A 72,089-nucleotide genomic window follows, 5' to 3' on the forward strand; every position below is an offset into this window, starting at 1 on the left:
CCACCCCCAGCACCTTGAAACCCTCACGGGTATGTAGCGCGCTTTACAAATTGTCTGATTGATTGATCATCTCCTCTGTTGCATGGTGCAACCCTGAGCAGAACGAACGCATCTCCGTTGCTGCATGGATCAGAACTTTCACAAAGACTGCATCACCACTGCAACCTGTAATGCCTTCTGAACTGCCACTGTGCCCTGCATCTTCACCGCAGGCCTTCTCATCCCTCTATGATGTCAGCCATGACAATGATACCGGACTCCGCATTGCAGCTCTTCATATCTGATGGATTGCCCAGAGTGCGTACTAAATTCTTGACGTCGCACTTTGCATCATAAGCCCTGATCAACGGGCTCTTTGACATCAATGCAACAGGCCCTTGCTGTGCAACCTTACTTCTTCTCAGAACTGACAAATTGCTACGACTGTGAAACATATCTTTGACACTGATTCACAAAATGATCTACAAATCAGCACTTAAGGTACTTTGTTTAGAGGGCGTCTTTGGGTCCCAGTGCCCTGCCCTTCTCTCATTCTCTGTTGGGCAGAACTTGTGATTTTGTCCCAGTCCGGGGTGAACAGATATCCGCAGTTGGCGATTAACACTTTTTGGCAATATTTTCACAAAAAATGTTAAAATTCAATATTCCAGCTTCTACCAATTGGATTTTTGTGATTGTAGTCTTATTTTATTGTTAAATTAAGCTCAAATATTTTAACCTTTGTGGGATTGGGATTCTCTTGGTGTAGTATTTTCACAGTTTTACTGCTTGAAGCGTGCACAAATACGTTATGTATTTCTTCTATGTTAAGCCTGTTTGGACTGTGCTAAACTACCGAAGATTTGAGCACAGGTTAATTTGTGGTTTGCCTATGCCTTACCCTGACAAGGATTGTGGGTGCTGCGTGACTGCGGGTCATACCCCGGTCAACTAATAACCCAATTTTTTACACTACACCAGTATATGTCTGTCATTTTCACCTTGTTCTTTGTGAAGTGGACCCCCTATGTTATATGCAAATACAAGTGCAGGGTTTATAACAGTATGACCCATGCCTTTACGACATGGGTGCATTTTGTAAAGATTTGTCATACAGCGCCAATGTTATTTGCAAAACAAAGAAAACACTTCACCTATGGAAATTAGGTCCTGAATATGTAGTATTTACTGGCAGTCACCAGTAGGTAGTTATATTTGGGTCCTAGTTTCCATTAGGAAAGTGTTTATTGTTTTGCTAGTACCTTTTGCACTGTTTGAAATTTTCAAAACTAGTGAGCCAGTCACTTCAGCTGCTGTCCGTAAGGTTTTAGGTTGATCTGCAAAGCACCGAGAACGAAAAGGGGGTCCCAAAGTTCATTTTCCTCATGTAGTAGGTAGGTATAGGTAGGTCTGTTTTTCCATAGATGGAGTGTTTTTTGGTTTGAGAATAATCCAAGTTTGAAGAATCTTAATGAAACCTTCCTCAAAAACAGTTCATCCGCCTCAGCTCCTCCCAGGAAAGTTTCAGGGTGTTCTGTCAATTATGAGCTGAGAAAAAAAAGGGGGTCCCAAAACATAAAATCCCATACAATTTCCTTGAACTTTTTTGGATAGGTCTATAGGAAAAACTGCTGAAAGAAATTACAACAAATTTGGCAGGATACATGATTTTCATCCATAGATTGTGCTTTTTGTGATTTGGTGTAAATCTGTTCAGTAGTTGTGGAGAAATTCAGTGTAAAAAATAATTGTACATTTGAACGTTTGAGCTTGCAAGAGTCCAGCGAACCTCCACAAGAGTGCACATTTAAAAATGGAGGTCTGTGATTGGTTTAGAGGCCTGTCTTTCCTGTGAGCCTTCACATTGTTGCAGAAGTGAAAGGGTCCCGGAGCCTTGCTATAGTGAGTGCTCTGATTGGCTGACTATTGGAATGATAGAAACTAAATGGTGAATGAGGTACTGTGGAAATTGAGGTAAAAAGCTACATAAGGGGGCAGAAGAAAGGCATGCCCTACCCTAGATTTAGAGAAGAGGTGTCTAAGGGATAACTACTGTGATAAAAAATAAATGTATATTGTTTCTAACAAATTTTTACAATCTTGTGAGACTCTTACCGGATTGTGAATAGTAAAATGGGCAAGATGTATTCTAAATGCACTGTATTAGTAGGACAACACATTGCAGTCATTGTTTTTGAGAGAAAGTATGTAAGAGATAAATACTGTGATGAATAGATGGTTAATTCCTATTTTCAAATAAAGGTTTGGGTCTCGCAAGGCTATTGCAGGATCTTGAACAGTAGAAACGAATGGGGTATTTTTTAATACACTGCAGTACGTACACTTGCTACTATAGGAAGGAGTATTAATGGAGATGGTGTTTTTCAGAGTGTAGTATTTAAGCCCATCAGATTTGTAAGAGTTGTGAGTAATCTATAGTCTCTTCCCACACCTTACTAAGCACACCTATTATCAGAGAGAGGGATCTTAGCAAGGAGGACAGCCCCTGGACAAAGCATGCTATGCACATCTGTTATCCAATATAGAGGTCTCAGCAGAGTGGCTAGTCTATCACCAAATACCCTACTATGCACACCCATCATCTAAGACAGAGCAGTGACAGAAGAGGCCAATCCATTCTCTCCACCTAATAAGTACTCCTGTCATTTGAGAGAGTGTCTATCAGGAGAGGTTATTGTATGTACCTGTCCTGTTGCGCACAGCCACCATTGCGGCCAAGGTCTGACAGAATACGGTAGTCCATGTATACACCCTACTATGCAGACTTCATCTGAGACAGAGGTCTCACTCGAGAGGCCAGTCTTTCCTGACACAGCCTACTACGCACCTGTCATTTCAGAGAGAGGCCAGGAAGGAGAGGCTAGTCCATTTACACACCCTACTATAAGCAGCAATCATCTGACAGAAGATTTGCAGAAAAGGCCAGTCCATGTACACACTCTAAGATGTACACCCTTCATCTGAGAGGAATTAGTGGAGAGGAAGCATCTCGGGATACTCCTTACTACACAAACCTGTCATCTGAGAGAGAGGTCTGGAAGGAGAGGGCTCTCCCCACTCCCTACTATACACAGCAGTAATGTAGGAAATAGGTCTCAGTGAAGAGGATGCTCCATCCCATATACCACTATTTCACTATATTTTTATTGCGATCCTACAAGACTCTCACAAGAGTAGTTCATAAGCTTCAGGGAGTAAAGCTTGCTAGATGGACATATGCAAATTTGCAACTGCATGAGAGTCTCTCAAGATCGTAAGTCAGAGAAGTAGAAAAGAAGGTGAAGGCTCAACCAGTAGTTACCATTTTCATTACATTGTTGGAGAAATGCTGTGCTGTGATTGGGTGTGGGACCAGAGATAGTTCACATTGTTCTTGATGATTTGGAGGAGAAGGATGCCTGTTGGGGTTGTGCTCAACAGAAGTGATTGAGTTTTGAACAGTTACAGATTGGTGTCGTCAGTTGCATATAAAAAACCGCTCTAAGTACATGTACTTAAAAATATACTTTATGAAGTTTGTTGAAAAGTATCAGTAAGTGCACTACTGTTGATGACTGTATTCTCTACAAAGTTTATTGAGTCAAAAGCTGTTTGTAGAACTGAATGTTCCTTAATATAGGTTTTAAGGGGTATATTGTACAATCTAGAGAGATATCAGCAAGTATGGGAAGTTGTGATAAAAGATAAAGGCCCTCATTACAACCCTGGCGGTCGGTGATAAAGTGGCGGTAATACCACCAACAGGCCGGCGGTAACTACTACCAAATAATGACCATGGCGGAAAGATCTAAAATAGACAGCCACTTTACCACACCGACCTCCAGGGGGAAACAACAGGCACCACGGCGGTAGCCACCTACAGCCAGGTGGAAGTCAGTGTTCCGCCCACCGTATTAAGACCTTGCAATCCACCAACTTTTCTGGGGGGGTATCAACAACATCAAAAGCCTGGCAGAAATCTGCATAGAAGGGAAACAACTCACCTTTTGAGATACTGGGAACAACCACGCCACCAAGGAGCCCGAGCTACAGATCTTCCCAATTATCTTCTACGTCCTGCTCCACCATGAACACCAATGACAGTGAAGATGACAACGGTGAGTACAGCCATCTAGCACACAGGGGAGGGGGGGGGGGGAAAGAGAGTGACACACACACGCACAACACACCCCCCCAACACCAGCACCATACACAAAATCAGATGCACAAGAAAACATATTTACCCCGTAACTCCCAGGAATAATGCAAGGATAACGCGAATAGATGAAAGTGAGTGTATTAATATAAATACATCAAAAATAGGTACATCAAATCTAAAATTACATACATATGTATAATTCAAGGGACACAGCCCAGTCCTCAACATGTGTGGGCCACAGGGCCACATCACAAAGTCAAAGGCCCCACATGTCTCTTGCAACAACACGGAGAGAACACTGCAGTGTCATCAGTTTGAAAATAGTCAGGCAGGGGCATGGGGAATCGGGGGGCACCTTAGCTGGCCGATGGAACAACACTACTGGTCCTGGAGGGGGCAACATGCCCATTGATCTTTGTCCTGGGGAGTGCAAGGCCACAGTCTCTTAAGTGGGTGACTTGCCCACATTCTCTGGAGGGAGAGAACATGCCCTCTGCGTGATCCTGGGGAGTGCAAGGCTACCGTCTCTCAAGTGGGTGATTTGCCCACATTCTCTGGAGGGGACAACATGCCCTGTGCTTGGTCCTGGGGAGTGCAAGGCCATAGTCTCTCAAGTGGGTGACTTGCCCACTGGTTCTGGAGGGGGTATCATGCCCTGTGATCTTCATCCTGTGGAGGATGGGGTGAGTGGGTGCCATACCCACTGGTTCTGGAGGAGGCATTGTGCCCTGTGCTTCTGATCCTGGGGAGTGCAAGGTCACAGTCTCTCAGCTGGGTGTCATACCCACAGGATTTGCAGGGGGCAGGCCGCACAGCAGCCCATGGATGCAGGTTTAATGAATGTCAGCGGGCGGTGACGGCTGCACAGTGGTGGCAGTAGTGCTGCTGGTGCTGCTAGTGGTGGTTGTGGGGGAAGCTCCAGCCCATCTCCTGCAGCCTCGGACGGCTGCCCACTGCTGGTGGCGGTGCTGCTGCTGCTAGTGGTGGTTCTGGGGGGAGGCTGCAACCCATCCTCTGCAGCTTCCGACGGCTGCCCATTGCTGCTGGTGGTGCTGCTGGTGCTGGTTGTGGGGGAAGGCTCCAGCCCATCCCCTGCAGCCTCGGATGGCTGCTGACTGCTGGAGGTGGTGCTGCTCCTGTTGCTGGTGGTGGTTGTGGGGGGAAGCTCCAACCCATTCCCTGCAGCCTCGGATGGCTGCACAACCATGGTTGGTGGTGGGGCTCCCACTGAGTCCCTGTACCAGGCCCCTTCTCCTTCCTGCCTGCTGGCGCAGGCCCCTTCTCCATCTTTGCAGCAGCTGGGGATGGCTCCTTGCCCTTCCTGGCAGCAGCTGGGGATGACTCCTTGCTTTTTAGGGCAGCAGCTGGTGCAGACCCCTTGCCCTTCCTGGCAGCAGCTGGGGATGGCTCTTTGCCCTTCCTGACAGCAGTTGGGGATGGCTCCTTGCCCTTGCTGGCAGCACTTGGGGCAGGCACCCTTTCAGTGAAGCAGGCAGGTGGCCTGGATCCTTTACCACCACAAGTTACTGTGGACGCTACTGGGTCCGTAGACTGGGTGGCTGAGGTGCTTGCCTGGTTTTTACCCACCCTGGCCAAACATGAAGGTTGGGGGGGTGGGTAGGGAAGAGGTCAATGGTAGAGAGGAAAAACTTCTTAGGGACATTGGGGCAGGAAGAGGGAGAAGGGTTTGGAGTGGAGGAAGAGGGAGTGGTTGTGGGAGGTGTCTGTCTGCTGTGTTTGGGTGCAGGTGCATGGGCTGGATGCTGTAGTGAGGTGGATGGCTGTTGGGTGTCTGAGTGCTTGCGTTTGTGTACCTTTGGATGGGGGGCACAGCCACAGTGGGAGAGGACACAGGGGACATGTGCATGGCTGTTGGGGTGGTGTCTGCCAGTGAGGTATGCATTATGCTAGGTGTGGTGGTGATGACAATAATGGCTGAGGATGTAGTGCATGTAGGTGTGAGTGTAGCTAGAATTGGGAGGGAGGTGGAGGAGGAGGGGAAGGAGGGTGACCCAGTGGAGGCAGTGGATGTTAGTATGCCTGCATCTGGATGGTGATTGTGTGAGTGCCTGTGGGATGAAGTGTGGTGCTTGTGTTTGCTTAAACCATTCTTGTGTGTTGTCTTGTGTGCATGATGGTCTGCCTCTGTGCTTGGGATAGGTTAGGGTTGAGGGGAATGGGATTGGGTGGAGGAAGTTGGAGGGGGGAGGAGGGAAACAGGGACAGTGGTTGCCATCAGAAAGGAGGCCAGAGCCTGGATTGATCTCTGTTGGGCCTCCTAACCAGTGTGAATGCCCTCCAGAAATGTATTGGTTTGCTGCATTTGGGCTGCCAGCCCCTGGATGGCCTTCACAATGGTTGACTGCCCAACAGAGATGGATCTCAGGAGGTCAATAGCCTCTTCACTCAGGGCAGCAGAACTCACTGGAGTAGGGCCTAAGGAGCGGGCATGGGAAACTCGCTGAGGTGCTGCTGGGAGGGCAGTGCTGGTACAGGGGTGGCGGCTGTACCTGTAGTTGGGGTGGGCACAGAGGTGTCCACCACCACCAGGGAGCTTCCATCCGAGGAGGTATCTGTGTCCGAACTGTCCCCTCCAGTCTCCGCCATTGTACCCCCTTTGCCTCCGTCCCACTGGTGCCAGAACCGTCGGTGGAGTCTGCCTCCTGGGCTCTGGTGCCTGTGCTTCTCTGCCAGATGATGCTAATGCACATAAGGAAAGGATGACAAAACAAAAAGGGGGGAAAAAGACAAAGGAAACACTTGGTCAATGGTTGCACCAACACCACCGTTGGCGTACACAGCAACCTCACACACAGTGAACAGCCCTTTGCACTATGCAGTGCACCACCAGTAACAATGCTAGTTACCAGGGCATGGGGAAGGACACATACCGCCAGCTGCAGCATACCTGGGAACCACATAGCGGATGCCTACTAGCTAGGTAGGAGGAATATCACATCTGAACCCCGCCCAACATGGGACCTATTCTGTGATGTCAGGCCTGGCCTAGGGGCAACCACAGACATACATCCCCCTCCCGGATAACACCCTACCATGCGTAAGCTGTAATGATGGGCACTGTACTCACCCCCTTATGGCTCCGGATAGGCCACCGCCAGTATGCAGGCCATCGGGTGGGTCAGGGTTCGACAGGCACCCCTTCCTCGTTGGGAGGCCATCCACAGCTGGGCCTTTGCCGTCTTCCATCCCCAGCATCTCAGGCCCTCCAACCATTTCCAACAGTGGGTGCTCTGCCTGGCGTAGACCCCCAGGGTCCGCACGTCCTTGGCAATGGCATGCCATATACCCTTCTTTTGATGGGCACTGACCTGCAGAGAAAATACACACAGGGAAAGGTATTACTCAGACTGTCCTGCCTGTCACACTCATGGCCCACCATACCCCTTCCCATCCCCATTTGCACAGATATGGCCTAGCACACAAGCTGCACGTCGCCCAAGGGACATCAACCAACCCCCCCACACAAGGCCTTCACACACACCACTCCATGCATTCATGCCCCCTGCAACATGCTCACAGTGTACTCACCTGTTGGTCTGGAGGCCCATACAGCAGTCGGTACTGTGGTAGGACCCCATCCACCAGTCAGTCCAACTCTGCCGAGGTGAATGCAGGGGCCCTTTCCACAGTCACACGAGCCATGGTAGGTTCCAGACACAGGTCACAGTACACATGCAGTGTAGATCCTCTCCTGTTGAAGGTCAGGAAGCAAGTAAGTGAACAGATAGAAAATGGTGGTGATGTCCGCAGTGGTGCATACCGTCACCAACGGCGTACATCACCATTGGCCACTGTACCCCATAGGGGCCAACATTATCCAATGAGGCATTACACGTCGGTTCACAACCGCCTCCCACAACGGCGCACAACGGCAGCAAAATTACCTGCCTTGCACCTGTCCATCCACACAGGACAGGCAGATGCCATTTCAGGGGGGGCAGGCCCTGTATTACAACTGTGTCATGGTTCACAATTGTACAATCTGGACAAATGCAACATATACATTTCAAAATAACATCATGAATTGTACTGTTGTGGCTACCATGCACAGTTTATGACCGCCTCCTCACTCTTTTGCCCCCTAGATTGCAACCGCTGTGGATGAATAGGAGATGGAGACATACCCTCGGGTACAGACCCCTGGTAGACTTGGCAACAATGGAGGACAGGCACATTATCCTCACCTAGAGACTTGACAGGGCCACAATCATAGAGCTGTATGCCCAACTTGAGCCTGACCTGATATCTGCTATCCGTCCCTCCATTGGGATCCCCCCTCTTGTGCAGGTCCTATCTGTGTTCCATTTCCTGGCAACTGGTTATTTCCAAGTGACAGTGGGCTTGGCAGCAGGAGTGTCACAGTCAATGTTCCGAATAGTGCTGACCAGAGTGTTGTTTGCCCTGATTAAACACATGTGCAGCTACATTGTTTTCCCTTAAGTGGCTGATTTGGCCACAGTGAAGGCTGACTTCTATGCAATGGGACATATCCCCAATGCAATTGATGGAACACATATAGCATTTGTCCCCCCGACAAAATGAACAGGTCTACAGAAATCGAAAACATTTTCATTCATTGAATTTGCAGATGGTGTGCCTGGCGGACCAGTACATCTCCCATGTCAGTGCGAAGTATGCTGGGTCTGTGCATGATGCATTTATCCTGAGGAATAGAAGCATCCCAAATGTGATGGCCCAACTACGGAGGCACCGTGTGTGGCTAATAGGTGAGCCCTAGTTCCCACCCAGTGGATGTTGGTGTATGGGTATGATGTGGGCCATAATGAATAGTGTGTGGCTAAATGTTGTTCCTCGATGTTTGCTGGTGACTGTGGTTACCCCAACCTATCTTGGCTCCTGACTCCTGTGAGGAATCCAGCGACAAGGGCAGAGGAACATTACAATGAGGCACATGGGCGAACCAAAAGGATCCTTTAACATACCTTTGGACTCCTGAAGGCCAGGTTTCGGTGGATCCCTGTGCTACTCACCCAAGAAGGTCTGCCAGATAACCGTAACATGCTCCATGTTGCATAACCTTGCCTTGAGACGACATGTGCCTTTTCTGTGGGAGGAGGACGCTGGAGATGCCCATGTGGCAGCAGGGGACCCTGTGGACAGTGAAGATGAGGAAGTAGAGGATGAGGATGAGGACAACAGAACTGCAGTGATTCTTCAATATTTCCAATGACACACAGGTAAGGCAGTGGTACTTCACATTTCATTTTCATTTTATTCTTTGAGATTGTCACTGGAAGGCTGTGATTTCCCACTTCTATGCCCACTCACTATACCATTTGGTAACTCTTTTTGCAGATGTTGGTGCCCAACTATCGCTCCTGATGTGTTCACAGCAGCCAACTATAGGTCTATTCTATGTGCACATTAATGTACATTTGAATTGCAATGTTTAAACCTTGTTAAACTAATACATACTTAAATCATCTGACATACTACATACTAGTATTTTTTCAAATGGTGTTTATTGCAATGCTAAGAAGAAAAGGGGGAAGTGCAATGAGCTGGGGTGATGATGGAGGAAAGTCCAGGGTGTAGTTCCAGTCTATTTGTGGTACAGGTGCATTGTCCAAGGGGGCATAGGAAGGGGAGCAATGGCAGTTCAAGGTGGACAGGGTGACAGAGTGGGACTCAAGTGTGACAATCAGGAGAGTCTTATTTCATGCCAGGGATCTTGGCAATAGTCTCTGGCTTCTCCCTGGATCGCAGGGAATGCTTGCGGGGTGGTTCTCCTTCTGCAGAGGGAGGGGTGCTGGTGGCCTGTTGGTCCTGTGGCGGGACCTCCTGTCCACTAGCGGCAGCGGAGGTGGAAGGTTGTTCAATTGTCTGGCTAGTGCAGGAGCCCACTGTTGTGAAGCTGCCTCCCTCATAATATTGGACATGTCTGCCAGCACCCCTGCAATGGAGGCCAGGGTGGTGTTAAGGGCTGCAAGTCCTCCCTGATTCCCTAGTACTGTCCCTTCTGCAGCTGCTTGTTCTCCTGCACGTTAGTCAGGATCTGGCCCAGTGTATCCTGGGAATGTTGGTATGCTCCTGGAGAGTCGGTTCCCTGGGCCTCTCCTCCCACTGTCACACAGCAGTCCTCACAGCTTCCCTGTTGTCCTGTGCCTCTGTCCCCTGAACCGTGTGCCCACTGCTACTGACCCCAGGTCCCTGATTGTCTTGGGTAGGGGGGTGTCCTGGAGTCCCTGTAGTGGTGGACACACTGCTGATTGACGTGTCCTGGGGACAGAGGTGTGGGAATGCTGGGTGGGTGCTGTGGTGGTGTTTCCAGATGGGGGAGCCTCTGTGGTGGTGTGTGACTGTGGCTGGGCAACTGACTGTCCAGAGGTCCCTGATGGGCCAGTTTGGTCATCCAGATCCAGACGGGCTGAGTCGCTGTCACCAGTGTGGGCCTCTTCTGTGGGGGGACTGGCTAGTGCTGGCACCTCTTCTCCGGTGACATTGGTTGGGATACCAGTGGGGTTGTAAATGCAGTGTTATTGTTTCTGTGTGACATTTTGTGCATGGGTGGGTTGCCCTCTTAGGTTATATTTGCCATGGCAGCTTTAACTTGTGTGAGTTGGTATGTGGTGGGCTAGCTGATTCTCTCCAGTGTGCATGCTTTGGTGATAGGTGTCCATGCAGGTCTGTGAGTGGTGTCCATGCATTGGTGGTGCATGCAGGGCTTGGCATTGGGATGGGTGAGATGTGATGGTGAGATGTGTGGGTAATGGTGGAGTGATGGGAGTGAGGGTGGGGGTATGTGATGGCATGCAGGTAGGGGGATCATAGAAATAATGAGTTGACTTACCAGAGACAGTCCTCCTGCTACACCTGCCAGGCCCTCAGGCTGCATGATTGCCAAGACTTGCTCCACCCATGTTGTTAGTTGTGGAGGAGGAGGTGCGGGTCCACTGCCAGTGCTAGGTACAGCGAGTTGGTGTCTTGCTGCAATGGAACGCACCTTCCCCCGTAGGTCAATCCACCTCTTCCTGATGTCATCCCTTGTTGTGGGGTGCTGTCGCACGATGTTAACCCTGTTCATGATCCTCTGCCATAGCTCCATCTTCCTAGCAATGGATATATGCTGCACCTGTGCTCGAAAAAGCTGTGGCTCTACCCGGATGATTTCCTCCACCATGACCCTCAGCTCCTCTTCAGAGAATCTGGGGTGTCATTGTGGTGCCATGGGTGTTGTGTGAGTAGTGTGGTTGACGGTGTGTAGGGTGATGTGTTGGGGTATGTATTGTGAGGTGCGTGGATGGTGTATAGGTGATGGGGGTATGTGCCTCTGGTTGTGTGAGTGATCTTGCTGTCTCTCTCTGGTGGTAATTATTTGTATTCGTGAAGAGTTGTGGGTAGTGTGGGTGTGTGTTTTATAGTGGTGTGGGTGTGGTGTGTGTATGGGTGTCAGGGGTGTGTTGTTTGAATTGTGCAATGTGGTGCTGTTTTGTTTGTGTGTGTATTTTGAACGTGGCAGTATGTACCGCCAATGGTTTACCGCTGTTTAATATCCACTGTGGTGATTCGTGGGTCATAGTGTGATGGGTGTAGTTCTGTTGGCGTAACGGTGTGGGTTTTGATACTGCCAGTTTATCACTGACCTTTAGTGTGGCGGACTTATGTGTGTGGCTGAATAGTGACAGATTGGTGTGTGTGTGTTATAAAATGGTGAACAGATATCCGCGGCGGCAGTGGTATTTTGGCGGCAGTCAGCATGGCGGTAAGTGGGATTTACCGCCAATGTCATAATGAGGGCCAAAATGTTCAATCTGCATGTAGTTGCAAGTAAAAGAAGCAGTGTCTCTGAAATTATTTAAAAAAAATCTGCAATCTGTTAATAAAATGCAGAGTGTTTTATGAACCTTACTGTTAACATATTTTACCCCATGAGAGGTTTGAATGGTGATACTGCTATTTTTAGCGTAAAGTACAGTGCTCACTTTTAGGAAAGGTGTGTAAATGTGGAGTATGTTACTTTACAAATTATTATGGAACCATGTTTGAAGGCATGTTATGATTTAATAGTGGATAAATAATGCAGTGTTTAAGGGTGTATATTGTTTCAGAGTAAGTAATATGAAGTTAGTTAGTGGTACAGTACACATAAATATCTGACTGTGGGTGAAACTGTAGAACTCTGCAGAGAACATAGTGATGTATCACTGATATCAATTATTTATCAGTATCTAACTTTACATCTTTGAGTTATTTTGTCCTTTTAGGAGGAAATTGAAAACAGAAGCTCAGACAAACAGAAGTACCAGATCTCACAATATCTGGAGGAGGAAAACAAAAATTGTTCAATTTAGAAGAAAGACGGAACAAAAACTGTGTTGAAAGTCAGGAAGAAAGTAATTGGACAACTTATGGTGTTGTTCTTACCTCCTCCAGTGACATTTATATCACTGGAGTAGCTTGTTCTCTATAGCTCTACTTGTTTTAGTGACAAAATGATCTGTTTACTTAAACAGAAAAAATTGCTTTATTTACATAAGGAGGGTTGCTATCTGCTTGAGCAGTGAGTACCTGGGGAGAGTGTATAGGCAGTTGGCAAACTGAAGAAAAGTTTGCCTTAACTATCCTTTCAGAATGACTGCATCTAAAATACTTTTACATTCCTGTAATCAATTTAACACACTTGTTGCTTTTAGTTTCCTGGCTGAACTCCTTTTTGCACATTTTATTTTATTTTAACAGACTCTTTTCCCACTTAGCCTGTCAGAAAAATACTATTATAGGAGATATTGTTTGGCAGGCTATGGTAACTGAAACAAAGGAAAAGAAGATCTAAGTACATCAAACTGCAATAGGCAAATGAAACAAAAGGGGAGGAGGTGTTACTGCCTACTAATGGGAAGGAACTTAAAATGCAATACATTGGTAAAGTTCATTTTTTTTTTGTTTACAGTTGTTGTTGCTATTTTTTATTATAGCTGTTGTATGTAATGTTGTTAAATTATTTTTTAAATAAAGTGTTCAAAGTTACTTCTGATTTATTTCCTTAATACCTTTTGAAGATTTTAATATATTTGCAGTATTGCAATGTTGACTTAAAGTGCCAGCTGCACACTCTGGCCATTAAGAGGGCTTTGACTAGCTTCTGAGGATCCAGAAGTGGACTCCTCATAATCAAAAGGTACAAAAGAGCTACCAAGAGTCCCCTCCATCAAGTCCTGCAATAAGAGACCAACTGACCAAGGGTCCAGTGGCATTTTGAGGATTCTGGCAAGGTGCATTCTGGAAGTAATAGTCTCAACTCCCAAGGAGCAACTCAGAGCTTCTGGAACCTTGGACTAAGTTTGTGGACTCTGCAAGACCCCAAAATATACTTCTGGAAGAACGTCCAGAAGTTTGGAGAAGTTTGGAGGAGCTTTGTAAAAAAGCTTGATAAGGTGATGACCGTCACTGAGAGTGAAGCTGGCAACAGCGAACGGCGTCCCAGCCCGAATTTCAGGTTCATCCCACTAAAGCTCTGGAGCTTTTCCCTGTCAACAAGAGTTCCATAAGTTGATTGGTATCTCGCGCTGAGCCAAGCTGACGACATTGCATTGCAACCCTGCCTGAAGAAGAGTATTGATCAACAGCGAAAGAAAAAGTTCCAGAAAAAAATACTAAGGGCCTTATTACGAGGCTGGCATCTGAAGGCTGCCAGCCTCACATTGGCGGACAGACCACCGTGGGTGTGGTAATGTGACTGCCACATTATGAGGTTGCAGGCAGACCCATCAACCTACAGCCATCTCTGTCAGGACCACAAATCCCAACAGGCTGATGACCATCTTGGTTGTAATCATCCAGGTCAGATTTTAACTTAGTTCTGCCCTGCTGATTACAACCTTGTTCTTCGCCAGCCTTTTCATGATGGTCTCACTGCCATGAAAAGGTAGGCAGAGAAAAAGTGCTCGGCACCCTTGAAATGCACACTGTCTTCTGTGTAGCAGTGTGCATTTCCAGGGTGCTGGTGCACCCTGCATGCAGCAACATTGCAGCTGGCTCTATTGAGATGGGCACCAATGCTGCCACACCTTTCCCACTGGGCTGACGGGTCAGACCCTTTGTTCCCACCCGTCAGCCTACTGGGAAAGTTGTAATAGGGCAGGTGGGGAGATCTCAACCTTGACGGAAGTCTCCTCACCATGGGTCTTGCATTTGGCAAAGCCGCTCGCCAAACTTGTAATCAGGTCCTAAATTTTAAGGTAAACATTTGACCGAGACCTACAGCTCAGTATATTCGACTTGGACTCCATTGCGGTTGGCTTCAAACTATGACTTTGCTCCAGTCAAGCACGACCAAATGTCTGCGGTTTACCCTTTTTTCTTTTAGGCCCTAGAAAGCATCTTTTAACATCTAATATTTAAAAATTCATATCGCTGGCTCCCTACATTGTATTTTTGTCATTTTGGTGTTATTTTAAAGATTAACATATTTTCTATTTTTAAATTGGTGTTGGATTTTTATTGTGTGCTATGTTTTCTCTATTTACTGCTTTGCTGATATTAAAGGCTTTACACATCAGTCTCCTAAGTTAAGCCTGCCTGCTCGTTGCAAGCAACCACATGTTGAGCGGGGATTCATTTAGTGAGACCTTGCCTGGACATAGGGTGAGATTGTGGCCTATTGCTAAGTGTAGGTGCCTACCTGCCCTTTCTTATAATCTACTTTCCAACATTTTTGTGCTCAATGATAGGATCCAGTACTTGTGTTCAATATCGCCCTACAGCATTTAAGTGAAGAAAATTAAACAACCTCTAAATTGTCTTAGAGCAAATTTGTTTTTGATTCTCCAAATTTGGACTAATTATTTTTAATTATTACATTTTTGATTTTTCTGTTCAGATCAATTGGTGCTGAAGTTTTTTTGAGCCCTAAAACTAGGGATAACATGAAGCTTGATCAGGCTCCCGTACCCGCACGCAGTTGCCTGAGCATAGGGTGTTGTATTGAAAGAGGGGATTACCTAGGAAGGTGGAAATAGTGAAGTGCCTTGAAGCCTGGGCAGTTCTAGTAGAAACAGAGATAGAAGGGTTGGGGGAAGATGGTCCCCCCAACCTCCAAGACAAGGATGATGATCATCTGTCTCCTACTTCAGAGATTGGGCCCCTGTCCCATGCTGGTTTGAGGGGAGGGTCTGTGATATCCACCCAAGGGAAAGCATAGCTGGACCTCAGGGAGAGAGAACTTGAGGCCTAGTTAACCTACATAGCTTTAGAAGCAGACAAATTGGCTCTGAAGAAGAGGAAGTGGGCAAGGGAAGAGAAGAGGGATGGTGGCAGATAAATTGAGTTTGAGATGTTAATTGATGGGGGGGTTTGAACCACAGTTAGCCATGGAGGTTGTCCCTAAGTACCAGGAGGGTGATGCCATTGACAAAGGATGGCAGCATTTGAGAGAGCCCTTAGGATGAGAAGGGTTAGCCCTCAGTATTGGTGTTCACTTCTGTGAGAATTGATCCCAGTATCTTTCGAGGGATAGGCTCCTGAACCTACGGGTGAATGAGGTAGAGTCCTAAACACATGTGAAGAAATGTCTGGTCAAAAAGCTTGCTCTCACCCCAGAGCAGTACAGGATGACGTTTAGGGACACTCAACAAGTTAGCACACGATCCTGAATAGACTTTGTTGACATATCAGTGAAGGAACTGATATAGGGGCTCTATAATTTGGTTATGAAGGAGCACGTTTTTTGTAATTGCATTTCAGACAAGCTACGCCAGTATCTAGTTGACTCTAAGTTGTCTAGTCCCTGAAAACCAAGAGAGACAGCAGATAGGTGAGTACGCACAAGAGTATCTAGAGAGTACCGGGGGAGAGACTCTGAGGAGGGGTGGGTCAGGTCCACAAAAACCTAAGGAGGGAGGTGGTAAGCCCACCTCAGAGACTCCATCAGTACCCCAGAAACCAAACAAGAAGAAGAGTAAATTTTGCTCCACTCTGACAAGCAGAGGCAGGAGTAACCAGGGTTAAAAAATACCTTTTATAACAGGGCCTGCTTTGACTGTCAGCAGATAGGGCAATTCAGAGGTTGCACAGCCTGTCCCAAGAAGGTGGCTAGCACTGGGCTGACTAGTATAGCCTTAGGGGAGGACTCCTTACATGAGCATGTCTTCTTACCATTTTGCCGGGAGACAAGCCCACATGGTAAGCTGGTGATCCATGAGGGTGGGTGTATGCACTTCTACTCTATTTAGATGAATGGGATCCCTTCCACTGGTCTGAGAGACACACATGCCAGTCACATCACAGTGAGTGACAGGCTGGTGTCCCCAGACATGTACCAATAGAAACCTAGTTACTGAGGGTAGCACCAGGTGAGGTCACAATCAAGCCTGTAGCCATGGTGCTCCTAGAGAGGGAGGGTACCCTTGGCTGGTATAAGGTGGTAGTGAATGCTGACCTCCCCTCAGATTGTACCCTAGGAAATGTTGGGGCTATTGCCCGGGGCGCCCCCAAATCAAGATCCAGGGGATCCAGTCCCTGCATTTAGGAGAGAGGGGTCCCAAAATAAGAAGAAAGGCCAGCCACTCTTTAAGAGAGGCCAAGTGAGCCAAGGGCTTCCTGATCCAATTAGGGGAAGCCCAGAGTTGGCAATGGTAAGGCTTCACTTGACCCCGAGGAAGCCCTGAGTAGTCAGGTACCTGTTCAGCAGCAGGGTTTCACACTTGCACTGACAGAAGGGAAAGAGCAGGATGGGTACTCTCAGGGTTGGGCTGAGTCTCCTAGGTGTGTTGGATAAGGGTTCTTTGAGAAAACTGGGATTGTTGCAAATGCCCCCTTAAGTTTTGCCACAATTTGTGACTGATACAGGTGTTTTCTAATTCTGATTGTGCCCTGGGCCCTGCTAACCAGCATGTGCTCCAATTAAAAAGGTATATGCAAATTAGGCATAATTGTATTTGGATCAAACAACCTACAAGTAAGTCCCTAGTATATGGTAGGACATGTAGGATTAGGAACCCCAGAGAAGTTAGAGCACCCCTGGGTGCACAAATGTTTTGTCTGGTATTATTTTAAAGGCATCCCTGCCTTGCTGGCTGCTTTTAAAATAAAATTTACCCAAATTTCGGCTTTAGATTTAAAAATAGTTGCAAGGCCTTAAAATACCTTATTTGTACTTAGAAGTCACCTCCAAGGTGCACCTTAGGTGCCCCGAACGCTGGGTGCTGTGTAAATATAAGCAGGGACATCACTAAATATGTTTTAGAAGCCCTGGTGAGGGAAAACTGGCAATTTAGTTTTTCCCCATTGTAGTAAATTAGCTCCATGAGGAGGCTTTTTGTAGAAATAATAAAGACTCATTTCTGCTAGGAAAGAGCAACATATGTCATGTTTGATAATACATTACTAGTTAGAATAAATCCAACAACTTGCCAATGTTATATTTATTATAACTAGTACAGGGAAAGAGTTTTATAACTCTTTCTGAAAGAGACCAAATTAACCCCAGCGGTTTCCTTTCCTGTTTGGTTAGCCTCCTGCAGCCTGGGCAAAGCTATCTTAATGACATGTGAAGTGGCCTGGGCAAAAAGAGACAAAGGAAGTATCTGGTGGGAGGATAACTGCTGTAGCAGATGCAGAGCAGGAAGGGGGTTTGATGCCCAAACTGTTTTCCAAAGGAGAGAGAGCCACACGGGAGAGAAACCAGCCCTCCCCCATTTCTTGCTCCCCTAGCCAGTTGAAAGCCCCTGTGATTAGAATAGGAGAGTGGCTGAAGGGGGTGTGCTGGGAAAAGTAGCCAAACCAGTGGTGGGTTCAGCCAAGCCTAAACTCTAAGGAGAGATTTTCTCCATGTTGGCTATTTGAAGAATGTTGCTTTCTGGTATTGATAAGTGCCACACTTTGCAGGAAGTGGGCACTCAAGTGGGTTTCACCCTGTATTCCATTGGTCAGGGGTACTTCCTGCTTGCCAGCCCAGGAGAAAGGATTCATATGGAAGAGTTGCCCAGCAACTCAGATCCCTGCTGGAAGAAGATCAGGAGATGTACTGCCCTCATGGACCCCTTGCCTGCACCTGAATGACTGCACCCACAAGGAGTGATTACTGGTTTGTCAGCCCATGCACAGACATGGTGGTGGAGGCAGTTAGACCGTCATCAGTGTGGCATTGGACCACAGTATTACAGTGTTGATGGTCCCACCCATAGTGGAAAGACCGCCATGGTCCCTAAAGCACCACCGCAGCGGTGACAAAGCAGGCCAAACAGGCTGATGAAGCCAGTGTTTCAGCTGGACACAACAGATGTTGCACACTGCCAACATGGCCATGGAGGTCCAACCACCACATTCCAGCAGGCAGAAACAGACAGTATAAAGGGGTCAACTCACCTGCAGGCAGTGTTACAGGTCCTTTGTGGCCATGGAACCCATCACACTTGTCCTGCCGCTGCTCATTGAAGGAGCCCAAAATCCAAACCACCGTGGATGCAACTGATGGTAAATACATACAGTTAATGTTGTCATTTATCTCAACAACAGATCATCAAACAGTCATCCACATGATATGGGGCTTACGCTATGGGCACCAAGTGCACATGTCATTATGTTCACAGTTGGAGTCATTCACAAAGAATTACACATTCACAGCCATTAAATGCCCCCTTTGGGCAGGTCACTGACACTGCACAGCCACATTCCACAAAATCACACGGCTGTCCATCTCAGCCACAGGGACAGTGAAGTGTACAGAACATTGTGTCACACAACAGAAACACCAGAGTGGCATTACACTTAATTTCAATGACACCCTCACATTGAACACATGTCATGGACTGTCATCAGATTGAAGACACACATGTATGGATGTGTCATGGAATACAAATACCCCTCCCATTAAACAGTCCTGCAATGGACTCACACATCACCCACATTGCAACACAATGGAAGGTCAATGGGATGTACAATATTTTATGAGACAAATACCCAAAGCTCACAGTGGAAACAATACCTGCACAATAGGGATGGGGGCATCCAGAGCACTCATAGGAGGATGCTGCCCTGGGACACATTACACTTTGCACATGCCCCTAAAACAACATTCACACAGGAACTGGCCCTTCAAGTATCTCAAGGACAAGCATTAGTAGAGACAACTGTCATGCCTATCTGCATAATGTGTAAGGGCAATTCAAGAAGGCACATATGACAGCAACAAACAGCATGGCCCTACATCTAGATGAAATAGCTGCAAGATGCACATATCAAAATGGACACCTGGTCAGTCAAATGCAAAGGAAGTTAGCACAATTGAACACCCTCCATTTGTGGACAAACAAAACTCGAGCTTCCACACATGAGTTAAATGTACAATTCATATCAGGGGACAAGTCTACTATTATGCATGCTGACATTGGTCAACACAAGATGAAATACTTACCATAGCAATAATAACAAAGTGCAATGACAACCCAATTGAATTACCACCCACATATCCATATAGTGAGCATCTACCTCTCTCTTGGGTGACACCATCCAACCACAAAGTCAGATATTGCAAGCAACATCAAACAGATCAGCAATCAGAGTGAAACACGCACAACTGTAGGCATACAACGCAAGTTACTCAGGACCAACATAAAAGTTGAAAAGTAATTGCAGGACAAATGTGTACCCAACAAAACAACTTGGATTTATCAAAGCCAAATGCTTAAGAGCAAAGGTCATTGACCAGTCCACCTCAATTCATGCACATTACTGTTCCCACACTTGAATCCAATCACTGCCAGGGAACCTTCACAGGATCAAGTAGGCAGGGAGGTACCTCAGATATCATCATTGGGTGGGGTAAGATTTGGGATGGGTGGGTTTGGGAGGGAGATCTAATTCTTTGGTGGGGTGGGCTTTTACTCTGGATGGGTGTTTTTCAGGGGGCAGGTATGACAGGGGAGGACTTGAATGTGGAAAGGATGATTGGGATGTGGTTGGGGGCCTTTTGAGTTTGAGAGGGTGTTTGGAGTTAACAAGGGAAATGGCAAGTTCGAAAAGGAAACTCTTTGAGAAAAACAGGTAGGGTCATCAAAATGAGTTAGGGATTGGAGGTTTAGGGAGTAGTGGGCGTGTCTGTGGGTGTAGATGCTTTGGGTTTGTATGTGTGTTAGGTATGCTTGTGTTTGGGTGGTGTCTGTTGCGTTTGTGAGTGTGGACATTTGCGTGTCTTGGTGGCTGGGAGGCGCTGGATGAAGTGGAAGTAGTGGATGTGGATGTGCTGGTGTCTGGGGTATGGTGTCTTAGGTATGTGAGTTCATGTGTTGTGAGCTGCTGTCAGGGTGTATGGTGGATATGGTGGAAGTGTCCCTGACTGCTGTGGTAGTGTCTTTGGGTATGCTGCATGTGGTGTGTGGGTCAGTGGGGGTGTCTGTTGAAGTGGTGGCTGATATGGTGTCTGTGGATGAATGCTGAGCGCCTTTGTGCTGGTGTGTCCTGTGGTGTTTGTGTTGATGTGTGCTGCTTGTGTGTGTGTAGAAGTGGGTGTGATCGGATGTGTCTGTGTGCTTGGGTCAGGTGAGAGAATAGGGAATTTGGCTAGGGAAAAGGGAGGTAGAGGAGGGAGAATGTGTAGGGGTGAATGAATGTCTACAGTGAGGAGACCAGAGCCTGGAAAGATCACTGTAGACTAGACATGTCATTATGAATGCCTTCAAGGAAAGCATTGGTCTGCTGAAGTTGGCTGGTCAACTCCTTAACGGCATTCATAATGGCAGTCTGCTCCACAGAGATACTCCTCAGGAGGTCAATTGACTCTTCACTCAAGGCAACAGGGGTAAGAGGGGCTGGGGCTGAGGGGCCTGGGGCAAAGGAGATGCCTACCCTCTTAGGTGAGTGGGCATGGCCAACTGGGTGGGGAGCAACAGGGAGTGTGGTAAAAGCACTGGAGGTAGAGAAGGTCCTGATGGGTCCGTCACCACTATGGAGTTGTTGTGATTCCCTCGTCTAGGTCTAATTCTTGTGTTGTGTGCAGCCAGTTACCTCAATCATATTACATTAAATAATAAATGTGGTTAGCTGCATTGAATTGCCATTGCTGGATTTCATCAAGGTTTGTTACTTGTTGCTGTTAATGTGCACAGTTGCCATGGCCAAGGCTTGTTTAGTCTGCTTTATTCTGCTCCCACAAGGCCTGTTTGTAAGCACCTGAGCCACTGCACGTTTCTAGACAACTGATGTCCTGGTTGCTAGGGAACACCCTCCAGCTCTTCTGTTTGCCATGTGCTACACATGATTCCTTCCAAGACAAACTCTAAATAGCTTCACACAGGTCAGGCAGTGCTCAGCTTTGTTTCCTGTTTCTTAAGAGCTGAGGTCAAGAGGGTCAGCCAACTCCTCCAAGCTTCTTCGCTGTTACCAGCAACCAGGGAAAGGACTAAGCTGAGGTCAGAGCCAGCCCAGCAGAGAATTCCCCAAGGATTTCTCATTGTTGCTCGGTAAGCAGGTTACAGGACTTCTTCCAGTAAAGCTAAGTGACAAAATAAAAGGCACTCACCGTAGTTTAAATGCTTTTGAATGCTTTCGAACTAATCCTTTGTGTATTTTTAGAAAATACTTTTGGGACTTTCATTTCAGAAAGAGAGACATTCAAGGTAGTTAGCAAGAATGTCTGAAAGACTGTTTAGCCTTGATTATTTTTATTATAACTCTTATCCAATTGTTTGTCTTCAAATTGTGGCCTGTGAAATAAAGTGACACACCTAAAACCGTGTTCTAAGAATATAACCCTCATTAGTGTTTGTGTGCCACCTGTTACTAACAAAATCACAGATTCCTACAAATCATTTTCAGCATTGATTCATACTCAATGCCAGTGATTGTCACAAAAATGAACATTGGGGCAGCCATGTTATGAAAGTCTTCTGAACTTTATGGTTTAACCAGTGCTTATGCATATTTGCTTGTGGTAAAAAATATTACATGTTTAGTGTGTGCAACAACATCAAGAGTGATTACTTAACACAACATAGGACAGAGAAAAGTCCTAGGCAATAGTGGCGCATTCCTGCCAGCCCTATGGAGTGGAGAGAAAGTACAAGGAAGCAAGATGTGTGACATGTGATTATCTGGGGGTCTGAGTGAGGGCATGAGAGTATTTGCTTAGTGGGCAGCTCATACCTGTTCCTGTCCCATATAGAACCTGACTCTTTAACAATGCAGTGACACCGACTACCTGCACCCTCAAGAGTAGGCTGGACCAGGCAGAAGTGGCAGTATCTCTCTCTCTTTCTCTGTCATCCAAATACCCCTCCCTTTGGGGACATCTTCCGCGACCCCCATGATAAGATCAACAGTGCTGAGATGTGTCCTGGGAGGATGGGCGAACTGTCATCACCCCTGCAGATGACCTGCTTTTCAGGGGAGTGGTCGATCTCTTACAGGAGTGGCCACTGGAGGTAGAATCTGATGATGACAAGGTTGATTCTGTCTCCTCCATGACAATCCCCTCACCCTCCGGGACACTGGGTTCTTCCTTGTTGGTGGTGTCATGACTGGGGGTACCGTGGCCAGATGCTTCGCCACTTGGTTGTGCCCTGACCTATTTACTTGCCTGGGAAGCTGCTACAAATACAAAGCGGAAAAGGGTCATCATATGTTCCTGATCACACTTGAACAACAGCTGTGATTAGCAAACATGACATGCATGCCACCTGAACTGTCAACAGTTGCCCACAGGAAAATTAGGATCTCAGACAACTCCAATTGCTTGACTGAAGTTGTGCAATCACATCAACTATTGAACAAGTAGGAGACCACGTCACTTTCAATGTTTTGCCTCATGGAGCACACACCTCAGTTACCTGTTGTCATACAACAGTAGATCAATGTGAATTCGTTCCCACAGATCCAACACAAGGTCATGCAGAAATGTACAATAACACAACAATAGGAAATGATGCTCTAAAACCTGGCATGTTGATGACAGCAGTAGAGTAGATTGAGTATGTGAGATGGAAACACCCATGACACACTGGACACATATCAACAATGCACACTTCACCATGTGTAATTTGTACTACTGGAGTCATGGAGGTAGTACTAATGTTGCTTTGATATTCTACACATTTGGCATGGAATCTCACACTGTCGACAAAATGTGGAATTGTCATGGAGATATGTCTCTAAAATCCACAACACAATGAATCAGCAAGCCCCAGGGAAATCACCACTACTGTCTGGTACTCCTTATATACTGTGATTGCATCTGTAGAAGCCATTAGTTCTTTGTATGTTAGAGAGGCTCAGAGTTTTGCAAGTACTTGTAGAAAGCCCTCAACATGTTTTGCTAATGGAAAGCTACATCACTGTCTCCATTCTGGTCCTGCAAACCCAGATACCAGTGGATTAATGGTTGTACCCACCTACATGTGATTCCAACATAACTGTAAGTCAGGTAATAAACATACCCCATTACACATTTGCAGTGCCCATTTGTACAAGAATCCCTGTCAATGGCATGGAAATGCACATTGTGTGTAAAAACTCTAGTTTATCCTGTCATGTCCCTCATTGCTTCTGCTGTTGTACATGCCAGGTTACATGAATGATGGGCGAAGGTATGTGTGAGCCAACAGTCACTACTGTCTGTGTCACCTCATAAACTGCAGCCGCATTGCATATGTCCAATTCCAAATACATGTTGGCATGCACATATCTATGTGAGGGAATACCAAAATCATCCCATGAATACAGGTAGACCATGCATGAAGCTGCAGTGTACACATTTTGTCAAAAGAGAAAGGGATACATGCTAACATGTAGGCACAAGGAATGTTGGCAACAGTGATGGCATATACATAATGTCAATGGTCTTTACCCACCTACTAAGGGAATGTTTTGATCTGTAGCTGCACCCAAAGAACAATGTATGCTCTGTCACATGTATGATGGCCACCTTCATGTGACATTCCAAGAAAGAGAGAGAGGGCCCCACTTAACCTATCATCCCAATGGAACAGGGCACCATAACACAGTGATAAGAACAAATCCCTAGGGGGAACAGAAAACTATCCACCACTCAATACACTACTTCAAACACTCATTCACTCCAATGATCAATCTCAATAAAGGAATATACTAGAAGATTATTTAATAAATGTTCCCATATAAATACAAAAAAAATAAAACCCACTATTACAATAAACAGCAGAAAATTGCTGCAAAAAGATTAATAAAAGCAATACATCTAGGAAACAAAACACAACATGTGGGAGACAAAACACAAGACATCCATCCTCGTACATTATATTAAGCTGTCCCAATTTTGGTAAACACAGGCTAATTGATTTGTGCACTCAATCTCTGTTCTATTTTATGCCTGTTCCAATGGGTCCAGCAATCCAAGTTGCATTGACACGTTTTGGTGGTCTTCCAAAGTCCTTTCACCACCTTCTTCAGGACAATTGAATATCCTCCCAACATATAACTTTCATATCTGCATCCAAAATAAGTCAAACAGACACAAGCTCACCATTCATTGCAAAATCGTATCCTTATCCAAAAATTGTCTTTTGCTTCACAATAGTCCAAAAGTGGATCACTTCATTGAATCCACTTGTTTTTCAAATTCATCTAAGTAATTGGGAAGAGCCCTATGCCATCAAATTGGCTCCCGATCTCTGATCCTTATCGCAGGACAGCTTTCTCGTCCTCCCTGTCACAATCAATCAATCAAACAATCAATTGTGACAGGGAGGACGAGAATGCTGTCCCGCAATAAGGATCAGAGAGGCATGATTGCCCCCAGAAGTGTCACACAGCAGCTGAAATGGTGGAGGTGTTGCTGGCAGCAGTGTCAGGAGTCAAGTGACTGATTTAGCACAACATGGCATACACCTACGCCACACACATGGTCATCACTGCCAACAGACACAGTCATTGGCCCGCGACTGCCACATGCAACAAACTTAGCATATGGCTGTGCCCGCCAATGTTGGAATTGCCTGCCTCATGGATGAATTCCACTGGCGGACGCAGGCGGTTTCTGATGACCAGTGGAGTAGGTCAGGCATCCGCCATTTTGGTGGCTTGAAATGCTGTATACGGCAATGTACAATGGGTCGCAACAACAATATAAGTTTATTAGCATCACAAACATCTTCAATCTGGATTGTTATGAAGGTCCGACTACACAACCACCAGTGTAGTATGTTGCAGGGCACAGATGGCATATGACGGCGGTGCACAGTCCATCACCGCTGACAGCATTTTTAGGCAGTAGCAAAATACATCACATTTTGAAGGGCAATTGTGTAGCAAATAGTTTGGTGTCCCCCAAACCCATGTTGTGGATAAATGTGTTGACAACCATGGAAGTCACATTTGACCCTTGTGTAGTTGCCAGCTATGATGTGTACTGAATGTCATATGTATCCAGTCAGAAATGCTTTGTCACATGACATTGTTGGCATGTATCATGTATGTTGCTGTGGACATAGTGACTAATGTTACATCTTTTCACAATATATATATATCATGGGAGAGCTAGGATGCAAAAACGTCCTGTCTACCTACCATTGCTAGATATTCACACCATGGAGGAACACTACATCATACAGTTGTACCATCTGAATAGGCAAACAAAAGTGGATTTACGCCATCAACTTGAGCAAGATCTAATGGCAGCTAACAGTAATCCATACTGCATACCACACATTGTACTAGTCATGTCAGTATTGCACTTCCTGACCCAAGGATCCTTCCAAAATACAGTTGACCTATATGGGGTATGTTCCAATTTATGTTCAGTCTGGTGATGAAGTATTTCTGCTCAGCAATGTCGAAACATATTGAAAGCTATACCAGGCTTTCATGACGTGAGGATTTACCCAATGTGAAGGCTGACTTCCATGGTTTTGCCCGCTTCCCAGATTTGTTGGGGGCATTGGTGGCACACATGTTGGCTTGGTGCCACCACTCACCACTGAAAAAGTCTATCGCAACAGACAAATACTTCTGTTCCATCAACATTCAAGTTGCCTGTTTGGTGGATCTCTAAATCTCAAATGTATGTTCCCATTATTCAGGATCACCACGTGGTTCCTTCATAATGAGGAACAGCACCATACCCCAGCTGATGTCACAACTGCAACCAGACAGGGCCTGTTTGGTTTGTAAGTCTCATCTGTCCTGATTGTGTGTGAGCAATGTCAGGTTCTACTATCATGACGTGAGTGACTCATTGTTGCTCTTATGTCACATTCCTGAACAGGAGACTCAGCATATTCAAACTGTCCTTGGTTATTGACGCAGCTGAGGAATCCCAAACTGTCCTTGGTTATTGACACAGCTGAGGAATCCAACTACGCTTCAATGAGGCCTGTGGAAGTACAAGGCGGTCAGTGCAGCTGGCTTTTGGGTTTCATGGAGGCCAGATTTTTCTGTCTGTACAGGACTGGTGGAGCTCTTGTCTACTCACCTGAGAAAGTGTGTCAGATCACTGTGGTATGCTTCATGCTCCACAAAGATTAAAAAATAAATATAAAAAGGGCCAGATAGGGTCACCATTAGGCCCTAGCCTTGGTCCATGGGTCCATTACGGATCCTGTCATCAGTGATGTCACTGACCATGTTATGAGTAATGTAATATGTGATATATGAGGTCATGAGCAGTGCATTAAGGCGGTACAAGTTATAGTTAGCTGAGGTAACTATAACTGCTGAATTTCTATGTTTTTTGTATACGTGAAATGTGACCATAACTATAAGGTCCCTTTAACTTGTGTTATTTTCTGTGAATTTCTGAAGTTTTTTTAAATTCTATTTTATACTTGTAACATCCCTGTAACCTTTGTTTTGTTTTCAGGGAATTTCTAAGGATTTTTTAAAATTCTATTTCCTAACTATAATGGCCCTGTAACCTTTGTTTTTTTTCAGTGAATGTGTGTTTATTTTTGTTATTACCTAACTATAACAACCTTGTTACATTTGTTTGTGTTACTGAATTCAATGAGTGGATTGGTGAGTGGATATTACGGTGTTTGACTGGGAGGTGTCGACTTAAGCACGTGAGACACCCTGAATGTGACAATATAAGTATGTAAGTGTGTTTCTGAGTGGCTGTATGACTCTGTGCACAGGGCACATAGGAAGTGTTCCATGTTGAGTTTGCAATTCAGGTTTGCATCAGGACACTTAGCCTGCAGTAGGAGTGGTGGGCGCACCTGAATGTATGGCCCTAGAGGGTGGCACAATCAGTGCTTCTGCCCTCAGGGGCCTACCCTTAGTACCTCCTACCCTGGGTACCTATATACTATTTACTAGGGATTTATGGGAGCAGCTAGATGTGTCTCCAATTGTGCCAATACATCACAACAGTTTAGGGAAAGAGCTCAGACCCAGGGAACCTGGTTAGCAGGGGGCCTGGGTAATAACAAGTTCTAGGCTACATCACATATCAGGAATAAAGTGGGGACTAACCATGCCAAAACAGGCCTTTTCTCACAGTGAGTGAACGTATGAGTGTTATATCAACAGTAGTTTCAGTGCTTACATGGGAGAGTGACTGGTTGTATGTGTCAAATAATGTAGAGGTCAGTAACAAGAAATCTGCTGGCAACACATATGAAATACTGTCTTCATAAGTATCTGAAAGAAATATTTCTCCAACACTACTACTATCAGTATTTCACTGCAAATAAGTGATACTGTGAATTGCGCTCACTACAATTTGTAAATTATTTAATCAAGCTGTACTTACTACAGTAACCAGAGGACTGCACGTTAAAAACATTTTGTTTATTATTATAACTGTATTTTAATATAGCCCTGATAGTCTGAACAATGTGTTAAACAATGATAATCCACATAGCGAGAAGACCATATATGCATTTATTTCCAGAAATCCAAGGAAGATATTTCATTCACACCTCATTTTTGGATACCTTTTTGTTGACATCACCCCTGATAGGCCAAATGGTGTCTTAAACCGTGATAAACCATGTGGAGAGAAAACTGAACATTTGGTTTATTACCAGAAATAATTTGAACATATTTCATCCACACTTCATTTTATGCCATCTTTTTCAAGACATTTACCCCCGATAGGATTAATGATATATTAAGAAGTAATGATCAACATAGGCACAGGACTGTAGCTCATATTTTTCTACAAATACTTCTTAGAACTTTGGCTGAAAAAATAATAGCTAAGAATTCAGAAGTTCAAAAGATATTTTTTGTTTATATTGCAGACTGCTGTCATTGCATTCCGTCCATCCAGTTTGAGTCTTTAAGTATACAGAATAATGCTAAACGTAATATAAAGACCTTTATGGAAGATGAAAGCCAAAGTACAGTATGTTCTCCCAGCAATTGATATTTGTCCCACTTTAAAGTTTGTTATCTTGGTGTCCAATGTTGACCCATCTGCTCTGCATCGTTAAAACATTGCTACAATGTATTTAACACTTCTCTGTATGGGAAATGTAGGCAATACATTTGAATTATAGGTTAAATACATCATGTTTTGGTCACTCTTTTCTATTAGTTTATCAAAAGACACTTTTTTAGAATCCGGCAGAGTTAAGTAGAGAAATCACTTAAATTGGATTTCAGTGGCAGATGAGAAAGAGCAGTCTTCACACTCACGGTTCCACATATAACTGAGTCCAAATAAGTCATCAATATTTACAACTCCATAATATATACCTGTGCATCTAATTGAGCATTTAGAGTAAATACTACAGATCTATTATATTTGTCTCCAAGTTCACAAATGACTGAAGCAGAATGTATTAAACTTCTGTCAAGAGATAAGCATTGAAGGCAATAAATCAGTGCCGCACACAATATATTCCATGGTCATTCTTGAACTGCATTTACAACATGTGGTAACATTGAGAACAACATTAGCATAACAGTTTACACCACCAGTGTTATCCAACTGACAACGTACAATATCTCCATCGTTTTCCAATTTTCTTTTCTTGACAACTTTTTCGTTAGCCTTGCTTTCTGTCTTTTCTGTAATGTTTATGGATTCTGTTGTCAGTTTCTGCTGAAAATATATTCCCTGATGTTTATAAGCTGGATACTGACCTAAATGAGAACCATATTTACTTCATCATCTATTGTACGCACTCACACAATTTACATCCGCACCAAGCTTCTTCTCATTGAATCAACCAGAAACAAACAAGACAATGTTTGAACTCATGATAATGCTACATATGACATTCCTTCCTTAAATAGCTTACTTCCAATGTTATCAAATGCAGCATCAACACTTAAACTTTGAGACTTGTGGATAGTTACAGCATACGCAAGACAGACTGGTAACTGCTTTCAACTGACATACAAGCCTTTTACAAGTAGAAAGCATACAACACATCGTCCAATTTGCTTCACCCCATCAACCTGATAAAATTTATAGGTAAGAATTCAACCTCATCACGGATAGAGAAATTAACGAAATCACTAACTTTGCGCATTGCAACATTTACTAATCCTTCTTCAACACTTAAATTATGTTTTAAAATTACTCTACAGTTTTTGCTGACATGTAAACACTTCTGTAGTCCAGCAGTCCTGGATTGAGATTCCTCCAAAAAGTGCAGTTTATCTTGTATTTTTCTACTGTGTAGAACAGTTATTCCTTACTATTCCATTTTGTTGATAGCAGTAATCTCCAAAATGTCTTTGTGCTCTAATTTTAGTAATTGTTCATTAAATTCAGCATACTCTTGAAATGTAGACATTAAAGAAACTATAGATTTCCCTTCTTTACAAAAATGATACATTAGATCTGCTGCTATATTCTTACCGGAAAACAGTTTCTTAATAAGTTGACTTCCCAACATATGTTTTCTCTCCTCTATCAGAACTCTTAACTTAATATCCTTTTGAATGCTTCTGTATTCCATGTCAGAGGCTTGATGCATATTTTTCAAAAGATTTATTTAAAATATTGCCAAATGTTCACATTGCTAATACTTTCCAATGAGTTCCACGTTTCTTCATGTGAAAGGGTTTTAAAAACAAGCTGTCCTTTTACAAGGGTAAGTTATAGTAGGTAAGCAAAAACAATGAAATGCTTTCCTCTAAACACCATGTCATATTCAGTTTTCAAATCTGTTGCATTCTCAGGTGAACAAAGACAAGCATTAGGTTTGAAACCATGTTCACCTCATCAATAATTAAAAACTTCAATTTCTTAAAAACTCTTGCCACCTCATGCCACCTCGTGACAAGCTTCACCTGATAACTTCTGGTGTCAAGTTTATTGTCATGCTCCACTGGTAGCATAATTAATCTGTGTAAAGTTATTTCTTTGACATTGTGTTCCGCTAACTCAGTTGGTGCTGTTATTACACATGATAAATTTGACTCTGAAATCATGTGTAGGTAAGTAGAGAGAACTGTAATTAAAAGCTCTTCTCAGTACCAGCTTGGCCACTGATATATAAAAGTATTCGTTTTAATGATGAGCAAGTGCATTGTTTCTTATCATGAAGAAATCCATGTTCTATTTTGTCTTTAAATACAATATAAATGTCTTTCTATTCATAGTTGTGTAATTAATTGTTCTAGATCTATGGGTTCCTGTCTCACTTGTTCCATTGCAGTTTCCACTTCATTCATAGCTATTGCAGCTTTGTTTTCAATAATACAGTGTCCAAGAGGACCCTGACTCAGTGGTGCTGAACTCTGGCTGCTTTGAGAACTGTTCTTAGCTACCTCAGCAGCAATCATTTTTTCTTCTTGTGTCTCATCATTTAACATATGTAAGTCGTTTGTGATTGTTGGAACACTGCATAATATCTTTGACAGCATAAAAATAATCTTTGTAGTATTTATAAGACCTGATTATTACCTTGGCAGATGGGATAATCCGTCACAAATTTGAAAATTTCCCGTCCACCGTATTACAAGTTCCATTATATCCTATGGAACATGCAAGTGGGATATCCGTCATGTTTGTGACGGAGTATCCCATTCGCCAAGGTCATAATCAGGACCATAGTCTTCAAGTAAATCCAATTCACTATGCCAAGGCTTGAACAGTTGAAGATCTAAATATAAAAACTCTCTTTTTCCAGGAGTTTGGCAACTTTGTTTTTGCTGGTAATTAGATTTTCTTTTGTATGTTTGACTAAACAACCACCATGTCCATGTACTGCATATTTCCCTTCTATGTTTTCATTAACATTGCTTCTATATCTGTAGTTTTAAAGAATTTCATGAAGACACTTGATTTCTTGATGTGGACTTCCTATTGGATAGTATGTGTCCAACATATTCAATTTCACAATGTCTGTACTTTGTGGTTAAAACTCTGCTAGATACTGAATTTCTGGTAAAGACATTTTCATGTACAAGCCAGCCCAAGACTTACCCAAACAATTTCTTTGATTTCAGGACAAACATGCAGAATTCAACCTGTCACAGGCTTCATGAGAAACCATTTCCCTATGGGAAAGCATTTTTAAGCTGAAGGAATGCAATTTCTTGCCAAGTTTCATCTCTGGAGAAATCTCTTCCACATCTCCTTCATCTCTGTCTTTTCAGATTTTGTAGTGTATGATGTGATGTAACACACCACAGCAATAGAATTGTCTGCAACAAATTGTATGTTCCTATTAGCATTCCACATTTTTAAAATTACAGGGTTATAGTCATTAATATAGTTGGAAAACTCTGTTCTTTTTTTAGGTTACATGTGTTCCTTGTTGATTTCTGTGTCAGTGTATGTGTGACTGAGAACAATAAGCTGTTCCCTCTTTCTTTTGAAATGACAGGTCATAGATACTCAAATGTAAATCTTGTATAAAAAATCCTTATGGATCTGTATTTACAACAGCAGTACTTCCCACATCTATGTGTTTGGAACTGCAAAACATGGTTTTGGATTCCTCTTCCACTAGTGTGTTTTAATACGGTATTTGTCACAAACTGTTCTATGAAAGAAAGTACAGACTTATCAGTGTCTTCTCCAAATTTGGATGTGTCTTTCATCCACAGCAGCATGTGAATATGAGGAGCACCTCTTGCCTGGTACTCTTTCCGGCAAAAGAAATCCCTTAGTTCTCAAAGAGAAGGATTTTTTTTTGTTACAGATAAAAGCCAGCATAGCTTGGAACCTGCAGGTTAAATATCTACAAATATTAGCAGGATCTAATGAGCAAAGTTCTCCAGCTGTCTTTACATTGATGCCTTGTAGTTTTGCCTCTTTAAAGAATTGAAGCAGGTCATCCCATGCATACTCAGCTCAACTGAGTGTCAAAAACCAAGTTGATACACACAGGTTTCTCAGCATACATTTCAGTTCTCCATGATAAGAGAAACAATATTTGTTGGCATATCATTGAATTAATAAAGTTGTAATCTAAGTTTTCACCCTTTTCTCAAAGTTTGTCAACAAAATCTCTGGCAGAGAGATTTTGAAAAACTAATTCCTGTTTTAGAATGTGATTTACTGCATGTGAAAGTCCAGACAAGTCACTCTCAAATAGAAGGTGGAATACGTGTGGGATGCATTGTATGAATCTTGGATCATCTGACTATAATTGTGGTAATCAGTATTCTGCTGTTGGTATTTGTATGGCCCAGTCATCATAGTGACCACCTACTCCAGTGGCAGACAACTGTGGAAAACAGCAAGTCTCTAAACGTGTTTCCCCACACACTCATGGAGCTCCCTTTGCTTGTTTCGTTTGAAACAGCACAACAGCATCACCAATGAATTCTTTGGAATGTAATGGATGGATGCTGTAGTGGTTATAAACTTGGTCTGATCAGAATTGTGAGAAAGGGCCTCTTTTGACATGGTTATCCCCCCATTTTTTACTGGGAAAATTATGTGGTTTCAAACTGTAAGTATCCTGGGCCCATGATAAACATGTCCCCAGGGTCAGAACTCTTTCCACAAAACTGTACTATGTTTGGCACTTGGTACCCCTGGTACCTACAGCATGGGTACAGAAAAGGGTCCCTTAGAGCTGCAGCACCAATTGTGCCACTCTGAGAAGCCCACACCAGCCTCCTGCAGATTGCCATTGCAAGTGCATGACAAGGTATATCCAAAACTGCAAACTCAACACAGCACTCACAAAGCGTTCACTGTCAACTAACACTGCCTGCAATACAGGTGAGTCACTCCTCTGGCAGGCCTTACAGCCCTCAGGCACAATGTCCTATAATGCATGTGAGGGCATAAGTGTTCATGGGTAAATATGCCCCTACTGAGTCTATTCTAACTCTTTTTTAACTAGTAATTGAAGAGGGAAGCCATAGTAAATGAATGTCCTGTACACTGGTCATTATGAGTTTGGCAGCAACATGATGGCCTCCCTGAACCCTGTTCATGTTGGTATCAAACAACTCAGATTAATGAACCCACACTGATGCCAGTCTTGGCTTTATATAAAATATACCAAGAAGGCACCTTAGATAGATATAGATAGCCAGACTCCTACAGGGATCGATCCTCTTCTTCTATTTGTCCACTTGCTGGCAATCAGTCATCCTCATCATTTGGTACCAGGTATAATCTTGCTTGTTTTACTTTATTAATATCAACTAACTCTTGACAATTTTTTTTTATTCTTGGTTGACACACTATTTACTAGAATAATAAGTTGCTCATCGGTGTCTTTGTCTACCCCAAGAGGTTAGTTCTTCTTTTTAAAGTCTAACTACAAATACTTTACTCTTCCTTTAAGGCCCTTCTGTAACTATGTTGAATGTTGTTTGTTTGTTTTTGGTTCTAATCATATAATTGCATTAAATGGATGTACAGATTGTATGCGGATTGATTCACATACATGAAAGTATAGCAGTTGTTCTGGAGTAATTACAAGTTCTAACCTGTTGTGCACCGCTCTGGCTGGTGTTTTATGATCCTCTAACAAATCTTAGCAGGACTTACATATAACTTGCTGCATGGACAAGTCAAACTGCTCCTCTACAAATAAATTAGCAGCAAATTCTTGCCAGTTTTCTCTGTTTTCCCCTGTAATTTTGAAAAACAATTCAACATTTTGAGTTTAAATTTTTATAGTGCGTGCATCGACAACAAATACAAACAGTTTTTTTTCAGAACAATCTGTGTTAAACTTTAAAATCTCTTGATCAAAATACTCAGCACTAATATCTGAGCTCTGTTCCTCAATACCTATACCTACAAATTCCTCATTCGCCCCACAAATCCTCTTCTGAACCAAAGAAATGAAACTGCACATCCTCACAAACTTTTTCTATATCTCCCACTATACCAGACAAAAGTACTATATTCATTTCTCCTAAACATAAGATTGGAGTCTTCACATAGTATCATCTCCTAACTAAATTTCATATATGTTTGAGTGGTGAACTGCCAACATTCTAAAGTGGTGAAAGGTGCTTCGGCACACTTTCTTCGATAGATATGCTTATTAATGTTCTTGCAAATGACTATACGTTCTTACTTTGCAAGGATCTAATTCTTGTAAAGTTGGCATTTTTTGCTTTAGACTTCCGCATGGAAACTCATGTACAAATGTTGGTAATGAATCAATAGATTGCTGCTGAATACAACAAATACTGCCTGGCGGACCACCCCGGCAACCGGGATGGTACTGAACCGAAGGCAATTTGCCAGGTTGGGGTCTAAAACTAATACTGACTGTCAAAGCAAGAAAATGTGACTAAAAGTAGGAGAGAAAAAGAAGGTTAAAATTAGCTCTGAGCCTTAAACATCACTTTAATGAATCAGGGGAAAATGTTCAGGCCAAGGTTAAAAATCATACGGAGTGCATGCGGGAATAATGTCCTGCTACACTCTACAGAGTAAAAAAGGTAGTGTACCTAATCCTGTCGAAATATGGTCAACATGTTTCACGTCTTGATGGTCAACACATGATCCCATGATGCTTCATCAGGACCCAGATTACTACTTCTCCTATTCAAAAGAGTGAGAACGTGCAAAAAAGTCACTTACAGAGTGAAGACAGTTGTCCACGTCAGTTGGTCAAACAGTCGCCATGCATAATAGTGAAGGAGAAATGTATATTAGTGCAAAGGCATATAGAAACGGACGGTGTGGTGCACTCACAACAAACCAATCCCCAGAGTGCCACAAGCAAACATTAAAGAGAGGCTTACAATCCCATAGTCGAGAATAAGCTTCATAGGAACAGGCTAGCCTCAACCAAAGGAGAATAACTAAACATGAAAACAACATGGTAACAAACAAATGCAATTTGTGTTGATATAGTTAGAAAACATTAGAGGAAGCGCAAGTACACAATTGTGAAACTGGTCATTAGATTGTAAATAGATTAAAAATTGTCAAAAGTACAGCAAAGTAAGCCAAGACCATGATTAAAGGACTAGTTGCTGTTTGAAGCAAATGTCAACATCAAAGGTGCTGCTCCAGAGTCCAGACATTGGACCCTATATACACAAAATAACTCACTCTGGTGTAAAGAAAGTAACAGTAAGGGTAGTCATGAGCTAAAGGCTCAGTGAAGCCTAAGGACGTCATGTAAAAAATAGGCAAGGCAGTTGTTGGAGGGAACTACATATACATTCTCAAAACCTACCTCTTAGGAAGGGGGATGAAAGTTTGAAAGCCCTCTGTCTAATGTAGACTTACTTTTTCTTGTTCCTGGTCGAGCCGGAGACCTGCCCTCTTCCGTGCGCCTGAAGACACTGGTGTAGCGCGGAGGGACTGTATTTATGTTACCAACATCCAATCCCTTCCACGATAACATCACATTGTGGCGGAAATATATAGATGATATTCTCATCATCTGGCAGGGTCCCCTCGAGGATGTAGATAATTTCACCCACTGGGTCAACATTCTGGACCCTTTTTTGAGATTCACTGCCCATGCTTCATCCACACAGGTCTCTTTTTTGGATCTTGTGATCAAGATTGACAACGGCAAACTGATAACTGACACCTTTCACAAGAGTACCGACCGTAACAGCTTACTTCTGTACGATAGCCATCATCCTAAGGCCCTAAGTGATAATCTACCTGTTGGCCAATTTCCTAGGTTACGTCGCAACTGCAGCTCAGTCCAGTCCTTTGACATTCAGGCGCTTGACCTTAAACAAAAACTGACTAATCAACGTTATCCTAAGAGTATCATAAAATCTGCATATAAGAGGGCTCGTAATAATCATAGAGATGCACTATTGGCACCTGTGCTCAGGGCACCGGAGAAACGTTTGACGTGTGTATCCACGTACACCTCTTTGTCCAACTCTGTAAAAAAACTCATCAGCAAACGTTGGAATATTCTACAGAGTGGCGACACCCAGATCCCAAGGCCCCTGTTTGCTGTTAAATGATCTCCCAATATACGAGATCTGGTTGTCCACACACTCCCTCGCCCACAACAGGACCCAGTTAGACAATCTACCTTATGGAACTTGCCTCCAGTAACTGGACATGACCCATGTGGCTCCTGTAACGTCTGCCCACTCACAAGACAAATTGACAACTTGGACTTGAAGCATTATGGCACTTGGTACTTGAAAAAACACACTGACTGCAACACACGAAAGTGCATCTATTTGATCTCCTGTCCTTGCAATTTGATGTACGTTGGGATGACAACACATCCTGTAAAACAGAGGATCAACGAACATCGGAGCAACATCAGATGCTCCTGCATTACAACAAAATGAATTTTGCACTTTTTAGAATCCAACCATGGCCCTGACGATTTGTGGTGGATTGTACTACAGGTGCCGAGATATAACAACAACGATCCCAAATATTTATTTATAATTGAACAACGATGGGTTTTTAGACCCAAAACTTACAGCGAAGGTTTGAATGATGAGATCCCTTGGAATACTTTGACGTCTTATCTTGATCATAATCCCTTACACTTTCCTTATGATCCATGGATTGATTTGAAGCCCAATTCTAACCTTTGAATGTGGACTTCATCTCTAAAGTGCCTATGTAGGTTATTGGATTTTTGGCCCCTTCCTTATACTCAGTTATCTGAGCCCAGTTACAAGCTGATAAAGTTTGTCAGCTTTGCTGTACCTTAACCATTTGCGCTTAATTTCCAACTTTCTCTTTTTATTTGATGGCTCTTTTTCATACAGCATTCAACTGGGTCATCACACTACTACTAGCAAGATGGCCGCCATTATATCAAAACTAATACTTGACTAATAGCCTTCTTTTGTCTTCACTTACTCGCTTCCAGCTGACGTTATTGTTCATTCCTGCCGGTTTTTATTTTAAACCAGATGGTACATTCCATCCTTTCATTGATGTTAATGGAGCGTTCACATACCGAAATAAGCACTTATATCAGATACAGCACCGGGCTTTTAATGTTTTTTTGTCCTTCCATGCCCATCAGAGCTGATGGGGCTGTTTTTTCCAAGATGGCCGCCGGACATGATGAATGTCCTTTTTTCATTTCAATGACCTTTTTCGGGTCTCAACGAGTTTGTTGCCTCCGTAATCAGAAGCGATCGGACGCGTCGGAAAACCTCCATAAATGCAGTCCCTCCGCGCTACACCAGCGTCTTAAGGAGCGCGGCAGAGGGCAGGTCTCCGGCTCAACCAGGAACAAGAAAAAGTAAGTCTACATTAGACAGAAGGCTTTCAAACATTCGTCCCCCTTCCTAAGAGTTTGGTTTTGAGAATGTATATGTAGTTCCGTCCAACAACTGCCTTGCCTATTTTTTACATGACGTCCTTAGGCTTAACTGAGCCTTTAGCTCATGACTACCTTTACTGTTACTTTCTTTACACCAGAGTGAGTTCTTTTGTGTATATAGGGTCCAATGTCTGGACTCTGGAGCAGCACCTTTGATGTTGACATTTGCTTCAAACAGCAACTAGTCCTTCAATCATGGTCTTGGCTTACTTTGCTGAACTTTTGACAATTTTTATTCTATTTACAATCTAGTGACCAGTTTCACAATTGTGTACTTTGCGCTTCCTCTAATGTTTTCTAATTATATCAACACATATTGCTTTTGTTTGTTACCATGTTGTTTTCATGTTTAGTTATTCTCCTTTGGTTGAGGCTAGCGCGTTCCTATGAAGCTCATTCTCGACTATGGGATGGTAAGCCTCTCTTTAATGTTTGCTTGTGGCACTCTAGGGATTTGTTTGCTGTGAGTGCACCACACCGTCTGTTTCTTTATGCCTTTGCACTAATATACATTTCTCCTTCACTTTTATGCAGGGCGACTGTTTGACTAACTGACGTTGACAACTGTCTTCACTCTGTAAGTGACTTTTTAGCACTTTCTCGCACTTTTGAATAGGAGAAGTAATCTGGGTCCTGATGAAGCGTCATGGGATCATGTGTTGAATATCAAGACGCGAAACATGTTGACCATATTTTGACAAGATTAGGTACACTACCATTTTTCCTCTGTAGAGTGTAGCGGGACATTATTCGTGCATGCACTCCGTATGATTTTTAACCTTGGCCTGAACTTTTTCCCCTGATTCATTAAAGTGATATTTAAGGCTCAGAGCTAATTTTAACCTTCTTTTTCTCTCCTACTTTTATTCACATTTTCTTGCTTTCACAGTCAGTATTCGTTTCAGACCCCAACCTGGCAAATTGCCTTCGGTTCAGTACCATCCCGGCTGCCGGGGTGGTCCGCCAGACATTGCAGCACCGGTCTGACGAGGAGATAGCCCAGTGATGAAACTTGTCACCCTAATGGGTGCTTGAGGGCTCTCCTGATATGTCTGACTGATCTCGACCCTGCATTCTTATCACTCTGTACATTTTTGGAACAGTGTACCTATTTATCTTATAGTTCGTTTTGGGAGACTGTACACTGGACCATTAATCTCCCAGTCCCTCCTTTTGTATTTGATACAACAAATACTGCTACAGTTCCACATGTAAGCAAACAAACAAACATCAATGAGGCCCATTCAGGTGGTTGTAAATTTGCCAAATGTTTTGCTCTGAATACTATAGCCAGACAACCCAGAGGGAGAAGTAGGTCAAATAATCTACGTAGAGTAGAAGCCAAATTCATTTGGAAACTGTTTTTTTGTTATTTTATTCAAGTCATAGTATTATAAGTTATAATTATAAGTTCCGTTTTGTTACCTTTGTTCTTTCAAATGGATGAATCCTACAATTTTTATCCTCTGGGACTACATCATGTTTTGATTTGATCAACAAAGTCATTTTCAGTACTACGAGGATATGCATAGTGCTTTGGCTACTGGAAGCCTGGGTAAGTGTTTTGCTATTTAATTTTGATTTATAGTTGAAGTTTGAATACTATGGCCCTCATTTCAACTTCAGCGGTCTTCAGGCAAGACCACCACGCGAAATGGCTCCTCCATACCGCCAGTGGTGATTTTGTAACGACTGCTGGATTACAAGTCATAAAACACAAACCGCCCAAAAACAGACACAAAACCATCACCACCAGGCCAACCCACGGCGAAAGAGTGACTGTTCAACCGCCGGCCCCGCCATACCGACACCATTCCTACAGTAATTTTTAGATGCAACCTCCAGCACAGCAGTACATGCACAGTGGTAAACCGTTGGCGATTCTCACCATGGCAGTATGAAAAGGCACCGCCAAAAGTAGCTAGCACCACATTGGCCAGTTTGAATATCCAACACCTGAAACTCATACACACACCACTCACACCTGCACATGCCATCATAAAACACCACTACATACCCACCCACAATCCCTAGTGATAAATACGAGCATACACACTCGACACAAAGCACACCTTAAACACAAAAAAGACAATCTCACTGCTCACGTTGTACAACTCTTCACCACAGCCCACCAGCACCCACAGCCAAACTCCCCCACATCACCACACACCCAGCACTGCATCCGACATGCACACCACATACCCACCCCACAACATGTCATGCCAGAAGCACCCATGGTTCACCGACAATGAGTTTTGAGTCATGGTGGACAAGATCATCAGAGTAGACCCACAGCTCATGGGAGTCTAAGCACAGCAAACATCGATAGCCAGGAAAACAGAGTTAAGGCAGAGGATCGTCAACAGGGTCAACGCAGTCGTCACCTACCTACGCATAAGGGAGGACATCAGGAAGAATTGGAACAACCTCAGGGGGAAGTCCGTTCCATGGCGTCCAGGCATCAGATAGCCATCAACACCTTCTCCCCTTGAGTTGACATTCTGGGAGAAGGTCCTGGACACCATGCAACCCAAGGGCCTGACTGGAATCAGTGGAGGGCTCAACTCTGGAAAGTCAACAATTCCCCCAAGCACCAGCCAATCCTGCCCAGCATACCTCCCGGCCACCCACCACTCTACAACTTACTACAACCTACCCCACTGCACCAGTCCCAAACACCCCACACCCTTCCTCTGCATGCCATACTACCCCACACCCACTATCCCTACTCACTCCCTCCTAATGCAGGGATGACAACCACAGTGTGAAGACCCACAGATCCCACAATCCAGCACAACCCATGCAGCAACGCAGCACAGATCCACTGCACAATGGAATGTCGGCATTGACAATCATACCACAGCCCACACCTACTGGCTGCCACGACTTTGTCACAACACATGGCAATGACAGCAATGCCAACCACCATCCACAACCCTCCATGCCACATGGAAACTGTGCCACAAATCCCTACACCAAATCAAGGTCTGCAGTGCAGCAGCTGCATTGCCATCACTGCGAAGCAAGTTGAGCCACTGCATGCATCGTAATAGGGACATAACAGATACAGTTTCACACCTAATATCCACTGTTTCTATTGATAGGTACCCTGCCACTGCCACCCTGCAGAAGATGCCAGGCTCAGACAGCCCTCCGCAGGATGAAGGCCTCACTGGATGTCTGGATTGGGATGACTTGCCTGGGCAATTCGGGGCCACGGGATAGTCCACCAATAGCAGATCGACCCTGGACACACCGGATGCCCCCACCCATGTGGCAACAACACCACAACCAGCCTATGAACCCCAAACCAGTGCCCCATGGACCTCACAATCAGAGGTGTGCCCCATAGTACAGGGGCCAGAGTCAAGGGCACACACCCCAGATAATGAAGGCCCTGCTGCTACTGTTAGTGGGCACACTGTGCCAGGGGCACAGACACAGGAGGCCAGGGATAGTGGGAGGGGACCCATGGTCCAAGATTCGGGGTAGCCACACCAATTGACTGCCCAGGAGGCCTTCAACCAAGTCCTGGGTGTATACCAGCAGACTCGGGACACAGTAGCCCAGATCCTCGCTACCATGCAGGAAACCCATAGGCTGCAGGAGGAATACTATCAGGAGGCCATGTAACAGTGGCAGGCCCACAATGCCACCATGGCCTCCATAGCCGGGGTGCTTAAGGACCTGGCCACCATCCTGCGTGAGTCCACTACCCACCAGCAGGCCCCTTCCACTGGCCACGTCCCATTAGAGCCCTCCACGTCAGCAGCAGTCAGTGATATGAAGGCCCCACCACAGGACCCGCAGGACACCAGCACCCCTGCCCCTGTTGCTGTGGAATCGCTATGAAAGCGAGTGCATCCAACTAGACATCCAGCCGGACATGATGCCAAGACCACAACCACCACCAGGAAGTGACCATCTCCTGAACATTCTCCCTTGTGAGTGACTGAGACACCCTGTCGACTGTCCACTCTCATATCTCCATTTTCCCATAGCCAGCAAACTTGACCTGGACTACCCATTTCTGGCCTCACCACTCTGATGATCTCCGCTGCCACGACCCCACTCATCACTCCTTGCACTTGTACCTCCCAAATGAACACCATTAAGCACAATTCCTTCCTACGACTTTGTTTGTCATGAGTACGAATGGAACTGTCAATATATGTGCAACTGGAAACCCATCGCCCAGCACATGCATGGGAGGGTAAAAGAGGGGGGAGCAAAATGCAGGGAGGTCGATCGTGGAGCAGCCAGTGGCAGGAGATATGTGTCCAGGGAGGCAACAGGTCAGACAGGGATGAGAGTACACCACTACAACGTCCTGAAAGTACAGCAGACAGGGACAGGAATCACTGTAGGAGTCACAGATCAATAGCCAGCTCAATACAAATGCACTGTAGGAACAGGTATCCAGGCCGATATGGCAGTTAAGTCTGCAACAAAAAGGCCTCTACCAACACACAAAAACAAAACATACCAACCCAATGCTCAGACCCTCATAGCACCCAGTGCCAGACCTGACCCCATACCCACTGCCACCAACAACAATGTAGCACTGCCACCCAATGTCAACTCCCAGGATAAATATTGTACAGATGCAACAACCGTGTGGCACACATGTAGCACTTGAACTGGCAGCTCAGAGAACATTGAAAATACACATTGATGGCACAGGTGCACCAGCACAACAGCTTCCTGAATATAGGTCTGACCTGTACACTGTGACTACCTAACCCCCAACCCACCCAGATTCAGAGTTGCAACCAATACCGTCAGTGGTCACAGACAAAAGGAGGTAGCAGGGACAAGGCAGCCAGTTGTAGAGGACACATACAAGACAGTTGACACATACCTGCATCTCAGTTGAAGTGCTGTCGAATCAGCTCTGCCGTGGAGTCAGCTGCATCCATGCAGGATGAAGGAATCATGAACAGAGCCTGTGAACCTGGCCGTCGCCTGGGAGATGTATTGGTTAGCAAGACAGACCACCTGCACATAAACCGAATTAAACTTTTTGTGGTTCTTATAGACCTGTTCACTCCTTCTGGGTGGCACCAGGGCAATGTGGGTGCCATCAGTGGCCCCAATGAAGTGAGGGACATGTGCCACTCTATAGAATGCGGCCTTGACAGTGGGCAATTCTACACATTGAGGGAACCGGATGTAGCTTCCAAGTTGTTTGAACAAGGTAAATAGTACATCCCTCAGTACGTTGCTAAACATGGGCTGCAACATCCCTGCTGTCAGGCTCACTGAGATCTGGAAGGAGCCAGAGGCAAGGTAGTGGTGGACTGAAAATACCTGCACCATGGGAGGGATGGCATTGGGATGGCAAATCGCAGGCAACAGATCCGGCTCCAACTGGACAACTAGTTCCATGATGGTCTCATAGTTCAGGAAATAGGTCGGGATGATGTGACTCTCCTCCAGGGTGTCAAGGTCGACTAGTGGCCTGTACACTGGTGCATTCCTCATCCTCAACCTTACATCATACTTGGGAACAGGAGAGAGTTGGCATTATGTTGTGCACAAATGACTGTGTCGACTGTGTTGATGTGGCCTCAGGTCACCAAAGGTCACTAATGATGCACTTACATTTCACCGACAATACACATTGGACATGCAAAAATGGCAGCTACCTGTTCTGCATGCATGGGACAGGTGGAAGTGAGGTCATCCTGCCAGTGTAACACATCATGGCAGTAGGCGGTCACAACCGCTGTGCAACTCACCATTGGTTAACACTGTTGTCTATGGGAGGCAGGAACCAATGGTGATTGCCGCCAGCAGTGATGGTGATGTCGGCGGCAGCAGTGACCGCCATTTCATGTGCTCCTGCTCACTTGACTCCTGAACCTCATGCACTGAAGATCTCCACTGCATGTGTTTCTGTGTTGTGACTCTGGCAGCCAAGTTGCCACATCCTGCAGACGAGAGAGCCCCAGCCTTCACCAAGAAAGAGTTGGCGCGGCTCGTGGACCGGGTCCTGCCCCTCTATGGACAGTTGTATGGGGCACCAGAGCAGCAGGTGAGCCCAATGTCATTGTCCCGTATGTGAGTGGTGTGCATGGGCTGGGGGCCTTTGTATGTGGCAGTGTGTCTGGAGCATGGACATGGGTGAGTGGCATAAGGCCACGTTGGGTGATGACGTGTGGGTGTGGAAGTCTGATGTGTGCTGTTCACAGCTGTCCCAGGGATGCCACATGACTGTGTTCCTCTGTCTATGTCACCCATGCAGATCAGCGTCTATCAGAAGAAGGGGATTTGGCGTGTCATCACCAAGCAAGTGCGGACCCTGGGGGTCCATGCCCAGCGGAGCACCTACTTCAGGAAGTGGTGGGAGGACCTGAGACGCTGGGCCTGGAAGGCCACGGAGGCCCAGCTGGGGAGGTCCTCCCAATAAGGAAGGGGTGCCAATTGGACCCTGTCCCCCCTAATGGCCCACATATTGACTGTGGCCTACCCTGAGGTAGAAGGGTGCTTGAGGGCAGCACAGCAGCCACATGGGGGTAAGCACACACTCCCACTTGCAACATGTTTTGCCATAGTGACTTTGGTGCGCACCATTGGGTAGCTGTGGTGTGGGTGCTTGGTACAATGATGTCCACTATGGGTAGTGTCCATCTGGGCAGGATTGGTGTCACAGGTGTGGGTAATGCCATGCTGTCAGTGAATACGAGGCAGCTTCCTCCAATGTTGTAACTGTGTGGCCACCTACTAGCTAGATGTGCTTGCCAGATCACGGCAGGAGGATGATTGGACCTGGGATGTCAGGTCATTGTGATTAGTCCTTGCCAACCACTGTGCAAGGAGTGGATCCCGGGACCTCAATCAGCTGGCAGGCACTGCATGTGTAGTGGGGTAGGGTGCGCCAAGTGGTCACAGTGCTAATTGACAATAGCCAAGTAGGCCTGCCAACTAGCCAGGCAGGATTCTGTTGGGTGTACAGTTCATTACATGCCTTTTTCAACTGCCATGGGTAGTGGGCAGGTACTGGAGTGGTGTGGCGGGTATGCCATTCCTCATGTACATGTCTGCATCAGTCAGAGCATCAGCAGTTGACATATGCATTGTTGTGATTTCTCCCATAGTGTTTCCTAGTTGTAGGATGTTCAGGGGTGGGAATAGTGTATCATTGCATGGCATGGCATAAATACTGATGTTCTACCCTGTGTTACTATTGTGCTTGCATTGACTGATTGCACCGTGTCTCTTTCTCTCTTGCTCCCTCCCTGTCCTCCTCTTTCTTTGTGTACATCAGCATCATCTGGTGAAGAAGAAGAGGTACCAGAGAGTGGGAAAGATGCAGCCCACAGGGCCCAGGAGGCTGACACCAGCGGAGCCGAGGGGACCAGTGAGATGGAGGACAAGGGAGTGCCACGGGGGAGACTAGGTCGACCACTATATTGTCTGATTCCTCCTCCAATGGTGGTTCCTTGGTGGTGGCGGACCAATCTAGGACATCCTAGCACCATCCTTGTCCACCACCCACTTACCAGCACTGCCCTGCCTGTAGCGCCCCACTCAGTTGCCCGTTCTGCTCACACAAGAGGGTGGGCATCTTCTTTGCCACATGCACCTCTGCTTCTGCCCCAGTCCGCCATGCTACTCTCAATGAGGAGGCTATACACCTCCTGAGGTCCATCTCTGGGGGGCAGACAACTATCATGAATGCCATCCAGGGACTGGCATCCCAGATACAACAGACAAATGTGTTCCTGGAAGGCATTCACTGTGCCCTGTCTGGTCTACAGAGATCATTTCAGGCTCTGGCCTCCTCCTTGTATGCAGCCAGTGTCCCATAGTCTTCCATTCCCCCTCAAGCTACCTGTTCCCATACCCAATTTCCTCTCCCCTCACCCATTCAAGGCACACCTACTGACCCAATTGCATTCACATTAACAGACATGGTATACAAGGACAGACATAAGCACCATAATCAGCACCACTGCCATGCACACACACACATGCAGACATGACAACATCCACACCCTGCACCAACTCCCCCACTGCCTCCTCCTCACAGTCAGTACACCACTCACACCTGCAGTCAACAGCACATCAGTCACTGATCCAGCCACATGTACCCACACTACCACCATCACCACATTATCTGACCCCCATTCATGCACCCCATACACCACTGGCACAGACATCATGACTGTCAACACACCCACGTGCAGCACATCCACCCTACCTGCAGACACCACCCCAACGTACACTCACACATCCCCCTGCCATCTCCCTGCATCTCCTCCCCACGTCCTCCAGTACATCTAAACGCCCGGACTCGCCCACCCTACAGTCTCTCAGCATACACGTTTCATCCACCAAGGCACCTGCACTTAAGGCACCTCCACATACACATCTCACAACCATACCCATTCCCTCCTCTCCCAAACGTCCTTACCTTGACCTCCCTTGTGTCCCCAAAAAATGTTTCCTCCAAATGTTTTACCTGTTCCCTACCACTGCCCCACTCCAGGTTCCCACCAAGTGGCCTGCTACCCTTCCAAGGCCCCTGCCTTCAGCCTCCCAGTCCACAATGCCCCCCTCGTCATGCCCGTCCACCACCTGCCACTTCCGCCCGTCACGTCTACTGCTCCTCCTGCCAAACCCAAGCCCATGGCCTCTCCCTCCAGTTCCAAGGCCAAGTCCAACCCCCCCCGGGCTAAACACCCACCCTCCAAGGCAAGCCCAAGAACCCCCCTCCAAATCCACCTCCAAGGACCCCCCACCAAGCCCAGACCAAAGGACCCCCCCCCAAGCCTAAAGCTCCCTCCCCCCTTGAGATGCCTGCAAACCCCATTGATGTACTTTCCCTGTGGAGGCCAACACTTTGCAGTCAGAAGTCATGTACGGCGTCACCTTGTGCCCAGTGTGCTCAGGGCACTGTGGGACTTATTGGCTGTCCCTTGAGCATGTGTGTATATAGTTTTATTCCTGATTTTACCATATTATGATATATCTGCACCACAACACTGTTGGATTTGATGGTACCTACCTTGTCTTGGCTTTCCTTCCATATGCATGTGTGGTGGTTGTTGGTATTAGCGTTTATGCATGTGTGTGTGTGTGTTGGTATTGGTGTTTGTTTGTGAGTGTATGTGGGCATGGATTCCCCTGCAATGTGTATGTTGTGTGTGTGGACTAACATCGTTCTCTCAAGTGTGTGCTAGGCTTGTGTACTTACTGTTGGTATCTTGGTCGCCGCCGCTGGTCCTGGAGTAGTATGTCCAGGTAGAGCATTGGGGGGAGTTGCAATTCTTGTGCCATGGTGCCTACGGACATGCCTTTGTTCCTGAAGGTGAGTGTTCCCTTTTATATTGTTTGTTTCCACCAGGCTTTTGGTGGTGGTGGATCCACCCCGGAAATCATGGGGGTGTGCAACCTCGTAATGTGGTCATGGGATACTGCCTGACCACAGGCCTGGAGATGGCTGCCGCCAGCGGCGCCAGCCCCTCCGCAGTGGTGGTCCGAGAGGTAACTTGGCTGTTTTCTACAGGTGCCTTCCCAGTACTTGTGATATGGCGGTCTTCACCACGGACCTGTGGAGGTGTGTCCGCCAACTCCACTGCGGCAGTCCATTGACTGCCAAACTCGTAATGAGGGCCTAATTTTGCAATGGAGGAAATCAAAAGTAGGTGAAGTCTTGAACCAGTGTGACGGCTCTTGAAGATTTGTCTCAAGAGCATCTTAACACTGTGAGTCATGCACATATATAGAAGTCAGCTGCATTCAGTATAGTGTTGTCAATTCTTGATAGTTGATGAAATTCATGCATATAAAGCAGAAATGAATAGTAGATATGTTACTTCATTGTCATATGTTTCATCTGACATCGATAATACTGCTCCCAAACATGAACTTATTTTTAATATAATAGTCGTATTCAGCAAAGAGCATGTTTACAACTAAAGGAGTGTATAACTAATGGTATTATTTTCTCTCTTTCATTTTCTTCAAATTAACAGAATTTTAGTTTTTCATCTGTGAAAAATTGCAATGTAACATAATATTAGGGAGTCTGTTAGTTTTCACTTGGTTTGTAGTATTTGAATGATGGCGTATGGACTATAGGTCACGTGATCAATTCTGGGCAATACACATTGTTGTTTTTGTTCCTCCATTAAAATGGCAAAGCCATCCGATGTGTCTCGCCTTTTGGCCTTGAAAAGTAAGGTACATTACTGTGATTCATTTTCTATATATGTGTATGTGTGTGTGTGTGTATACATATGCAATATATGTATAGAGATAGATAGATAGATAGATAGATAGATAGATAGATAGATAGATAGATAGATAGATAGATAGATAGATAGATAGATAGATAGATAAAGAGAGAACTCTGGATAGGTCCCAAGTTTAGGTGGAGAGCACCTCAAGTAAGGAGCACCCTGCAGTACCAGCTACACTTAGATTTGCTCACCTCAAACGTGAGTTTTTTGATGAAGTTTTTAAGTGTGGGATTAGCACAGTCAATCCATGCTGAGATAGAAAGGGACAAAGGCCCTCATTTCGACCCTGGTGGTCGGCGGTAATTTGGAGAAAGGTACTGCCTACAGGCTAATGGTACCTTTTTCCCAAATTATGACATTGGCGGTTTGGCTCAAGCCAAACTGCCAATGTACCAGTCCGTCCGCCAGAGTGGTAATGGCCGCTGGGCTGGAGACTTCGGTCTCCAGCCAGGTGGCCATCACAATCCCACCCTCAGGATTATGACCCCCACCACCACCATGGTTTTCGTGGCAAGCGTATCGCCACAAAAACCATGGCGGTAGGCACTATCAGTGCCAGGGAATTCTTTCCCTGGCACTGATAAGGGCCTCCCCCTCCCCAGAGTCCCCCCCTCCCTCCCTTTCCTGCCCCCGGCACACATGTATACACCCACACGCGCACACATACACACTCTTACACACATGAATACCCACATCCACCCACGCATGCACACATACATACCCACAAACTGCAACACACACCAACATACATTGTTGCACACACGCATTCACAACACAAAACATACATGTACACTCACATTCAGTCATTCACACACCCATTCAATGTGACTCACACCCACATGCACGCATACAAAAACAGACACACACCCCAACACACAACACCGCGGAGAACCTGACTTACCTGCTTGCAGAGAGTCCTCTGGCAGGAGACGGGATGCGGCGGCCAGCAAAACACCAACAGGCCCATGCTCATGATACAGTTAGCAGTGTTTTGCTGGTGTTGAACTGCTGCTAACAGCAGCACCACCTTACCGCTGTCCACTGCCATGACCGTTGATGGTATTCCACCAGCCTTCTGGTGGAATTCCGTCTACGATCATAATGGGGGTGGGTGGCTGGTAGCCAAAGGTGACGGTATGTTGCCATCGCCCTGGCAGTAGGCGGTCAATACCGCCAATGTTGTAATGAGGGCCAAAGTCTTATGCCATTAGTATAGCAAAATCTTTAAGTTTAAGCATATGATTAGCTCAGTGCCATCCTTGCTGAGCTGTAAGATAACAAAGGGGGTCATTCTGACCTTGGCGGTAAAAGCCGCTTACCGCCGGTCAGAAGGCCGCCACAATACCGCCGCGGCCGCGGTCAGCCACCACCGATATTCTGACCCACAACTGCAAAACCTCAGAAAATCCGCCCTCCACTGCAGTCCGCCACATCAGCGGCCAGCGGTAAACTGGAGAAGACCAAACCTCCACCGCCACGCCAACAGAAATACGCCCATCCCATTATGACCCGCAAATCGACGCGGCGGTCATTCAACCGCGGTATTCCATTGGCGGTACACACCGCCGCGGTCAAAATACACACACCTTTACAAACCCCTACCACATTGGACAATTTGAAAGGCACACACCTGAAACACATACACACACCACTCCCACACATCCAATACCATATAAAACACACACCCACATCACCCACAAACCCCTACCAACAAAAACCAGAGACGAAGGAGAGAGAGACACATCAGAGAATAGAGAGCCAGACACACAGAGGCACACCACAACATCACACATACCACATAGAAGCACAAAGCACCACACACCAACACACACATCATCACATACACCACCCCACACCTCATACACACCACCCCATGGCACCACAAAGGCACCCACGCTTTTCGGACCAAGAACTCCGGGTCATGGTGGAGGAGATCATAAGAGTGGAACCCCAGCTCTTCGGCTCACAGGTCCAGCACACCACCATAGCAAGGAAGGCGGAGCTCTGGCAGCGGATCGTGGACAGGGTCAACGCGGTGGGACAGCATCCCAGAAATCGAGAGGACATCCGCAAACGATGGAACGACCTACGGGGGAAGGTGCGCTCGATGGTCTCGCGACACAACATCGCAGTGCAGAAGACTGGCGGGGGACCCCCACTCACTCCACCCGAATTCACAACATGGGAGCAAGAGGTACTAAACATCCTGCATCCTGACGGCCTCGCTGGAGTACACGGAGGAATGGACTCTGGTAAGTACAAGGCCAACCACTTCACCCCCCCCAGCATGCTAACCCCCACCCTCACCCCCAACCCCCAGCACACATCCTCCCTGAGAATGTCTCCCCAGCACAACCCACCCAACACCAACCCCTGCATGCCACCCCCAAACTATGGACACCCATCACCTAAGCATGACCACTGCACATACCCATCCCCCCCCCACAAAACACCCTCACAACACCTCCCTCAAGGGAATGCCAGCACTGGGGGACAAGGGCACCCATAAAACGCAAGCTAATGCACACACAGAAACAATAACCATACCCTCTTACCCCATGCAGGACCCGAACGACAACACACCGGTCAGGAGGGACCAGAAATGTCCATCCCACCCCCGGAACAGGCCCCTAGTGATGACAGCAGCTCTGTCGACCTGGAACCTGACGACCAGCCCGGACCATCGGGGACCTCTGGGCAGTCGGTTCCCCTCACCCAGACACAGGCCACTGCAGACCCAACCCCCTCTGGGAACAACAGCACAGCTCCCACCCAGCGGGCCCATGCCTCTGTCTCTAGGACAGGTCAAGCAGCGGTGTGTCTACCACTACAGGGCCCCCAGGGTAACCCACCAACCCAACAACAACAGGGACCTGGGGGCAGTGGGAGTGGGCACACCGTCCAGGGGACAGAGGCCCAGGGAAACAGGGCAACTCGGAGGGCTGCTGTGCGACAGGGGGGGGAGGAGAGGCCCAGGGAACCCACTCTCCAAGAGGCCCTCACCACCATCATGGCAGCCTACCACCACTCACAAGAGACGATGGCGACGGTACTGGCCAGGTTCCAGGAGATCCAGGCACAGCAGGAGCAACGCTACATGGGGTTCAGCGACCAACTCAGCAACATCTCAACCGCTATGGGGAGCATAGTCCAGGCCCTGAACCGTATAGAGGACAAGTTTCGGGACCATGTGGCATCACACAGGGCCCCTGTCACTAGCCAGGAACAGGAACAGCCTACCACCTCCGCCGGCGCTAGTGGACAGGAGGCCCCACCACAACGACAGCCCACCAGAACCCCACCTCCTGCTGAACAACAACCGCCCCACAAAAGGAGCCTGAGATAAAAAAAAACGACAGAGAAGGATGTCAAGTCCCCCGCCAGCATCACATACCCCCTGAAGTCCTCCCACTGTTCCACATTGCCACCCTGTCAAACCTTGAACTGCCCCTGGTCCATCCTGCCACAGGCATATGGACAATGCACCTGTGAGACTGAGAACTGGATTCCGCCATGGACATTACTCCACCCCCACCCATCACTGTTTCACTATCATGTACCTATATCTATGCACTAATAATAAATCACACATTGCACTGAAATCAATCAGGACTCAGCCTGTCTTATTTACAAATGTATGACACATTACATATCAATTACGTATTATTAACATTGTGAATTACACATACCGAGGTAACTTAGCATTAGTCCATGGGCCAACCAAGCCGACGTCACGCAGTGGCTCATACAGCACAGAAAAGGGAAGGGAAAATCAAACATCATGTTTATAGGTCTGGGGGGAAATCGACAAAGTTGAGATGCAGGAGGCTTTCAGGAAATGTAAAATGGCATGGGTGATTATTACCTGTGTGCTACTGGAAATACTGTTCTATTACTCTGTCCCTGTTGTCTGTGTCGTCCTCTGAGTCTTCCTCCTCTTCACTCTCCGCAGGCTCCACAGCTGCTTCAACACCACCATCTGCACCATCCTCCTGCAGGAAAGGAACCTGACGTCGCAATGCCAGATTGTGAAGCATACAGCAGGCCACGATGATGTGGCACACCTTCTTTGGTGAGTACATCAGGGATCCCCCAGTCATATGCAGGCACCTAAACCTGGCCTTCAGGAGGCCAAAGGTCCTTTCGATGATCCTCCTAGTTCGCCCATGGGCCTCATTGTACCGTTCCTCTGCCCTGGTCCGGGGATTCCTCACTGGGGTCAGTAGCCAAGGCAGGTTGGGGTAACCAGAGTCACCTATTAGCCACACACGTTGTCTCTGTAGCTGCTCCATCACATAGGGGATGCTGCTATTTCGCATCACATACGCGTCATGCACTGACCCTGGGAACTTGGCATTTACATGGGAGATGTACTGGTCAGCCAAACAGACCACCTGGACATTCATCGAATGATAACTTTTTCTGTTTCTGTACACCTGCTCATCGTCTTTTGGGGGTACCAAAGCCACATGGGTCCCATCAATGGCACCAATGATGTTGGGGATATGTCCAAGGGCATAGAAATCACCCTTCACTGTAGGCAAGTCACCCTCCTCTGGGAAAATGATGTAGCTCCGCATGAGTTTCATCAGGGCAGACAACACTCTGCTCAAAATCTTTGAAAACATAGGCTGAGACATTCCAGATGACATGGCTACTGTGGTCTGGAATGACCCAGTTGCCAAAAAATGGAGGACTGACAAAACCTGCACCAGAGGGGGAATCCCTGTGGGTTGGCGGATGGGGGACATCAGGGCTGGCTCCAGCTGGGCACACAGTTCATGGATAGTGGCACGGTCAAGTCTGTATCGAAGTATTATATGGCGTTCTTCCATTGTCGACAGGTCCACCAGCGGTCGGTACACGCGAGGATTCGTCCTTCTCCTCGCAAGTCCCAGCGGACGGTGCCTAGGAAGGACAACATGGAGCACAGAGTCAGGCAAACCACAGATACGTACAGACAGCTTGCACAGTCAAAGAATGGCAATGGGTTGAAAGGCGTGTATGTGTGGCAATGCAAGGCCTAGGCCTGTGTGTCGCAGTCAAAAATAAGCCATGTAGGCCCTTGAAATGGCGGCTGCCTGACCTGTGAAGTGGGACAATGGGATGTGAGGTCAATGCGCTGGCGGGGCACACCGTGGCGGTAGGCGGTCGAAGACCGCGGCGCAAAGCCGCATTGGTTAACATTGAACCCTATGGGTTTCAGGAGCCAATGACGATGTGCGCCGGCGGTCGCGGTACGCACCGCCGCGGTACGCACCGCCGCGGGCGTGACCGCCATTTTCTATCTGATTAATCACTCGAGACCTGATCATCCACAGGAGAGGACCTATACTGCAAGTGCTGCTGTGACCTCGGTCTGGAAGATACAATGGCTGCTGCGACTGGGGAAAGGGCCCCTGCCTTCACATCTGAAGAGTTGGAGAAGCTCGTGGATGGGGTCCTCCCCCAGTATGCGCTACTCTACGGTCCTCCAGACCAACAAGTGAGTACACCGGGTGCACATGGAACGGGCTATGCCTGTGTGGATTGGGGTGGATGTAAGTTGGTGGGGTGGGGGGCGAATGAGGAGTGCAACGCCCGACAGATGAGAGCATGTGCCATATGGCAAAGTTGGTGGGGGGGCCAATCACATCTAACATGCAGGTCATTGATGATTTCCTCCTTTCCACCCTGTACATTTCTAATAGGTCAGCGCCCATCAGAAGATCGAGATTTGGCGTGCCATCGCCAAGGAAGTCCGGAACGTGGGGGTCCACAACAGACGGGGCACCCACTGCCGCAAGAGGTTGGAGGACATCCGCCGCGGAACAAGGAAGACCGCAGAAACACTGCTGGGGATGGCCTCCCAACCTAGGAGGGGTGCCAGTCGCACCATGACCCCCCTGATGTCCCGGATCCTGGCGGTGGCCTACCCTGAATTGGATGGGCGCCTTAAGACATCACAGCAGACACAAGGGGGTGAGTATCAGCACATTCTCCTATCTTTCTGCGCAGTGGAGGCGTCTGGGTGGGGGAGGAGGGCTGTGGGTGACATTAGGCCAGGGCGCTTTCTGTAGTGTAGACCTCTCCCTTAGGCATGGCCCTGTGCCCCCGGCCCCCACCTCTGTAGGGTGACAAGTACAGCCATTGAAGGTCCAGCATCTCCCATGTGCGCGTTTGACGTCTCTTGGCCTGTTGTCCTAGTCAGTAGTATTGAGTAGTGTACCCCAAATGCGCGGCTTAGTGCATTAGGCTCCTGTGTCTGTCCTCTCCGCCAACGGTGTTGACATTGCATGCACTCAACCTGGTCTTCTTTTTTCTCCCCCCACCCTTTCTCTTCATCTTCTTGTGCATGTGTGCATTAGCATCATCAGGCGGAGGAGATTTGGCATCGGAGCACGAGGGAGCTGCAGGACACAAGGCCCCGGTGGGCCCAGGAACAGACACCGAGGGCACCAGTGATCCGGAGGGTGAGGGGAGCACCACGACGGGGACCGCTGGTGAGGGCAGCGACAGCGACACGTCCTCGGATGGGAGCTCCCTAGCGGTGGCGGCAACATCCGTGCCCCCCGCCTCTAAAGGTACAGCCGCCACCCAGCGCACCAGCCCCGCCCTCCCAGCAGCCCCTCAGTCTTCGCTCCGTGCCCGTTCGCCCAGGAAGGCGCGCGTCTCCTTCGCCCCAGGCACCTCAGCCCCTGCCCCTGTTGCCCCTGCTGCCCTCAGTGCGGAGCTCATTGACCTGGTAAGGACGCTCATTGTTGGGCAGACGACCCTTTTGAATGCCATCCAGGGTGTGCAAAGGGAGTTGCAACAGAGCAATGCGTACCTGGAGGGCATTCATTCGGGTCAGGCTGCCCATCAACGAGCGTTCACTGCTCTGGCCTCAGCACTGACGGCAGCCATTGTCCCTGTTTCCAGCCTCCCTCTTCTTACTGCCTCCAGCCTTTCTCTGTCTCCTGTTCCTCAGCCTATCCCATCCACACCATCAGACCAGCCTGCACACACCTCAACACCCAAGAGCAGCTCATCCAAACACAAGCACCACAGATCCCACAAACACTCACCCAAGCAACACCCAGATGCAGACATTCCAACAGTCACAACCACCTCTGTGTCCCCCTCCTCCTCGTCTCCCTCCTCCCTCCCTGTGACGTCTACACTCACACCTGCATGCACCCCAACATCAGCCAGTGCTTCCATCACCACCTCACACTCCAGTACAGTCCACCCTCGTGCAGTCACCACCCCCACTGCCATGTACACGTCCCCTGTGTCCTCTCCCACTGTGTCTGTCACCCCCTCTTCCAAGACACACAAACGCAGGCAGCCACCCACCCAACAGACATCCACCTCAGGACAGCCTACAGCACCAGCACCTTCACCCAATGACAGCACACCTGACTCTCCTACAACCACCTCCTCTTCCTCCACTTCCATCTCCACTTCTCCTACCCTTTACCTTGGCCCTAAAAAACTTTTCCTGGCTAATCTTGACCTCTTGCCCTCCGATGAGCTCCCCCCTCCATCTGCAAAGAGTCCCAAGAGCACCGCAGCCACCACCAGCCCAGCTTCGGGTGTCACTGTTGTGCATGGGTTCTGGAGCCCACCCTTTGCCAGCAGTGACACATCGATCAGCAGCAAGGACACGTCCAGCCCCCCCCCCCGGCAAGAGGACCCGCAAATACAAGGGCCGCCGTGCGAGGACCGACAGGGCTGCCCCCAAGGAGCAATGTGCGGCCACTTCACCACCCACACCATCTAGGGGAGGCAAGGGCCCGAGAGCCCCATCAAAGGAGCGGAAGGGCAGCAGGAGCGCGGAAAAGGTGGACCCCACATGTCACATCCCAGCTGGGAAGGAGGACACTAAGGAGGCCAGGAGTCCGTCCCCGAAGGGTCCAGAAACGTCACGGTCCGAGGGCGACTGAGCAGGGAGTCCAGGCCAGGTCTGGCTCCCTTGACCTGCTGGATGAGCACCGCTGAACAGGGCCCGCCGTGGAGAAGAGCACCGCTGAACAGGGCCTGCCGTGCAGAAGAGCACCGCTGAACAGGGCACGCCGTGGAGAAGAGCACCGCTGAACATGGCCCGCCGTGCAGAAGAGCACCACTGAACAGGGCCCGCGGTGCAGAAGAGCACCGCTGAACAGGGCCCGCCGTGGAGAAGAGCACCGCTGAACAGGGCCCGCCGTGGAGAAGAGCACCGCTGAACAGGGCCCGCCGTGCAGAAGAGCACCGCTGAACAGGGCCCGCCGTGGAGAAGAGCACCGCTGAACAGGGCCCGCCGTGAGGATAGGCACCGCTGAAGAGGGCCCGCCGTGGAGAAGAGCACCGCTGAACAGGGCCCGCCGTGAGGATAGGCACCGCTGAAGAGGGCCCCGCCGTCTCAAGCACCGCTCCGCTGGGCCCCGCCGTCTCAAGCACCGCTCCGCTGGGCCCTTCTTCTCAAGCACCGCTCCGCTGGGCCCCGCCGTCTCAAGCACCGCTCCGCTGGGCCCTTCTTCTCAAGCACCGCTCCGCTGGGCCCCGCCGTCTCAAGCACCGCTCCGCTGGGCCCTTCTTCTCAAGCACCGCTCCTCTGGGCCCTTCCTGTCAAGCACCGCTCCGCTGGGCCCTTCTTCTCAAGCACCGCTCCGCTGGGCCCTTCTTCTCAAGCACCGCTCCGCTGGGCCCCGCCGTCTCAAGCACCGCTCCGCTGGGCCCTTCATCTCAAGCACCACTCCGCTGGGCTGATCTTCTCAAGCACCGCTCCGCTGGGCCCTTCTTCTCAAGCACCGCTCCGCTGGGCCCCGCCGTCTCAAGCACCGCTCCGCTGGGCCCTTCCTGTCAAGCACCGCTCCGCTGGGCCCTTCTTCTCAAGCACCGCTCCGCTGGGCCCCGCCGTCTCAAGCACCGCTCCGCTGGGCCCTTCTTCTCAAGCACCGCTCCGCTGGGCCCCGCCGCCTCAAGCACCGCTCCGCTGGGCCCTTCCTGTCAAGCACCGCTCCGCTGGGCCCTTCATCTCAAGCACCGCTCCGCTGGGCCCTTCATCTCAAGCACCGCTCCGCTGGGCCCTTCTTCTCAAGCACCGCTCCGCTGGGCCCTTCTTCTCAAGCACCGCTCCGCTGGGCCCTTCCTGTCAAGCACCGCTCCGCTGGGCCCTTCATCTCAAGCACCGCTCCGCTGGGCCCTTCATCTCAAGCACCGCTCCGCTGGGCCCTTCATCTCAAGCACCGCTCCGCTGGGCCCTTCTTCTCAAGCACCGCTCCGCTGGGCCCTTCCTGTCAAGCACCGCTCCGCTGGGCCCTTCTTCTCAAGCACTGCTCCGCTGGGCCCCGCCGTCTCAAGCACCGCTCCGCTGGGCCCTTCTTCTCAAGCACCGCTCCGCTGGGCCCCGCCGTCTCAAGCACCGCTCCGCTGGGCCCTTCCTGTCAAGCACCGCTCCGCTGGGCCCTTCATCTCAAGCACCGCTCCGCTGGGCCCTTCATCTCAAGCACCGCTCCGCTGGGCCCTTCTTCTCAAGCACCGCTCCGCTGGGCCCTTCTTCTCAAGCACTGCTCCGCTGGGCCCCGCCGTCTCAAGCACCGCTCCGCTGGGCCCTTCCTGTCAAGCACCGCTCCGCTGGGCCCTTCATCTCAAGCACCGCTCCGCTGGGCCCTTCATCTCAAGCACCGCTCCGCTGGGCCCTTCTTCTCAAGCACCGCTCCGCTGGGCCCTTCCTGTCAAGCACCGCTCCGCTGGGCCCTTCTTCTCAAGCACCGCTCCGCTGGGCCCCGCCGTCTCAAGCACCGCTCCGCTGGGCCCTTCTTCTCAAGCACCGCTCCGCTGGGCCCCGCTGTCTCAAGCACCGCTCCGCTGGGCCCTTCCTGTCAAGCACCGCTCCGCTGGGCCCTTCATCTCAAGCACCGCTCCGCTGGGCCCTTCATCTCAAGCACTGCTCCGCTGGGCCCTTCTTCTCAAGCACCGCTCCGCTGGGCCCCGCCGTCTCAAGCACCGCTCCGCTGGGCCCTTCCTGTCAAGCACCGCTCCGCTGGGCCCTTCATCTCAAGCACCGCTCCGCTGGGCCCTTCATCTCAAGCACCGCTCCGCTGGGCCCTTCTTCTCAAGCACCGCTCCGCTGGGCCCTTCTTCTCAAGCACCGCTCCGCTGGGCCCTGCCGTCTCAAGCACCGCTCCGCTGGGCCCTTCCTGTCAAGCACCGCTCCGTTGGGCCCTTCCTGTCAAGCACCGCTCCGCTGGGCCCTTCATCTCAAGCACCGCTCCGCTGGGCCCTTCATCTCAAGCACCGCTCCGCTGGGCCCTTCTTCTCAAGCACCGCTCCGCTGGGCCCCGCCGTCTCAAGCACCGCTCCGCTGGGCCCTTCCTGTCAAGCACCGCTCCGCTGGGCCCTTCATCTCAAGCACCGCTCCGCTGGGCCCTTCATCTCAAGCACCGCTCCGCTGGGCCCTTCTTCCCAAGCACCGCTCCGCTGGGCCCTTCTTCTCAAGCACCGCTCCGCTGGGCCCCACCGTCTCAAGCACCGCTCCGCTGGGCCCTTCCTGTCAAGCACCGCTCCGCTGGGCCCTTCATCTCAAGCACGGCTCCGCTGGGCCCTTCATCTCAAGCACCGCTCCGCTGGGCCCTTCATCTCAAGCACCGCTCCGCTGGGCCCCGCCGTCTCAAGCACCGCTCCGCTGGGCCCTTCTTCTCAAGCACCGCTCCGCTGGGCCCTTCCTGTCAAGCACCACTACGCTGGGCCCTTCTTCTCAAGCACCGCTCCCCTGGACCCTTCCTGTCAAACACCGCTCCGCTGGGCCCTTCTTCTCAAGCACCGCTCCGCTGGTCCCCGCTGTCTCAAGCACCGCTCCGCTGGGCCCCGCCGTCTCAAGCACCGCTCCGCTGGGCCCTTCCTCTCAAGCACCGCTCCGCTGGGCACCGCCGTCTCAATCACTGTTTATGGTTCACTGTGCCCACCATGCCTCCTCCTTGACCAGTGGAGACTGTCATCCACCTGATGGACTGTGGCTTTGCACTCCCCAGGATGGTACAGTGGGCAGCCCACCCACTGTAGAGACATTGAGAGACTGTGGCTTTGCACTCCCCAGGATGGTACAGTGGGCAGCCCACCCACTGTAGAGACATTGAGAGACTGTGGCTTTGCACTCCCCAGGATGGTACAGTGGGCATGGTGGCTCCTCGTGGATCTGGCGTCGGGAACTCATGTGGCTGTGGTGCCCCCCCTTCCTTTCCCCTGAGGTGCCTGTAGTTTTTACATCTGATGCCCCTGCAGTGTTCTCTCCAAAGGACTCAGGTCTCCTGTGTGGGCTTTGCCCTTGTTTCTCAAAACTTTGGCCAACGGACATGATGAATTCGTAGGATGTGCAGGACTTGTTACTTCAGTTATACACTGATGTGTATGTCATTTGTTTTCTTGTGAATATCTTTCATGGTTGTACGATAATTTTCAGGAGCTTTTTGGTACATAAATATTTATTCCAAATTTGATTATGTCCTAGCATTTTTCAGGGGTGTTTGGGTGGTGTCACTGTGACTTGTTGCTCTGCATTGGTGTGTACATAGTTGGGGGGGGGGGTCGCATATGTGTGTGCCCGTAACCTTTCGTCCTCCCCCCTCCCGTGTGTCGTAGGTGCAGTACTCACCGTTGTCGTCTGCGCCGGACTTCGTACTCGTGGTAGATGAGAAGGTAGACGAGAGCAGGTAGGATGTTTAATTCGGCGTCCATGCTGTCCTCCTTCCTCCTGGAGTGCGTAGTGGTGAGCGTTTTCCCGTTCGTAGTCTGTTTCCGCTGTGTTTTAATCGGCGGTGCTCCCGCCCCGGATAAGGTGGCGGATTGGTGAGTTGTGATAGTGTGGGCGGTACATTGTCTGCCGCCTGGCTGTTGGCGGTTACCGCCGCGCTGTTTGTTTGTACCGCCGTGGCGGTCGGAGTGTTAAAGTGACTGTCTGTGTTGGCGGTTCCCGCCAGGGTCAGAATTCCATATTTTTTACCGCCAGCCTGTTGGCGGGTTGGCCGCCGCTTTAACACCGACCGCCAGGGTTAGAATCACCCCCAAAGTCTTTTACTACTCCAGATATAGTATTACAGCTTTGGATTAGTAAAATACCACCCAAGCCAACCTGGAATGATCAAAAGCAACTGTTGACACATGTTTTGCTATTATTATACCTCATCAGAGAGGTTTAGCTTTCTTCAGACAAACAGAATCATCCAGTATAAGTCAAAACAATACCCTTTCAGGGATGGCCTGTCAAGGTAGTCTGTCAAAGAGATCAAAGAAAAATGGGGGTCAAAAGAAGTGTGCTTCTCATGTTAATTCCCATAGCTGCTTCAAACACAACTACAACCCTAACTGCTGGAAGGAATTACACTGAATTTGGCACAAAGCTAGATGTTGTTCTGTAGATTGCACTTTATGTTATTTGGTGTACATTTGTTTTGTAGTTTTTAAGATATTAATAGGAAAGTACATTTGTATATCTAGGCTGAACCTAAGCACAGATGTCATGGTGAGATGTGATTGACTGTCAGCACTTTAACTAGAAAGCCATCACAGGACTAATATACATGATAGCACCCCTTTGAAATACATTGTAGTTAATGGCAGGTTTTGAGGTTAACAAAAGGAGAGTATATAAAGGGTGAGAACAAAATTTTGTTACAATATACCTAACTTCCCTAGTTACAGTTCCTCAAGTAGTAGAGGAGGCTAAAACATATATAAATGAGTTTTCCTATAATTTATGTACTCCACTATTTTGGGAAAATAAAATGTACCAAAATAATGTGATACAGAGCACAGAACTCAACAAAAAGCAGAGACTTAGCCAGGATGGGCCAACCAATATATCCACAGATGCATTCAGAGGAACAGGAAAAAAGACCCATTGCAAAAAAGAAATCCAGGATGCACAACGTAAGCACCTGCAGTCTGTGAATCATTATCCTTCACAATTGTTTCCATTTATTCTATATGTTTTCCTCATAATATGATGAACCAACTCCCACGTGTTTATGTGCCAGCTGTAGCAAACCGTTTTACGCATTCTGTGTCTATAGGAAAATGTGTTCGTACATATGGCCCTAATGGCCAGATGTAGCAAAGGTTTTTACCCATTCTGTGTCTATGTGAAAAAGTGTTTGTACATATGGCCCTATATTCGGTACTGTGTGGCGACTACTCACTTTGCACAGCCGTTGGCCAAAATTTCTACCTCTTGTTGCCAGGTCTTTGCCTAAAATGTGTGGTCAGCCACTGCTGTGCAATGGCAAAGGCTATCAGAAAAGTAATTTCAGGTACATCAAATTGAGGTGTCACTGAATAATCAGGCCAGAAATGCAGTATACTGTAACGCAATACAATACAAAATTAGTGCGACATGTAACAACATTTTATAAAAATTTGCAATATATTCTGTTACATATGACAGTTTAAATTAGCGGTGCATTACATTACTGTACCTAACCCATATGGTGTGTTAATTGAAGAACAGCAAAGTGCTAGACGGACTAATTCCCTAATACTGATATGGAGACGTTTAAACACTGACGGCCCGATTCGCAAAGGTAAAATTATACTTTTAAATAAGTTTACACTGGTTTCAGTGTTCACAAACGTCAAGATAATATTAAGTGCGCAACTGCGGAGACTCCAGTACGACTATGAGCAAGCCAATGCGTGCATTGCAGACATCACAGCTATAGACATGAGACTCGGTTTACCTAATTCTTATCTCCGAAGCTCATCAACTAACTCTTGGAAACACTAGGTAAGACCATGTACACAATACACTGTGGAACACTGTGGTTTTGTTAACTACAAAGTGTTCACGATGTGGTCTAAATTTTACACAATCAGGAAGTGATGTTCACAGCCAATGACCACACCCTATTCAGAGTTTTGCCACGACTAAGAGAAAACAGTCGCGTGCGAACAAGAAGTGACTTATTAATATGAATACCAAACGATTCATAAATTTGCATTTTTAACAGGAGATCATTCAAATCAATAGATTACCATACTCTTGATTAGATGATATACGCTATAAATAAAGACAAGCCTAAGGACACATACACAGTTTCATTCATGCATACTGTACATAACGTATGCCAACCTTATCGACTCTAGCCACATGCTTGCATTATTATATGTGCCATGGTGTATGCCGTGACTACACCTATAAGAAGACATCTGCCTGATGAAAATGCATTTTCTTTTGTCACAATTTTTCAGGTGAGACTTCGGATAAGGATGCCCTGCATCAAACCCAATTAGTGTGCGTATTGCAGAAAGCACATATTATGAACACTGAGATATATTTGCCACTCAATTTTTCTGAGCTCTGTTCTCCAAAGCTCATGAACTAACTCTTGGAGTCATTGGGTGAGTACATGCATACAATGCACCGTAGAACACTGTGGTTTTGTTGACAAGACACTGTTCAGGATGTGGCCTAAATGTTTCATAATCAGATAGTGATGACCTACATCAACCCCAATGAATAAAGGACACACGCCACATCGAATGGTCTAAAGAAACTGTGATAAATAATTATCTGTTCCTAAAGAATGTCTTTAGAGTGTCACGGGAACCCTGAATGTCCGGCACCTTCCTGAATCCCAGCCCTACTAATTCCAGAATTTGCCGAGAACTAGCAAGAAATAGGACAAACACGGCTCAATGTTCACCTAATTACAAGTCAATTGTACTCACCGTCGACACCAGTCTCACTCTTAGGGCATGCGTTGCAGCATTACAAAAACTGACTGTTGCCCTTCTGCACCTTAAATGTGCTTTTTTCCTGAGATTTTTTTAAGACTTTACATAAGTTTAGGGGTTTTAACCAAAACGGAAAAACGGAACATAACTACACTTTAAGTTTAGTATATATATATATATATATATATATATATATATAGAGAGAGAGAGAGAAAATGAAAAAGAATCTATTATGGCCTATGTATTCCTAAAAATAGCTACATTGTCAAGAGTTTGCTTACAGATACTTTTAATATGACATTACAGTAGCACGCTATTAAGACCTCAGTATTCTGGTACAATACTGCAGATACGCCAGAAAAAGTCAGAAAAAGTTGTGTTTTGGGTTTTATTCAGAAATTAGGGAAGCTTGGGACGTTTTTGTTACTCCAGGAATCTGGTACCGTAGTGTGGCAAAAGGCAGAAAAATGTCTGATTAACTGTTGTGTATGCCTTTTATTGCCAATGTCAACCTCAATATTTACTAATAGTGGTTTTTGACATCTTGTGGTCATGATTTTTTTCAATGTAGTATGAGAGTCTTGAATGTAATACCTTGAGCATTATGCATAGAAGAAAAACCAAGGCACATCCCAAGAAGTTGTAATGTTCCAGTTTTATTCCTCGTGTTGTCTTTGGATAAGAACAATGGCCTGTGGCCTAAGCTGACATCTTGGAGCCAGAATCGAAGATGGAAACAGAAATCCTTATTCAGATGGACAGCAGTCCAAAAATTATACAACAGCCGACACGTGTTTCGTCTGGATAGACTTTATCAAGGCTGTGGATATACGCAAAGAAATAAAATGTCAAAAAATAGAAAATAATTTTTTTCTAAAAGAAAAGAAGTTTGCTACTAGAGAAGAGACGTGTACGTGAAATAAGAAAAAAGAAAAAAGGAAGCCCGATTATTAGTCATGAATGTGTGACCCAAACATAGAGATGCTGTGGTAACTCTCAATATTAATTTGTGATATGAATCACCCAAAAGAGTGTTCGAAAAAAAGAAAGTGATCTGAAGTAGATGTGTCCGAGAGAAAGTGAAAAGAGAAAACCAGAGCCAAGAAATGAAAAATTCTTTAGAGAGAGATAATTCGTAAAGAGCAAAAAGGAATTGTTAACAATACATACACCCACAGTACTAATGCGATGCCAAGGGGTAGAAATATGTCTCAGAGAAAGACATGTCCCATTGGAGGCTTCAGTGTTAAGGACAAGGAAAAGAAACGAAAAGTATAGTTAATTGACAGATCCAATAATAGAGCGACATACCTATAGTAAGGATAATATCTCGATATTCCAAAGTGCTAAAGACAAATTAATGTCGTATGATTTGGAAAAGCGGTCAAAGAAGGAAAAACATGAGGACCATGGTAAGCCTGGGAAATGAAAAAGAAAGCATAAAGCTGGTAAGGGCGGTCCGTGACAGCCATGTAGAGCCTCTAATTTGGTTATTTTATACAACATATAATGGTTGGGGCATCATAAATTATGGTGTAATGGATTGAGTGTAATTAATGTGGTGATCATAACCCGGGGGGTTAAAGTGCAGATCACTGAAATGGAAGGTATATTTAATACAGTAGTAAAAAATATATATGAAGCCGAAATACGGCAAGACTAGAAAAGTAAATAACCCGTAAATAAAGAACGTATACGTTTATGTGCGTTCTAATGTAACAAAGACTGTGTGGGGTGCCAAAGACAAATGCAGGCAATGTGTAAAATCAACAAAAAGACTCAAAATGAGAGCCAGGCTAAATCGTATATTTAGAGTGAAAGCTAAACGAGATTATCGGCGATTTGTAATAGCCGCAGAGCTCCCATAAGGTGCCGGCATATCCCACCGCACTGCCAATCTATAAGTGCCCATACCTCGAGTATCTCCAACCGTTTCCCTCTACGTCGTGTTGACGGCGCTGTGAATAGTAATTGCGCGCCGAAGGTGAAATCCCTCTATTTAGAGCCGAATTGGGAGTGGAAATAAAAAGAGGACTACCAAACTAGAGCTGTAATGAATTACGATGGAAAACGGGGGCCATATTGGAATGTCAATGAGAAAAATAAAGCGAAAGAAAACGGAAATGAGAGTGATACCCACTGTATAAAGAAAAAGGAATATTAAGAGTTACCATAGGAGTTATATTGTCATGTGGGAACCAATAATTATTTTCCGAGAGAATACAGAGACCACAACTAACAAGAATGTTAGAATAAAACAGTCTATAGGTAAACTTATTTGTGAATTAAAAGACGCTGGTGCATAATGACAGTGACAAGCAACATGGAATATTGGAAATGCAACCATGGAAGATACAAAGATTAAATAGGAAGACAAAGGGGGTCATTCTGACCCTGCCGGCCGGTGACCGCCAGGGTCACCGACCACAGGAGCACCGCCAACAGGCTGGTGGTGCTCCCAAGGGCATTCTGACCGCGGCGGTTCAGCCGCGGTCAGAAAGGGTAAACCGGTGGTCTCCCGCCGGTTTACCGCTGCCCCATTGAATCCTCCATGGCGGCGGAGCGCACTCCGCCGCCATGGGGATTCAGACACCCCCTACCGCCATCCTGTTCATGGCGGGAAACCCGCCATGAACAGGATGGCGGTAGGGGGTGCCGCGGGGCCCCTGGGGGCCCCTGCAGTGCCCATGCCAATGGCATGGGCACTGCAGGGGCCCCCGTAAGAGGGCCCCACAAAGTATTTCAGTGTCTGCTTTGCAGACACTGAAATACGCGACGGGTGCAACTGCACCCGTCGCACCCCTGCAACTACGCCGGCTCAATTCTGAGCCGGCGTCCTCGTTGCAGGGTCATTTCCGCTGGGCCGGCGGGCGCTCTTTTGGAGAGCGCCCGCCGGCCCAGCGGAAATGTTTGAATGGCCGCTGCGGTCTTTTGACCGCGGTGCGGTCATTTGTCGGCGGTACCTTGGAGGACAGCCTCCGCCGTCCGCCAAGGTCTGAATGACCCCCAAAGTGTTTACAGTATACCAAAAAGAACCAATGAAACTTATACACATTACCACAAGACATTGCATATTAAAACAGGAAATTGCGAGAGATTGGAAAGACAATCCGATATCATTGCACATGACATATGATTTAAAATATCAAGTGTACTAGACATGGAAAAGTGATGCAGATTATGATGGCAAATTTAGAAATGCAACAAATGCTATAGAAAGACAGTATACAATGTATTTAGTGTTACAGTTCATGAACTGTTTAATGGTTGTTTTTTTTTTTTGATTGGTACTCTGATAATGTTTCCTTTTAGTCCAATTAGACTATTTTCAGTCTTTTTTGTCTTCTGGTTGTGCACACTGGTCCTCCAGACAAAAAGTTCTACATTTTAGTTTTTAGCTCTGTCCCCTTTTTTATTATATCTATTTATGTTTTATTTTATTGTATTTATATATATGATGAAATGCTTTGTCCTGTTGTTCTCATTGTTACAATGTTTTGACGTCTATTGGTTTTATATTGTTACTATGTTTTTATCACATTCCTTTTTCAAGTATGATTGTTATTACTATCTTAAATGGACTAGATTTCTAGACCGAATAAACTTAATAAAAAAAAAAAATTAATGGTGTGTGTAACATTGGTGTTATGCATGAACTTTTTGGTTTTGTCTTGTACATATTCACAGATATTACAGTGTCCACATTTGTAGAAACCCAGAGTCAGATGGAACTGTCAGGAGGACCAAGAATTTAGGACACAACTGAAAATCTTGGAACACCGCTTTGCCAAACGCGGATACCCCAATAAATTGCTTAATGATACGCATGATCGAATCATGAAAGTTAACAGAACTACGTTACTATCTAAAAAAAACCACAGACAGGATGGCACAAGAAAGCCACCATCCTTTATAACTACTTATAGTTGTGCAAGTGCTGACATTTTCAAAATCCTAAGAAAACATTGGAAGATCCATACATCCGATGCAATACTGGAGAAGAGTCTCCGGACACAACCTGACATGACCTACCGCAGAGGTCGCACCTTGAGGGACCAACTTTGCCATAGTTTCCTGCCTACTATCACCAAAGGCAATTGGCTTCCCCTACCACCACTGGGTTTCTACAAATGTGGACACTGTAATATCTGTGAATATGTACAAGACAAAACCAAAAAGTTAATGCATAACACCAATGTTACACACACCATTAAACAGTTCATGAACTGTAACACTAAATACATTGTATACTGTATCATCTGCACTTGTAAGAAAATATATATTGGAAGTACCATCAGACCATTCAAGGAAAGATTACAGGAGCACATCAGGGCAATCAGAAACAACAACACTGATTACCCTCTTGCAGCTCACTTTAACAAGCAACATCCATTACAGGAGAGGCTCAATGTACACACTTTTGGGATTGCCACCCTGGGCGGCTGCCCTAGGGGTGGCAACAAAACTCTTCAGCTAAGGCAAATGGAAAGCAGGTGGATTATAAAATTACGAGCAGTGGAGATGGGCTTAAACTCGGATAAGGACTTACATGTCTTTCTATAGCATTTGTTGCATCTCTAAATTTGCCATCATAATCTGCATCACTTTTCCATGTCTAGTACACTTGATATTTTAAATCATATGTCATGTGCAATGATATGGGATTGTCTTTCCAATCTCTCGCAATTTCCTGTTTTAATATGCAATGTCTTGTGGTAATGTGTATAAGTTTCATTGGTTCTTTTTGGTATACTGTAAACACTTTGTCTTCCTATTTAATCTTTGTATGTTACATGGTTGCATTTCCAATATTCCATGTTGCTTGTCACTGTCATTATGCACCAGCGTCTTTTAATTCACAAATAAGTTTACCTATAGACTGTTTTATTCTAACATTCTTGTTAGTTGTGGTCTCTGTATTCTCTCGGAAAATAATTATTGGTTCCCACATGACAATATAACTCCTATGGTAACCCTTAATATTCCTTTTTCTTTATACAGTGGGTATCACTCTCATTTCCGTTTTCTTTCGCTTTATTTTTCTCATTGACATTCCAATATGGCGCCCGTTTTCCATCGTAATTCATTACAGCTCTAGTTTGGTAGTCCTCTTTTTATTTCCACTCCCAATTCGGCTCTAAATAGAGGGATTTCACCTTCGGCGCGCAATTACTATTCACAGCGCCGTCAACACGACGTAGAGGGAAACGCTTGGAGATACTCGAGGTATGGGCACTTATAGATTGGCAGTGCGGTGGGATATGCCGGCACCTTATGGGAGCTCTGCGGCTATTACACATCGCCGATAATCTCGTTTAGCTTTCACTCTAAATATACGATTTAGCCTGGCTCTCATTTTGAGTCTTTTTGTTGATTTTACACATTGCCTGCATTTGTCTTTGGCACCCCACACAGTCTTTGTTACATTAGAACGCACATAAACGTATACGTTCTTTATTTACGGTTTATTTACTTTTCTAGTCTTGCCGTATTTCGGCTTCATATATATTTTTTACTACTGTATTAAATATACCTTCCATTTCGGTGATCTGCACTTTAACCCCCCGGGTTATGATCACCACATTAATTACACTTAATCCATTACACCATAATTTATGATGCCCCAACCATTATATGTTGTATAAAATAACCAAATTAGAGGCTCTACATGGCTGTCACGGACCGCCCTTACCAGCTTTATGCTTTCTTTTTCATTTCCCAGGCTTACCATGGTCCTCATGTTGTTCCTTCCTTGACCGCTTTTCCAAATCATACGACATTAATTTGTCTTTAGCACTTTGGAATATCGAGATATTTTCCTTACTATAGGTATGTCGCTCTATTATTGGATCTGTCAATTAACTATACTTTTCGTTTCTTTTCCTTGTCCTTAACACTGAAGCCTCCAATGGGACATGTCTTTCTCTGAGACATATTTCTACCCCTTGGCATCGCATTAGTACTGTGGGTGTATGTATTGTTTCCAATTCCTTTTTGCTCTTTACGAATTATCTCTCTCTAAAGAATTTTTCATTTCTTGGCTCTGGTTTTCTCTTTTCACTTTCTCTCGGACACATCTACTTCAGATCACTTTCTTTTTTTCGAACACTCTTTTGGGTGATTCATATCACAAATTAATATTGAGAGTTACCACAGCATCTCTATGTTTGGGTCACACATTCATGACTAATAATCGGGCTTCCTTTTTTCTTTTTTCTTATTTCACGTACACGTCTCTTCTCTAGTAGCAAACTTCTTTTCTTTTAGAAAAAAATTATTTTCTATTTTTTGACATTTTATTTCTTTGCGTATATCCACAGCCTTGATAAAGTCTATCCAGACGAAACACGTGTCGGCTGTTGTATATTTTTTGGACTGCTGTCCATCTGAATAAGGATTTCTGTTTCCATCTTCGATTCTGGCTCCAAGATGTCAGCTTAGGCCACAGGCCATTGTTCTTATCCAAAGACAACACGAGGAATAAAACTGGAACATTACAACTTCTTGGGATGTGCCTTGGTTTTTCTTCTATGCACATTACAACTGTAACCCCATCGGGGTGACAGTTTACGCACTCTGTGGCTGGGTGCATACCATTTCGAGCACTCCCCCTATCGTTTTACGTCATCATGGACCTTGCAAATGAACAGTAGCTTATATTTGGAAAGTGCGCTCTCTCCTGTACACAGCCACTTTTTGCCTACCTTGAGCATTATGAAGGTGGTCTTGAAGACAATATATGCTTCTAGAATCAGCCAGTGGAGTAGCTGCAAGATTAGGTTTATTTTACATCACTTCTTTGTGGTTGCTTTCAGTTGAGCTGCAGCATGTAGTATGGCCCTTTAGAAGATGCATTTGACAATTCTGGCTGGTTAAATTTCCTCTTTATTATCTCTGGTAAGCAGATAGACATCTGTAAGAAATTGGGGTACTGACTGATGGGGTGAAACCTTTCTCAAGCAGCCAGCACAATTCTTCTAAGGGTGAAGTCACAAGCAACCCCTAAATTAACCTGAGCTCACCCCGGTGGAAACGTGGCATAGAGCAGCCATGTTTAACTCAGAGGCAATGTATAGAGTCTTTGTGCCACGTTTCAAACAGTAAAACAGTGAAAACTCACCACAAAAGAAATCCTCAACAGGGTTAGAAAAATAGAGCGATTTTTTATAAATAAAACAAGATCGAAAAAATGACAAAATCCAATTAGTAGACCAGGAATATTGAATGTCGCCTTTTTTAAGAGATAATAGCAGCAAAAGGTGTAAACTGTGGATATCTGGTTGAGGAGGATGTGGACAAAGTCACAAGTTCAGGGCAACTGCAATAGAGCGCTGGCTGGCTAAAGGGACCCAATTAGGCCAGGTGAACAGAGTACCTAAAATCCTTGTTTGTGGAGCATCGTATGGGTCTGTGTTGAAGATGCATCGCACCGCCAAAACAATGTATTGGTTCTGAGATGTGGTGAACCTCTTGCATTGATGTTGATGATCCCATTGAAGAGAGCTTCCAATGAGAAGTCCAGAGTTGGGGGTGGATTGCGCCGTTGAGGTGATATATCTGTTCTAAAAAGCTACAATGCTGTAATGCAGAGTCTTCCATCATTGAGGCTGCCATTGAGGGGGTCGTGAGGGCCTGTGCCTAGGATGTGTCACGCATTGTTGGTTCTGAAGGTGATGCTGCTGTGGCAGTGATGTGGGTCTTTGTGACAGGTCCAATTGATGCAGTAGCGGAGATACATTTGTTTTGTTCGCAGTTGCACAGCAGAAGAGATGCAGCAGTTCATCTGGATCCATAGAGGCCAGCTAAGCACCTTAAGCCCATTTACAAGGGTCCAGGACTGGGGTGGCACTGCTTGGCAGGGTAGACTCCAAAATAGCAGAGTTCAGGTGCGATGCAAGGTTGTTGAAAGCCTCTTATGTCCCTGAGGCTTCAGATCAGGAGCCTACTAGCACTTGGGTTCACTCCAGGTTCAGGAGGTGCAGTCCTTCTTACCCAGGCAAGAGGGGAGCAGGGCAGCACAGCATACCAACAGCCCAGCAGAGTGCAGTGCAGCACCCCTTCAGCAGTACAACAGTCCTTCTTCCTGGTAGAGTACTCATAGGTCCAGAAGTGTACTGAAGAGTTTGTGTCTGAGGTCTCCTTTTTATACCCTGCTGCTGGTTCTGGGAGGTAGATAATCTTCTAAACAGTGCCTTTGAAGTGTAAGGAATTTTCTTCCTCCCTTGCTCTGTTTCCAAGCTGGCTGCAGTAACAATGTGGAGTCAGACCATAGGCTATTTCACTGCAAGTGGGGCTGAGCTATGCTCCTCCCCCACCCTGCCAGCAGATTGCTCTTTCAATCATACCTAATTTAACTATTGTCGGACTGCCTGGGAAGAATTCACTAAGTTTGTCCTTTACACCGAGTCATGTAACCCAAGCCGGGCACCAAATGGCCAAGGCAAGTAAATGTCAACTTTCTAAAAGTGCCATTTTCAGAATTGCAATTTAAAATCCAACTTCACCTTTCAATAGGATTTTAAATAGTGATTACAAAGATACCAAATATGAACTAGTTCTCTTTTCCTATTTGGAAATCACACTTATTAAATGTAATAAGGCCATTTTAATGCTATCCTATGGGAGAGATAGGCCTTACAAAAGTAAGAAATGAAATTAAGTGTTTTTCATTGCCAGGACATGTAAAACTGTTTAAATACATTGCTCCCTTGCTCTCTGGGCTGTCCAGTGTTACCGGGCCTTCCTACTGGGTCTGGCTCGCGAAATCCCCCTGGCAGGACATTTGGGCAAAGACAAGACCTTTCCCAGGCTTGTCACCCACTTCCATTGGCCTAGAATGCAGGTGGCCTCAGATAATTTCTGCAGGGCCTCCTCCACCTGCCAGACTAGTGAGAAGACAGGGAAAAGGATTAAGGCCCACCTGATCCTACTCCCCGTCGTTGGCACCCCCTTTGAAAGGGTGGACATCAACGTCATTGGTCCCTTTGACCCCAAAACTGCCTTGGGCAACAGGTTTATCCTAGTTTTGGTGGACCATGCCACCCGCTATCTAGAGGCAATTCCTCTGATAAAGGTGACTGCACCGGTGGTGACCAGAGCTCTGATGGGAATGTTTACCCATGAGGGATTCCCTAAGGAAGTTGTGTCTGACAGAGGTACATACTTCATGACTGAGTACATGAAGTCCATGAGGCATAAGTGGGACATCCTCTTGCCATGCCTCCTCTTTGCTTATAGGGAGGTGCCCCAGAAAGGGGTAGGGTTCAGCCCATTTGAGCTTCTCCATAGTCACCCTGTCGGGGGACTGCTAAGCATAGTGAAAGAGTGCTGGGAGAAAGCTTCAGAGACACCTCCTCAGAATGTGGTCAGCTACATGGTGGCCCTCCGCAACCAAACCCAACGCTTCTGGAAGCA

The sequence above is a fragment of the Pleurodeles waltl genome, chromosome 2_1 (genome assembly GCF_031143425.1).
Source record: "Pleurodeles waltl isolate 20211129_DDA chromosome 2_1, aPleWal1.hap1.20221129, whole genome shotgun sequence".
NCBI classification, from domain to species: domain Eukaryota; kingdom Metazoa; phylum Chordata; class Amphibia; order Caudata; family Salamandridae; genus Pleurodeles; species Pleurodeles waltl.